Source organism: Suricata suricatta, chromosome 7, assembly GCF_006229205.1.
Source record: "Suricata suricatta isolate VVHF042 chromosome 7, meerkat_22Aug2017_6uvM2_HiC, whole genome shotgun sequence".
Taxonomy (NCBI): domain Eukaryota; kingdom Metazoa; phylum Chordata; class Mammalia; order Carnivora; family Herpestidae; genus Suricata; species Suricata suricatta.
The window spans coordinates 43,953,772-44,025,860 of NC_043706.1; the positions used below are offsets into that span (position 1 = coordinate 43,953,772).

Consider the following 72,089-nt stretch of genomic DNA (forward strand, 5'->3'; position numbering starts at 1 on the left):
AACAAAGTTACTGGTTCTGTCTTGATCAAGTCTTTGATAGGGAATGAAAACTGAATCTTAATATTAAAAAGAAGTTTTAGGGTGTTAGGGTGGCTCAGATGGTGAAGTGTCTGACTATTGACTGAATCAGGTCATGGTCCTGTGTTTCAAGAGTTTGAGCCCCGCATCAGACTCTGTGCTCATGGTGCAGAGCCTGCTTGGGTTTCTGTCACTCTCTCTCTGTTCCTCTCCAACTTGCTCTCTATCTGTCTCTCAAAATAAAAATAAAATAAGATAAAAAGAGTGAAGTTTTGCTAACAGCTATGTTGCCTTCAGTATTTGCCTTTAGAATTCTCTATTGTCACCTTGGCTAGACAAATAATTAAGTATTAAGTTTTGCAATGATCTGTGATCCTAGTTAGGCATGTGCTTTAAAATCTTCTGATATTTTTTGGGGCACCTTGGTGACTCAGTCTGTTGAGCATCTGACTTCGGTTCAGATCATGATCTTGTGCTTGTGGGTTTGAGTCTTGCACTGGGCTCTCTGCTGAGGAACCTACTTCTGATTCTGTGTCTCCCTTTCTTTCTGCCCTTCCCCTGTCCATGCTCTGTCTCTCTCTGTCTCTCAAAAAGTACAATTAAATGTTTAAACTTTTTAAAAAAATCTTCTGATATTTTTAGCAAAAGTCCCCAAATTCAAGTTCTAAATGAAGTCTTTTTAACTAATTCGGCTTGTATATTTGGTATGCTAAATTATATGGCAAACACTGTCAGATAAATGAAGAGAAACCTTTTTAGATTATACTCTATCGGTGAATGCTATTAATAGGACTGTTCTAGAAATTATATGAAATTCCTAAATGTTTGATATGTCTTGTTAATGTTACCAGTTGTTAATTCTAATATTGAAGTGTTGGCGTCACAGAAATTCCCAGATTTCCTTTTCATTTGCCTTACAGTGAACTCTCAGTGGATCTTTGACCATGACATTTTTGAGTTTTTTGTCATTTGCAGTTATTATTTTACCCTGGTGCTCTTGCGAATGTGTTCTATCATCAAGGAGACTCTTGGAAAAGAATCTTTGGACAAATACAGGCTCCTAATACTCCTAAGATCAGAAAACTAAACTGAGAATTTCTAGAACTAGTGGGAAAACTAGATTCCAACAGAACAAGAATTAATGACAGGGGCCGAATGGACTGAGAAAGGTAATTATAATTTCTATGGCTTTTGTTTGAAACATTGCTGGTTCCCTAATGTTTGCTCTTCTAGATTTTAGGAAACATTTTCTCTTAAGCTATGTACGACTTACAGAAACTTGGTAAAACATTCCTTTGTAAAGAACTATGAAACATTTCTCTTTTTCTCCCTACTCAATCCCTCTAGGATTTGAAAATTCAGTGAGTATTCTTACTTTCAGAGCAGTTATAATTATCTTCATAAGTTCAATAAGAATCTGTTCTCTTCACTGTTGGTGGGAATGCAAACTGGTGCAGCCACTCTGGAAAACAGTGTTAAAAAAAGTGGAAAAAAGTTAAAGGGGGAGCTCCCTATAAAATAATGAGATAGTAATCAGAAGTGGATCAACTGGTCGGCACCAAATTAGTTTTTTTCCCTTCTACTCTTCTTTATCTAACTGTGTTAACCCAGCAATTGCACTACTAGGTATTTATCCAAAGGATAAAAAATACTGATTCAAAGGGGGAACATTATCGGTGACAGCCAAACTATGGAAAGATCCCAAATGTCCATTGACTGATGAATGGATAAAGAAGATGTGGTATTAGCTGTCAAAAAGAATGAAATCTTGCCATTTGCAATGACATGGATGGAACAAAAGTGTATTGTGCTAAGTGAAATAAGTCAGAGAAAGACAAACATGATTTCACTCATATATGGATTTTAAGAAACAAAACAAATGAACACAGGCGAAGGAAAGGAAAAAATGAAATAAGATAAAAACAGAGAGGGAAGCAAGCCATGAAAGACTCTTAAATACAGAGAACAAACTGAGGGTTGTTGGAGGAGAAGTGGGGGGCAAGGGGATGGGCTAAATGGGTGATGGACATTAAGGAAGGTACTTTTTGGGATGAACACTGGGTGTTAGATGTTAAGTGATGAATCACTAAATTCTACTCCTAAAACAAATGCTACACTAAATGTTAACTAACTTGTATTTAAATAAAATCTTGGAAGAAAAGTAAAGAATAAGTTCTCCTTGAACATAGCGCCATTAAAACATTGGTCATATTACCAATGTTTATTTATTTTTGAGAGAGAGAGAGAGAGAGAGAGAGAGAAAGACAAAGCATGAGTGGGGAAAGGGCAGAAAGGGAGGAAGACAGAATCCAAAGCAGGCTCCAGGCTCTCAGCAGTCAGCACAGAACCCAACATGGGGCTTGAACTCACCAACTGCAAGATCATAGTCTGAGCCAAAGTCTGACATTCAATTGACTGAGCCACCCAGGCACCCCTGGAATGTTGTATTTGAGACAGGCATGCATAGACTCAGATATGACCATACAGGTTTAAGGAACTAAGGTTGACTTTATAAAGCATGAAGCTAATAGAACCCCTTCAAAAAACCTGCTTGATACTTGCTTATAGGGTTTCTGGGCGTCTCACCAGGTAAATAAAGAAGGTCACTTCCTGGCAGGCTCAAGAAGCTCAGGATATTTGGGGGACTTCAAGAAGAGTCACCCAAATCTATAGGTATTGCAGGTGAGTCTGATGGCAAACATTTGGTGTGGCTTATTAGCCTTGAAAGGCTGTTAAAAGTTCAATCTGAGATTCTTTAGGAAAAATTCTAGCAAAGTCAACTTAGAAGAACCGATATGGTCATTCACTATTCTTGCTATGCTTAAGTAAATAATCAGGCCAAGTTTGTGGAAACTGGACTTACAAATGGATTAGTCTTATTTTGGCTATCTTTGCTAGAAAATGGGTGATTTTAGAGAGGAAAATCATGTTTCAGTAACACACCTTTAGAAATGTTAGATTCTAGTTTTGATTGTCTTTGAGGGTTTTGTTGTTTGCCTATAAAACTTGGCTGGATCCTGAGTTCTGGTTTCCTCAAATATCTGGCCATGACTCTCCAAGGCAAGGTTTCCAATTTTCTCCCATTCTTTTGAGTTGGAATCATTGAGACTGGAGACTTCCCCTTTTCCAGAAGCTCTGCAGACAGAAGCTAGATGACTTGAGGCAAACCTCGGAGAAATTGTAATAACGGCCCACGTTTATACAGATCACCAGAGACATTCAAACGGAAGACCTGGAAAGCCTGTCAGACTACAGTGGCAGCCCTCACTGCATCCGAAGATGCTTCAAGTCCGACACTAGAAATCTTCTACTGGCAGCGCTCAGGACTCAGACACTGCGTCTTATCATTTGCCCCAACCATTAAACTTTGTTTTTCTTTTGGAACAATCTTCTTACCTAAGGTCCAGAACAGAACAAACTCTGGCTAGGAGGAAGCAATGTGGATCTGTGATAGCTTTCGAAGAAAAAATCTTCATTGAAAGGGGGGATTATGGGATTGTATAGAGTTTCGGGATATGAGAGACTCCATTTTGCAACCCCATTTTTCTTTCCGACAATGGATTCTTGAGCTAGACCAGCAACCACACTGTTTCACAGCAGTTACTAGTAAAGTTTCAACAAAGCAACTGGCACTGTGATCATATGAGGGCAGTACATTTAATTAATACATGCCAGGGACAGTTTTGTTTGATGGCACCAATAAAATAAGAAGATAGTAATCAGAAGTGGGTCAAGTGGCTGGCACCTGATTAGTCTTTTCCCCCTCTTTATATCTAACTGGTGTAATTACCCTATCTTTCTCTCTCATAAAACCCCCTTCCTTTCCCCATATGAGTGGGGTACTTTTCTGGTTACTGGAATCTTTGCTCCCCAAGTGTAATTCTGAGGCCACAAATAAAAATCTTTGTTCTTTTTCAGTTTTGCCTTCTTTTCTCAGCAGACAGTTCCATAGCCTTATAGCATTGCTTAGAGTTTCATCATGAGCATTGCTTTTTCTTAGTGGGCCATAAAACAATGGGAATCTTAGAATCTGTGGCATCTTAGAGTCAATGACCTATGACAGTTTTATCCCTGCAAGATTCACCAGCTTGTGGGCAGACATGGAAAAGGCATTTCTTTTGGGGCTGAGTTTCGTAGACAACATGAATAGACAACAGCTTGACAGTTGTCAATAGCTTCCAGTTGCAAAGAAGCCTATCTGAACTCACTCAGGGAATACTATAATTGCACTGGTTCCTGAGGTGGTCTGCTCTTCATTATTGGAAGTATTTCTTCTGGAAGTTTGGTCTACAAGGCCAGTCTCTAAGATCTTTTGCCAGGTTAAGACTTTATCATGACTTTATCACATAATTTTCTTGTAATATTAACTATCATGAAACAATAGTCTAGAAATCCTTTACCAAGGTGTCCAATATTGGAAACTCACCAGTTGTATCCTATCTGGAGGATGGTTATTAAGAAGAGTCTAGAGAACATATTCATTAAATATTTATTAATTACTTGCTGTATTTCAAGCAATCCGTTTTGGTACAAATAAAAATAAATAAAATCTGGGGTGCCTGGCTGGCTCAGTCGATTCAGCATCTGACTCCTGGTTTTGGCTCAGATTATGATCCTAGAGTTGTGAGATTGGGTTCCATGCTGAGCATGGAGCTTGCTTAATTTCTCTCTTTCTCTCTCTGTCTCCCTCTGCCTCTCTCCCCCACTCATGATTTCTTTCTCTCAAAACATAAAAATAAAAAATATATCATAAATAAATAAATGAATGAATAAATAGATAAAAATCTGGATTTCTGGTCTAAATGAGCCCACAGTCTGCTCTAAGAGACAGAGAAGAAACAGAGTTGTCCCCAGAGGAATTCATTCATCCAATCATTGGGTAACATTTGTTGAGCTCCTACAAAATGCCAGGCACCATTCTAGGTGCTGGAAATGTAGCAGTGATAAAATTGACCAGTTTCCTGCCCCCAGGGTCCTTACCTTCTAGTGGGGGAAGAAAACTAACCAATAGCATTCCAATAAGCACAATTTTGACTAGTGATATATACTACAAAAATAAATGGAATATAATAGAGAATGACTGGAGTGCTACTTAAGATGGGGGTTAGGAGCATCAAAGCACTTTGGCTATGAGTAACAGAAAACCTAATAGTGGCATAAGACTTAGGAGCCTCAATTATTTATGATTTCAGTAATTTAGTGGAGTCACTAAGGTTCAAGGCTTTTTCCATCCATTTCCCTTCCTCAGCATGTTGGCATTTTCCTCAGCCTCGTGGTTTCAAGATGGCTGCCATGGCTGCAGACATTAATTACATCTTCTTTTGGATCCCAAAACGAGAGGGAGAAAGAGGTGAGGGAAAGGAGAAAAGATAACTTGATTTCCCCCTACAATGGCTCCCTTATTCTGTCAGGAGAAAATTCTTCCTAGAACTCTGTCATCTTCCTGTGGACTTTCCCTTAAAACTCACTGAACATAGTCACATCCCCACATTTGATTCAGTGACTAGCAAAGAGGGCCCGTTCTGGCATAGGTGGTTCAAAATAATTATGAATCATCAAATGTGGACTTTTGGTCAGGAAGAAGACAAAATGACCTGGGTCTGATAAATAATGACTGCCAAATCATGGAGTGCTTCTCTGAGGAGATGATATTTGAACTAAAACCTAAATGATGAGGTGGTGCCAGTCTTGTGTACCACGGATCATGGTGGTGGGAAGCAGAGAACCAGGCCAGGCTAGTTGGTCATGGAAGGTCCGGCAGTGGAGGAGCCTGAAGATGAGAGTGAGGAGCGAGTCATCCAGGTGAAGCTGTGGGTGGAATAGGTGGATGCCTTTCAGGCTGCTGAAGAGGCTAATGGAGTAGAAGAGATGTGAACCAATTTGTCAGCTAAAGCAAGATGAACAAGACAGGGGAGGTTGCAACTCTGATGAAGATGACTTCAGAGGGGAAGATTCCGATTCCAACATTACAAAATTAGCCATAAAAATGTATGCACAAGGAAGCGTACTCATTTCACCCCAGGCTTTGGAGGAGACTTGCTCAAGAGAGAGAGAGGGATTGGATCCTGACTCAGGACAAGGAGTTAGCCAGCAAGAGGGGTATAAGTTGTCCTAGGCATAGAGCACAATATGCACACAGGCCTGGACACTTGGAACATGATGAAAACACTCAGTGAGGCATGACAGGTGTGCAACATGTGAGTCAGGGCATGTCTGGCGATGAGGCTGGAGGCATGCTTGAGAGTTCTGCTTTGTTTGGTTTAGGCCAGCACTTACCTTTTAAAAAGGTGACAGCTTCAGGTGGGAATAGCCGAGTTGGTTTCTCAGTGTGCACTATGAAGTTGGGCTTGGATGATCTCTGAGAACACTTACAGCTTTTGCATTCCTGGTCTCCAATAGGTGCTCTATAAAAGTTTATTGAGCAAATGAACTATGAACAAGCTGTATTCATTCCTGCTGCCCAAATTTTGCTCATCTGTATAAATGGATGTGTCCTGGCCCAGGCCTGCCTGCTCCAGAAGTGGCCCTGATCACCAGCCTCCATCAATTTCCCCTGCATTGGACTAACTGCTTCAGCTCTTAGCAGAGAAGGCCTTGTCCAATTTCACAAGTATATTTCTTCTCTCCCAAACTATACTGTGAGCCCTGAGACACCAGGGGTCATATTCATGTAAATCAGTATACCCACCACTGTATGGCACATTGGGCACATTGTATATACACAACAAACATACTAAATTTTCCCACTCTATGGATGGACTTGAATGGATTTCAGCCTCAAAGGGGCTTCTCAAATCCCTTGCCACTCTCTAGAAGATCAAGAACTAGCCAGGAAGTAAAAGCGGATGAGAGAGTGCTGGGATTAAAAATAAAGGATGTCTCCATAACACTATAAGAACTTCTTAGTGAGGGTTTTGAAAAGTGCCACGCCATAAATAAACATAAGTGTGGTTTTTGAAACACAAGCTAGAAAGCATGCTAAAAAAGAGAAAAAGTTAGAAAGGAAATTTGAGTGTTTCGACCTTAGATACATCGCTGCCCATGCTGCCTTCCAAATACCTTGGTCCTTGCGTCAGTGTGCAGAGGCTGGGTTATGCCGAGGTAACAAATAGCTCCCAAATTTCAGTGACTAAGAACAATAAGGAGTAATGTTTGTTTTGCACAGGCCCATCACAGGTCAGTAAGGCCCTCTGCTTTTCACCATCACTCAGTGACCCAGGCCACCATTTTGAATTGCTGGTCACCATGATCAAACAAGGTGCATGACCCCATCGACCCACAGAGAGGTTAGGAATTACAGGGCTACCTTGTGCTTGGATCTAGGGACAACCGGAAACAAGCAGAGACTCATAGTACCATAATCCTAGTGACCAGAAAGCCAGCCAAAGACAGAGCTCCAGGCATAGATACTTGTGTTTTCCATACTTCATTTTTTCAGGCAGATTCATAAGGATGGCAATAGCTACGGTTGAGTACCAAGGATCCTGCGCCACCATTGTACTCTTGGATCCATTGCCAAAAAGGGAAGCCTTTGCTTATTGTGAGAGTCCGTGAGTGTATCATCTAGTGTGTGACTCATCCATTCTCCAGCACTGTGCCCCTCCCATTGCAGGAGCTACTCCCAAGCAGGACTTGTCTGTCGGGCTGTGGGGCCCCTGTGTATAGGGCTGCCTGCTGGCACTAGCTTGAGTATCTGCCATTCAGGGCTAAATTGACTGCTCAGAAGTACAGGAGCCTGCTGACTTATTGCAAGATTCAACGAAGGAAAGACATTGACACCTGTGTCTCCAGCTGCCAGGAGTGGGGCAAGTGTGCTGGTGACCTTGCTCTTGGCTAGCCACAGTGAGTACTCCCACATCTCCTTCTCCTTCCAGTGACTGCCTTCAGAGAGGATTTCAGAGACGAACACTGCATTATGATTCTACACTTTCAAGGCTTTATAATTTGGGGGGTTAATTAATAACATACTCTGTGGATAAGTACTAAAAAGGAATTTGATAATTTGAAGGCACTTTACATAATTCAATAAAAGCTCTAGTCTAGTAAGAAAATATTTTGTTTTTATTACCCTCTTCTGCTCTGATTCCATCCAAATATCGGAGTCTAGGAAGCTGGATTCTTTGAAGACATCATTTTCTCTTCTGATGGACTCAGAATGATTAAGTGCAGATAGAAAAGTGAATTCCCATTTATTAAATCAATATTTACCTCATCAAACTTTGTAATGTTTTACCTATAATTTTACTTATTATTAGATATCACCAGCTTTAAAAGTCTCTCTGAAAACAGGAATATCTTTATACTTTCATGAAAAAAATTCTGCACTTCTAACAACTAACCTGTGGCATTAAGACTTTATTCTGGACCTTCTTCGGATCAGACTTTCTCAGGAGGACTGTAAACTTTGGGGATGTTTCTCTCAGCTCATAAGCCCGTCTACATTGCATCAGTCTCTGCAGTGGAGAGGAGACACCCAGACCCCTCTGTTTGTATTGACTTTCCCATCCTTCTGTAAATTATTTTGGTGGCCGATGCTTAGCTCTTCCTGCCTTTTTCAGAAGAATTCTTTATCACGATTTCTTGAATGTGAACTTTGAGAGTTTAATTTTGCTTAAAAACTTTTATCCGTTGAATTTTGATGAAGTGTGTCTTTCCCTTTCTACAGTAAACTAACAGAGGAGAGAGTGAAGCTTGAATTTATCTCACACTATCTCTGGTTTACTGTGTTCAATATCCTCTTTCAGAGTTCATTTTTATTCTTAATAGTTTGGAAACATCAACTTACTTGTAGCTCAGAGAAATGATTTCAAGTACATTGGAGGGCATAATATTAGCCATAAATGACTGTAAAATTTGTATGCTATGTCTGTAGGGCCAGTATCCTAAAACAGTACTAGCCGAAATCCTGTATTTGCATGATATAGAGTTACAGCATCTTTGTCTTTTTGCAAAATGAATGAACATTTGTAAATAGAAACCACAACTCTTATTCAAAGATATTGAGATCGAGGGACAGCTCCAAGCCTGGTGACAGCTTTGTCTTTCTAAAAAGGGATCACGAATGGGGCACCTGGGTAGCTCAGTCAGTTGAACATTTGCCTTCAGCTCAGCTCATGAATCTTGCAATTTGTGGGTTCCAGTCCCACATCAGACTCACTGCTGTCAGCGCAGAGCCAGTTTTGGAGACTCTGTCTCCCTCTTTCTTTCTCTGCCCCTCCCTCACTTGCACATGTTCTCTCTCTCTCTCTCTCAAAAATAAATAAACATTTAAAATTGGACCAGGGAGCAGGGGCACACAGCCGGTGGTGGAAGTGGTATGCCCTGGGTCCAGGAGATAATGGATTAGAGTGTCTATGGAGAATAATTTTTCTAACTATGTCTTAAAAAATAATAGCACCAACTCAAATTCCGTCTCCCTTGTGTTACTGGCATTTTCTGGTAATTCTGAGCCACCTCACTGACAGAATACTTAGTTCCCATCACTGGGGCGAGGTCCTCACACAGCCCCCACCCCCTCCCTCCTTGGTACTGTGCCTGCAATTGGGCAAGACAGCACTTAATTCACCAGTGGACAAACAGCCTGCTTTAGAACACAGTGGCTACTTCCACAGAACCATAGGTTAGCACGTGGCATTATCTTTAATCCTATCATCTCTGGAATTCATGGCTTAAGTGTGTGTGTGCACACGCACACGTGTGTGCATGTGTGCCTTTGCATGTGTGCGTGCATGTGTGTTCCTAAGTGTGTATGTGTTTTAATGTATTTGATCTCTGAAGCCAATCATCTTGCAGGAAATTCTATCTTAGTCTTGTCTTTGAAGGGGGTGCCTCTTGAAGAGTCTGGCAAGGATTCTGAAAGTCACAAGTAGTCTCGGGTGGTCTTCTAGCTGGAAAGAGAGTGGCTCTATCACTTCCATGCAAGCTTTGTCGTCCAGACATTTTGTGACGGTCCCTAATTCTGTAGATCTCAGAATTTAGTGCTCCTTGACCCTGAGTAGCCATGGAAGGTCCTGTTACTTCCAGGGACACTGGGCTGCCGATGTCCAGGGAGTCTATATGCTCTGGGGGGGAGTCAGGGTCGGGGAAGGGGAATAATTGGTGAAGGAGAGCTGGAGATTACACACAGACAATGCAAAATGGCTGAATGGCGCCATGCTTTCAGCTCGTTCCGAAAAGAAGACCGAGCTTTCTCTAGCAAGAACTGGACTTTAGGGGAGAGAAAGCCTGTGATTCTGAATCAGAGCGGGAAGAGAGAGGAGAAAGGATGCATGAAGATAGAGGAGCAGTTCCCCATGGCCTTGGGAGGTTGCAGAGTCTGGGCCTGATCTGGGTAGCTTTTGAGCACTGAGAAAATAATCAGTGTGATCTCTGTGGACCTGGTTGCCAGAGAAGCGAGTGGGGCACAGATGTTTCAGTGAGGGCAAAGCGGGGCTGAGCACTGAGGCCCAAAGACCAGCAGTGAGTGTCCAGCTCAGCGGAGGGGAGCATGGCTGGAGGCTTAGCCTTGAACGCCTCTCTTCCAATGCTAGGATGTCATCCCTGGGGAGAAAGGAAGAGGAAAAGAAGGAGCAAATGTTGAATTGATCAAAAGAGACCTAGTTTAAACTGAAAATGAGTGAGTTTATCTTGTATGGGCAAATTTTCCATCATTGACTCAAATAGGGCTCCAGTGCTAATTAAATTCAATGGTAGTGCAAAACACGCTTATACCCATGCCAGCCCAGTTTCATGACTACTCACTGTGTGCTGCTGCTCATAGTCTTCACGGTCTTGGTGAACTTGTCCTAGATATAGACTTTAAGTACCGACTCCTCCTCAATGGATTTATCCAGAAGGTCTTGCTTCCTTCCAAAATGCTGGCCGTGCCTGAGACGTTCTGTCCCATTCACCTGAGTCTGCCGTGTCTTGGCTCTTTTTACCTGCTCTGCTTCTTCTGGGATCTCATCGGTGAAAGCCATTTCAAAACTTATTTGGTGCAAAAGTCTCTTTCTGCCCAAGAACCAAATTATAAACAAATCACCCTTTGAATAGAAACACTGATGCCTCAGGGTGCCTGATGGCTCAAATGGTTAAGCATATGAATTCAGTCAAGGTCATGATCTCACAGTTTGTGAGGCGGAACCCCACCTCAGGCTCTCTGTCAGCACAAAGCCCAGTTTGGATCCTCTATCTTCCTCTCTCTCTGTCCCACCCTCTCCCCCCTCTCAAAAATAAATAAACATTAAAAAAAAGGAAACACTAATGCCTTGACCATTGCTCATTCATTTAATCATCCAAAATGAGAATAAAGTAAGAATATTTTTAGACATTTAAAGTTTAAGAGAGCTTGCAATGCAGAGATCTTCATCAAAGGAAGTTTAAAAAGGGGCGCCTGGGTGGCTCAGTCAGTTGAACGTCAGACTCTTGACTTTGGCTCAGGTCATGATCTCAGGCTTTCTGGGTTTGAACCCTGCATCAGGCTCTGTGCTGTCAGCATAGAGCCTGCTTGGGTTCTCTCTCTCCCTTCTTCTTTCTGCCCCTTCCTTGCTGGATCTCTCTCAACATAAATAAATAAACTTAAAAAATAAAAAGAAAGTTTAAAAAGATACATTCCAGCAAGCAGTGAAGTGAATATAGAAAAAAGACCTGTAACACAAAAAAGAATGTAAAATGTAAGGAACCAAAAAAAGGATTTTTAAAATTTTGTTACTGTTTATTTATTTTTTAGAGAGAGAGAGAGAGAAGCAGAGAGAGAGGGAGACACAGATCTGAAGCAGGCTCTAGGCTGTCAGCACAGATCCCCATGCAGGTCTTGAACTCACAAACTTTGAGTTCATGACCTGAGCAGAGGTTGGATGCTTAACAGACTGAGCCACTCAGGCACCTCAGAAGGATGTTTTGTCTAATATGAAGAACCAAACAGATGGAAATACCCTTTCAGATTTCTTACAGTTTTCTTAATATTTTTTTTGTTCTTTTCTTGCTGTGTTTTAATTTTTGAAGATCTACTTAAGGACATTTTTCTCTTTCTATTTATGTTAGAAAATAAGAATTCATGACTCTTCCATATATATGAGTTATGAACAATTACTTTCAAATATATGTGATATAAATGAGAGAGTACCAGATGTCAAATGTGAGGCAGGTAAAAAGCACCAAAATAAATCATGGACCGTTTTCATCTGAAACAACTATTTCAGTTTGGAATAGCAATCAGAGGGGTGCCTGGGGGGCTCAGTGGGTTATGTGCCAACTTGGGTTCAGGTTCTTGCGGTTCACTAGTTCGAGCTCTGTGTTGGCAGCTCAGAGCCTGGAGCCTGCTTCGGATGCTGTGTCTCCCACTCCCTCTGCCCCTCCCCTGCTCAAGCTCTGTCTTTGTCTCTCTTAAAAATAAATAAAAACATTAAAGAATAAATAAAAGAAAGAAAGTAATCTGAAACTCTAACTTGTGATCTAATTAAAAATATCTCTGGTTGAATGAGTATGCATATTTTAATGTAATTATTAAGGTACTAAATCAAGAAATCCACATTTTTAATCCCTCCGCTACCGTGCTGATCAGAGTAAGGATGCTTTTTAAAATTTCTCACTTTAATGTTCTCATTTTGTGAAAAGAAAATGGAATTATTACTCATCAAGGAGCATAATTATGAGGGTTTATATTATACAAAATTAAAATTTAATGCTTTTATGGACATCCATAGTTCAGAAGTCATTCTTAGGTGATGAGAGTTATGCTTCTTAATCTTCTAAGAGTTGTTTATAATGATTAGCTATTATGCACTTAAAAATTTTTTTTAAGGTTCATTTTTGGAGAGAGAGACAGAGTGCAAGCAGGAGAGGGGCAGAGAGAGAGGGAGACACAGAATCGGAAGCAGGCTCCAGGCTCTGTGCTGTCAGCACAGAGCCCGATGCGGGGTTCAAACCCACGAACCGTGAGATCATGACCTGAGCTGAAGTTGGACGCTTCACCGACTGAGCCACCCAGGAGCCTCTACGATTCACTTTTATGCTGGGCTTGTTCACTTCTGTGTCCTCCCTCGTGTGAGGACACAGCTCTGGGAGGCTTTTGCAGAAGGATAAAGCATTATGCCCCCAGGTCCACAGCTGTGACAGCATGGCTTTTATAGAGAAAAACGCTGGTGACTATTGAAAGCTGAAAGATGATATAAGTGCTTTGGGAGAAAATTCATATTAATGGGAATTGGAAATACATAAATCTGGAGACATATTTTTCCAGGTATGTAACTACCTAAATATTAGCTCAGTTATCTCATTGATTTCTCCTCTCTTCCAGACTTGCTTCTCCTTCTGTACGTCCTCTCTTGATTAAGGTCCCCCAAACCCAGCCAGATGCTTAGTCTAGAAACATCTATGTCGTGTTTTTCTCTACTACTTTTTTCACATACGCTTTCTTTCCTAAATGATTGCTCACTCTTCTAAACCTAAGTTTTAATAGTATTTACCTCTTCACTCCTTCTTGCTCTTTTGGTCATTGGGTTCTTTTGAATCCATCCGAATGCCATTGCCATGATTCTGGCATTATGATTGTTCACCTAGATTAAGGAATGGCCTCTCCTCTGGCTTCCCGGCCCTCATCGCTGCCTGCTTTCCTACCCTCTACACTGTTGGCAGAATAATTTTCTTAAATAACATCTGATGTTGTCATTAAAGGATTTGATAGCACCTCATTGTCCGTGGAAGAATCCCGTTGCTTTACTGTGGCACATAACCCACTTCGTTTTGGCATCAGAGCAGTAGAGCTGACAAGCCACATACATGCTTTCCCATCACACGCCTGATGTTTCAACTTTGTGACCTTCCCAGTCATCCCCTAACACACCTGGCTGTTTCATACTTCCTGCTTTGGACCTTCTATTTCTCTGTCTGAAATGCTTTTCTTCCTCTCCCTCCGCCCTCCTCCCTTTTCCCTCTTCCCCCCTACTCTTCTCCCCAAGAGCCACACCAAATGCCACCTTGTTTGTGATGCTCCCCAAAGGGAGAGTGTATGGCTTTTTGCAATAGGTTTGTAAAGTATATTTTGTAGACCTCATAGGGAATGCTTATAGCATTAATTTATACTGTTTATATTTTCTGTCTTCCTTAGTTAGACTTTAGATTCCCAAAGACCTTGTCTTGTTTGTCTTCATAATTGTCTCTGGACCCCAAAGTTTACTTGCATGAGATGGATCCAAGATAAATGTTTTCTGAATGAATGAAGAAATGAGGCTCCGTGAAGGTAAAGATCTTGCTGAACTTCAGAAAATGAACCATGACAGAATTGGAGGAAGAACACAGATCTTTTGACTTTCAACTTATTTCATGCTCTTTTGGCCGCAATGTTAAAAAGTTTATTTTCCTCCAATTATAAATCTAATTCTTTGTAGAAAATAAAGAATAGGGACAGAGGAGTATGTGGAAAATTATTATTTTTTTTTTGGAGTTACTGACACTTCGGTGTCTTTCCAGTGTTTTTACAAAATGTTGTACCTGCCTTTATGCGGATTTATCATAATTTCCTATCCCCTCCATCATTGTTTGACATTGATATTGTTCCCATATTCTTTTTCTGTTATCGTATATACAAGTGTCATCAGCAAATCTGCATACCATGTTTTTTTCTGTACCAGCTATTTCTTTTTTTTTTTTTTAATGTTTTATTTATTTTTGATACAGAGAGAGACAGAGCATGAGAAGGGGAGGGTCAGAGAGAGAGGGAGACACAAAACCCGAAGCAGGCTCCAGGCTCTGAGCTGGCTGTCAGCACAGAGCCTGACGCGGGGCTCGACCATGAACGTGAGATCTGACCTGAGCCTAAGCAGGAGGCTTAACCGAGTGAGCCACCCAGGCGCCCCTGTACCAGCTATTTCTATACGATAGAGTCCCAGAAGTGCTGCAATGCTGTGATGACTTGGGTTTACCGGGTTTTTCAGCATTCCTTTCCAAATTTTGTATACTTTTATAATCTCTTTAACTCGTGCTGGCAGCCTCTGACCGTCAGATAAATCCTCTCCTTGGTCTTGCGGTGACTCACGAGAAAGCCGATTCTCAGGGCACACCTATCCCAAGTGCCTGCCGCAGATGCCCTCCGCACATCTTCATCCCTGTTTACTGTTTACCTTTCAGGTGTGAGTAACCCTCCATTACTTAGCACTGCTTGAAACCTGCATGCCTAAGGATGAACGCAGCCAGCTTACAAAAGGTTTAGAGAAGCTGGCCAAGGTTTGGGGAAACCAAGGAAAATGATTTAAAGTTTTTTTTTTTTTAATTGGGTTTCACGAGAAAACTGAGGGCTCTTCTAAACATGTGAGTGTGTAACTCTGTGGGGGTGGTTGGGGGCGTGGAGAGCCATCCCTGCTCCTACGAATCTGGCCTGCTGACCTGGGTCCATGCCTTTATTTCTTACTGTGGGAGGGGGTACCTCTACAAAATCCCTGTTAAGATGTATACTTCTCTGGGATGAGTAAATCCCATCACCGTTGGTGTTCATTTTTGCATCCCTGGGAGCTGGCTTATCTGATTGGCTAACGTTTCCTTCTTGTCAGTATGTATACCATGGAATGCTACATGGCAATGAGAAGGAATGGAATCTGGCCATTTGTAGCAAAATGGATGGACCTGGAGGGAGTCATGCTAAGTGAAATAAGTCAGGCAGAGAAGGATAGATACTCATAGGTCTAACAGGAGAAATCTAACAGGGGACCATGGGGAGGGGAAAAGAGGTGGGAAGAGTTGGGGAGAGGGAGTGAGGCAAATCATGAGAGACCTTTGAATCCTGAGAACAAACTGAGGGTTGAAGAGAAAGGGGGGAAGGGAAAGGGGGATGATGGTCATGGAGAGGGGGCACTTGTGGGGAAGACCACTGGGTGTGATATGGAAACCAACTTGGTTATAAACTATTTTTAAAAAAATCAAATGAATTCTGAAGGCCTAAGACCTAGGAAAAGGGGCCCTTGAGGTGAGAAAGGTTGCTTCAGAGTGAGGAGTTTTGTCCAAAGGAGTTTTGTCCAAGGTGGGAGATTCTAGACTGCAGCCAAAAGCAAGAGCCTGAGCATCTGGGCACAGCAGGGGACTTGACTTAGGAACAGGACAGAAGGAATTCTGAAAGCAATTCTATTTAATTTTTAAATTTCTTTAAGATCATTTAAACCTAGATCTCCCTCATTTATCTGTTATCTATCTATCTATCATCTATCTATATATCTGATAGATATCTATGGTCTACCTATCATCTATCAATCAATTTATTATATATACATATATATTATTTTTAGTAGAGATGGTGATCAACCATTTTACATACTCAGGACAAGAAGGAGGAAAGGACAGAATGATGTAGTTAAAAGAGCCTCCATCGGGGTGAAAAGAGTCAGGGTCTTCCAATAACTTGGGGTGTGACTGTGGGGAAGCTACTTGGTCTCTGCACAGTTTCTTCTTTGATAAAAAGGAAAATGATAACTTCTCTGCCTAACTCATAAAATTTTATATGGCAAGATGAAAGTTACATGTGAAAATGTCCTGAAAGAATTAACTCCATAAAAAGATCAGCTCTTTCTTCTATTAGAAAAACCATATGACATACCACTCCCCGCCTCACAAAAAAAAAAAAAAAAAAAAAATTCACAGACCTGAGTTCAAATCCCAAATATGACCAAATATGACACTTAGCACCTGTGATGTTGGGCAGGGTAAACTTTTAGCCCCTTACTTTTGTAAAAATGTGAAGTCACTTCAATCTCATAGAACTACTTGGTGACATTAAAGGAGTTAATGCAGGGACACGTTGGTGGCTCAGTTGGTTGGACATTAGGCTCTTGATTTCAGCTCAGATCATCATCTCCCAGTTCCTGGGTTTGAGCCCTGTGTAGGGCTCTGTGCTGACAGCTTGGAGCCTGCTTGGGATTCTCAGTCTCCCTTTCTCTCTGCGGTGAGTGCACACTCTCAAAAATAAATAAAATAATAATAGTAATCATAAAAAAGTTAACGCAGGCATAGCGCCAGACACAGAGTAAACAGACAGGGACTATTTGTTTTAGTCTCCTCTTCCCTTCCATGATGTCTGCATTCAGGCGAGATGGATGCGATTGGTGAGTGAGGAGAGGTAAAGCAACGGGGCGGCTAAATGACAGACAAGATGCAATGGGATCATCCACCCATGAGATCATCCGAAGTGTGTTCCCACAGTCTGGGAACTTCGTGGCTCCCGCAGGAAGCCTCAGCAATGCACTAAAAAACCTAATTATGCAAGTAATAGCCACAGACCATCGGCTGACAGCTGGCGATTGAAATACTCCTGAGGGGCTGATAAAAGTTCTGTCTGGACTGTTGGTTACTTTTGTTCGTGATTGCCACGATTCGTTCGTCAGTAGACCTTTATGCTTTTCCTAATCGAGATTTCTTATCTCCTAAGCAAGCTATTATAAAATAGCTCTGGCCTCCCTCGCTGATGTGTGTGAATGTGTGTTTAAATCAAGCGAATGTTTGTTTCGGATCAGCCACACACAGAACGGGTCCCAGCGTGCAGCTCACGTGCTCCTCCTGCCTGCTCTGTCGTTCATTAGCGAGCTGTGCGTGGTGCCAGTCACCGTATGGCTTTGGGCTGGAGGAATGTGGCACAGAGATAGGAAGAGATATTAAATTGTTAAGAAAGATGAGAATCGTTTTGTGAAATTTGGTCCTTTGGAATCCTTGCTGTCATGCCTATTTCACTAGCTTTGGGTCCTCGAATCTGCAGGTCTTCTAGGGAGCAAAGCCCATCCAAGTTCCCAAACCCTTCCAGATACTTCGGAAGCCTCATTAGCCTGTGGCTTCCCCCCAAGGTGGTGAGGAGACAGGGAAAGAAGTTTTCTTTGTGGTTGTTTAATTCCAAGCTCTTAGGACATTGCTTGGCAACGGAGAGAGCATTTTCTGATTGTTGAATAAACACAAACATTAAACATCTTAAGCACCTTTTTCAGATCTGGAAAGCAGACAGCATAGAATGGGAAAACCCATTCTAGTTGGGATATTTTGGAAATATTATCTCTTTGAGATCTAGCTAAGTTACCAGTACCCTTTACTGTTCTCTTCCTCCTCCTCCCTCTTTATAAAGGAGAAAGGAAGTGGTTTCTTAACTAAACATTAAAAAGAAATGTAACATTTTGTATTTGGCACATTTTACCTTGTGAAATGTCAGTGCTGATGTAATTGCTTCTTCTCTTACTATTATTATTTTTTTATTTTTTTGGTGTGAATCGCATGAGACCACTTTTTTCAGGTTGTATGTTCTTGAGAGATAAGTTTTTTCTGAAATGAATGGCTGTAGCAAATGTTTTGGCTTGGGGCTGCAGGAAACCAACACTTACAAACATTTATTTGAGAGGGAAGAGTTACATTCCGCTACCCTTGAGTTTCAGAAAGGTGTGGGGCTGGGCTGGGGGAAGGAGACCAGAAGCTTTTCAGAAGGAAATTGGAAGAAGGTGGGAGGCAGTGGGGGGGTCCAAAGGTTAGATTCTTGTTGCTGTTTTACCCCAATATTTTTGTCTTCTTCCAAATATTTTGCTTTCACAGGGTTGGAAAAAGAGCTAATGACTATGGTTTAACATCCACACGTCTCAAAGAAAATTGGTTTTACTTAAGTGCACTTTACTTGAAGAGCAGTTTTATGAGCAAAATACCAAAAAAAAAAAAAAAAGCCAATGTTAGAAACTGTTTCTTCTAAGTAAAAAAATTAAGAAAAAATCCAGAATGCACTTAAGAGTTCCACTGTTGTTGAAACTTGGGCACAGATAGCATTCCAGAGTTGTGGTCCTCAGTTCCCCCAGGACAAGCTGGTCCTGGATAACAAAGAAAATTAGAAAATTCTGGGCTCCAACATTTTAATAGCAGCGTAACTATCAAAAAAAGTCCAGGGGCGCCTGGGTTCCTCAGTTGCGTAGGCATCCAACTTTGGCTCAGGTCATGAGTTTGTGAGTTTGAGCCCTGCATCGGGCTGTGTGCTGACAGCTCAGAGCCCGGAGTCTGCTTTGGATTCTGTGTCTTCCTCTTTCTCTGCCCCTCCCCCACTAGTGCTCTGTCTCTCTCTCTCTCTCTCTCAAAAATAAATAAACATTAAAAAAATTTTTTAAGTCTATACTGTAAAGTCTATGAAGGTCATTACCACATATAACACAAAGTGCTCATTTTGCCATACATAAAAATAATGTTAATAATAATCAAAATGCATATTGATAACATTAAAACAGTTATGTATAAAATTTAAAACAAAAGGACAATAAAATAAGAATCTTTTTTCAATATAACACCTTAGCAATTTTAAGCAAACAGTAGTTTTCATATTGATTTGTTGGTTTTATCTAGTTATTCAACTTCTTCCCAGCCCTTTACAAAAATTTATTTGAGTGTCTGGGCAGAACAGTGAAAGTTTGTTTTCTTGTATCATTCTTCAAATACTTTTTAAAAGCAGTTTTAGTTAAAGAGAAAGCATTCTGTATGATGAGAATTTTAATGTAAAACAACGGAGGGGCGCCTGACTGGCTCAGTCAGTAAAGCATGCGATTCTAGGTCTCAGGGTTGTAAATTCAAGCCACACATTAGGCATGGAGCCTACTTAAAATAAAACAAAATAGGGGTGCCTGGAAGGCTCAGTCAGTAAAGCGTCCAACGTGATCTCATGGTTTGTGAGTTTGAGCCCCAGCTCTGTGCTGATGGCTTGGAACCTGGAACCTGCTTTGGTTTCTGCTTCTCCCTCTCGGCCCTCTGCTGTCCGTGCGCTCTCTCTCTCTCTCTCAAAAATAAAATAAACATTAAAAAAAATTAAATTAAATTAAATTAGTGTAAAAACATGGATTCATGTTCAGATTTTATGAAAATTATGTTAATAAATTCATCAGTGGCTTTAATTTTTTTTTTTTTAATTTTGATGCTTTTACCCAAAACAGTAACTGCACTGGTGATAATTGTGGTAAGACACTTTGATGATTTTCCTACTGAATTTTTATCCATTTGGAAGACTTGGAAAAAAGGATGCCAACATGACTGAAATTTACTTGAAATTGGACATCCATCTGGGTTGCAACCAAATATACTTAAAAGTGATGAGTAACAGCGTAATCCTTGTGCTTAAAGAACTAAGGATCTTCAGCTGAAAGCTTTTTTTTGTACCTCACAGCATTGTTTATTATGTGAATTTTTTAACTGTTTATTTATTTTTGAGAGAGAGGGAGAGAAATAGGGAGCGAACAGAGGAGGGGCAGAGAGAGAGGGAAACAGACAATCCCAAGCAGGGTCCACACTGTCAGCTCAGAGCCTGACATGGGGCTCAACCTCACAAACCATGAGGTCATGACCTGAGCAGAAATTAAGAGTTGGACACTTAGCCACCCAGTTGCTCCATTGTGTGAATCTTTTTACAATACAAACAAAAGAAATATGGAAATGCAATATATGAATACAGCTGAATGCAGAATGGTGACTTTTTTTCTTTTAAAGAGGCCATGATTCCATTTCTAGTAAACTAAAGAGACTGCACATAGGTCGAAATAGGTTGGCCGTTAGCTTCACAATTAGAAAACTGCTGAAAGAAGCTGAAACAGGCAATGTAAAATATTTTAAATACCCTTTGGATTTTGGAATTTCAGTTAGGTAAGTATTTCAACACAGGAAATATGGTTAAAAAGGCATTTTGCCTAGTCTTTAAAATAATGGCATTGTTTGCTCTTGAATTATGCATGAATAGGATAAAAGCTATTCCTTTTTAATAGAAACGGTCAAGTAACAAATATCAACCTTTGCCAAAGCTCCTGGCCTTTCTTGATGACAGCCGAGTGTTCTGAACCCTGCCATCTAAAACCAAAGAAAGGTCAAATACACTGCAAAGAGGATTTCACCCAAAATTAAAAAAATATTAAAATTATGAAAATTTACTATTAAAAAATTTGACTTACGTGAGCCGCCTGTAGAGCACAGATCTGTTATAAATCATCAGCACTTCCTGCCCTCCTCGCCTCCCTCTCTTCTCTCTTCTTTCCTTAATGGATCTATTGTGGGCACCACCATGTTTCTAGGACTATGCTAGGTGCCAAGAAGTCATTTTAGTATTGAGATCAATTTTGGCAGATATAGCAATAGCAGGATTTGTCCAAGATCAGTTTTGAAGTTTGCTCCCTACCTATGAAAATCCAGCTCTAGAGTCGGGTGAGGATGAGATAATAGTCCAAGCCTGGTGCTTACTCTCCTTCAAAAGGTATCTCTGGGCTGAGTCTGCACATAGACTCCCCAACCCGCTTTCACCACAGCTGCCCACACGTTTCTCAGGCCTGCCTAACCCAGGGAGTGAACCGTCCTTCTGGATCCCTGAACGTGGGCTATTATTCATTACACCCCAGCAGGCAGCCTCCTTTGGAAGGATTCCTACATTGGGTGTCACGTTACCTGTGCTTCCTGGCACCAGCTGCTCACACCTGCAGCCTCCTGGTGAGGCCCATGGGAGGCCACTGAGATGCCACCTCTGGAGCAGAGAAGTCCGAGTTGACAGCACCAAGGACAGAACCCAGACTTCCAGGCTGACTGCAGCGAGAGACTTCGAAAGCTTCAGATTGGAGACACTGTGCTTTTTCATTTATTTTTATAGAAGCAAGAAAGGCAGCGGTGTGGAAGATGGTGACTCACATGATTTTGCTACACTGCTTAGTGTTTCTTTGGCCCACCGAGTCCTGCAGGACATTATCTCAGGTAAGCAAAGGGCGGTAGGAAAAGGAACTGGTGGGGAGAGAGCAAATGGAAATGAAAACCCATCCGTCAGGCGGCTCGTAGTTATCTGTGTCCAAGTGTAGGGAGAAGGTAGTGGTCCAGCCATAAGAAATTACAGCTATACGCAACCAAACGTTTTAGCTAATAGCCTCAAGCGATTTCCCCTTTGATATTTTCTATACGTTCCTGAGATGCAGTGAGGCTCAAATGATTTAAGGTTGATAAACTATTTTTTTCCGTATCATTTGACGGTGAAGACTTTCATTGCTCATCACCAAGCAATGCTACTTCTGCAGAGGCACTTGAAAATGTGGGGGCGGTGAGGCATGTCACAATCACTGGGAGATAGTTGATGGCATTTTGTGGGCAGGACCTAGGAATGGTCTGGCTCAGTGAAGCATCATTCCACCCAGAATTAGAATCCTGGTGGTGAACACAGTGGATGGGCCAGAAGGAGACATGAGAAACTCTGACAGCCAATGGTTAATCAAGGTTTAACTGGGGTGAAGTTTGTAGTAATGTACTATTTGTAAGTGTTGTGGGGGGAGTGAGCCCTGTGACCCTCTCTAGAATATTTTCCCTCATACTGTAAGTCATGTTAATGTCCTTAACAGTTACTTACTTCAACTAATGTGTGGAGAATCATTGAGAGATTGAGAGAAAGAGAGGGAGAGAAGGACATAAGACTACTCTGACCTTCTTAGGAACAGTGTATTATTATTGGACTACAAGTTCTGGACAGGAACTCCATCTCTTACAATCAGATAGGGAAACTGAGATTCGTGGTCTGGAATGTGATTTTCTTGAGGTTACATACCTACCCAGCCCCGTGACCAACGCCACAGCCCCTGTGTTTTCAGATTCTGTTTCTTGTTCTTCCCATTTTAATATGTGCCTTCTTAGCAAAATTCTCCTTAGGATAGAATACTTTGGAAATTCTATAATTTCAAAATTATATTTCTTTACCTTATAAGTGGCACTCCACTGGCTGGGAATTCTCTTTGTGACTTCCTTTTCCCCCAGCACTGAACTGGTACCTGGGTTCTGGGAGAGGCTAAAGACTCTTTGTGAAAGAACTCTTCCAGAAGGCATCCCAACCCCACAGCTTGGTTCTTTTTCCCTTCATTGCCTCATCCATATTTTCCCACAAGACAGAACTTAGACAGTATGCAGAACCTGGGAGGTTGACTTTGTTTTCCTGGTTATTGGGGATCACCTTACGAACATTCCATCCTTTTCTTCTCGATTTACAAGCTGCTGGCTGCTGAGTTTCTGAGTGCTACTGCTCCCCTGCCCTGCATTCAGGCAGCTTTTCAGGTTGAGCAGATCACAGGTGTTCAAAGGGTCTTATGTTGAAGATTGTAGACTTTTTTCTTTGTAGAGAGAGAGAGAAAGCACTAGTTGGGGAGAGGGAAAGAGGGATTGAAAGAGAGAGAAGAGTCTGACATGGGGCTCGATCCCATGACTCTGGGATCACGACCTGAGCCAAAATCAAGAGCTGGACGCTCAACTGACTGAGCCACCCAGGCACTCCTGGAGATTGTAGACATCTGAAGCTCAAGTGGCTCATGTTGGATGCCACCCTAGAAATGAAATGACCAGGAGGAGTTGTATATGGCTTTGTGCTTTGGCAAATTAACTGGGAAGAAGTAAATCAGATCTTTCACTTAAGAAGGCAGAATTTCTAGAGTTCCTTTTAAATAACATGCCATGGTCTTCTGCCCACATATCTGATCAATGTAAGGGACTTGACTGTAGTCTGTTTACTGGGCCTAGTGTTATCCAGAGTTGTTCACTTAAAAAAAAAAAAGACCTTATTGAGTAATTTCTACACCCAACACAGGGCTTAGACTTACAACCTCAGGATCAACACTTCCAGTCAGCCAAGCACCCCTGGAGTTTCACTTTAAAGTGCATTAGAGACCATGGCTCTCTCAGGATGAGTTTAGGGTGTCACTTCCCTACACCCTCCATCCTCCTTTGCCTTTTCCACATGCGTATGGGCCGGCATGGTGGAAAGAACAGTGTTGTAGGATTGAGAAGAGCTGGGTTCTATTTCCAGCTTTAAGAGGAGCCCTCTGCACATTTTTGCATAAATCACCTTGTCTATCAAGGATGCGCTTTCCTTATTTATAAAATAAGAAGGTCTTTCAAAACTCAGAAAATGCCATTGTGTTATTCTTGTTGGGTCAAGAGCCTTTAAGTCTTCCAGGTATAAAATAATGCTTGAATCTGTAGATTGTGAAGTGAGAAGTCATCTTAGCTCAGTGCTTTGAAGGATGTTGTATTTCATGAGTCATTGGTGATACATACCTTCTTACCTTAGACAGACCCTAGATGCTCAATTCAGATTCTCCATAAATTCTTGTTTGGTAGAGAAAATGGAAGTTTTGGGCTTGTTTCTTGATAACACAGAGAGAAGCAATATTGTGAAGGAGAAAGGGACATGAATTCTACATGTTAGTCATACAGCTGAGTCATTGAATTTCTAGTACCTTCCCTAGTGGTTTAGATTTTAGAATGCAAGTTGGAGAAATGGACCATGGTTTTACCCATCCACTAGAGAGCAAACTTCTAGTACAAAAACAGGAAGTTTCAGTGTTTCTCTCTCTCCCTACGCACACACACACACACACATGCGCGTGCACATGCATGTCAGTATATACATACAAACTAATATGTATATGCACACATATGTACAAGACACAGACGTAGCATTTTAGGAGGGTATAAAAAACACAATACAAAATCCATGTTCTTGAGGAACATAAAATGTAACTGAGGAGATAATATGCATATATAAAAATGGTTTGATAGTGAAAAGCAGGAAGGTGAGTATATGTGAAGCATTGAATGAGTGGTATGATGGTGCAGACAACAAATCCTACAGGAGACAGAGAGGGAAGGATGTATCATTTCAAACTGGAAAGGCTTCTTGGAAGAGACAAACTTGAACTTTGTATTAATAGGTATTCAGAGAATAATAACAGGGGCTAAATCTTAAATACCACTTACAATATTCGAGGCCCCATTCTAAGTGTTTCCCATAGATGATCTCATTTATTCTTCATTAACGTGCTCTGAGGTATCATACAATTATAATAGTATCATTCTTACCCTACTTTATGGAAGAGGAAACTAGGGCCCAGAGAGACGGACTTTTTCAACGTCTCAAGTAATGGTGTTGGGATTTGAACCCAGGTGGTCTGCTCCAAGAATACACCCCTTGACCAAATGAGATACTGCTGCTCAGTGAGGGGTCCAGTCTGATCTGAATGGCTGGGATGTAGGGGGGTTTTAATCAGGAGGAGTGGGAAATGCTCATGATAGAGGGAAGAAAGATTTGAAGAGAGTTCTGTTAAAGAAAAAGAATACAGGGATGTCTGGATGGCTGAGTCGGTTAAGCATCCAATTCTTGATTTCGGCTCAAGTCATGATCTCATGGTTCGGGAGATTGAGCCAAAGTCTGGCTTTGTGCTGATAGGGTGGAGTCTGCTTGGAGTTTTCTCTCTCTCTCTCTCTCTCTCTCTCTCTCTCTCTCTCTCAATCTGTCTCTCTCTCTCTCTCCCCCTGCCCCTCTTCCACTCTCTCTCTCAAAATAAAATAAAAATAAAGTTTTTTTTTAAAAAAGAAAAATAATACAAAATTACAAGTACAAAATTGAGGGCAAGATGAGAATCTACTTAGGAAAGTAATTACAACAAATTCAAATTTAAGAATGCTGAAGGGAATTAGATTCAGTAATTATTCAGCATTATTCAGTAATAAATTCAGTAAAATAACAATATACATATATATATTACATTGACAGTTTTATTTAATTTTTTAAATATAACATTATCAAATTGGCTTACACACAACACTCAGTGCTCATCCCAGCAAGTGCTCTTCTCAGTGGCCATCACCCACTTTCCCCTCTCCTCTACCCCCCATCAACCCTCAGTTTGTTCTCTGTATTTAAGAGTCTATTATGGTTTGCCTCCCTCCCTCTCTGTTCGTAACTATTTTATCCCCTTCCCTTCCCTCATAGTCTTCTCTTAAGCTTCTCAAGATCCATATATGAGTGAAAACATGGTATCTGTATTTCTCTGACTCACTTCACTCCAGTTCCATCCACATTGCTGCAAATGGCATCAACTGATGGATGGATAAAGAAGATGTGGTTTATATACACAGTGGAGTACTACTTGCCAGTGAGAAAGAATAAAATAACAATATTTTAATTCATGAACTGCCCACATTTTTGTCTCTGCATTTTTGGCTGCATGCTTGCATGCCAATAATTTTATATTTTTATACTGAAAAAAGAAAAATTACTCAGTTTTCACTCTAGCATTGCTGATTCAATTTGTTTTTATTACTGCTAGTTTAGAAGAATATCTTTCAGCTTCTCACTTCATTATTAGTAACACTATGTAAATGTGTAAGACTTTTGTCAACTCTGGGAAAATGTCTACTGAGTTTCTTTCATATATGACCTGCAAAGAGTCCAGAACACTTAGAATTTTCTTGTTCTGTGACCAATTGTAAATACCCTTAGAGTAAACACCACTTTTGTGTTGATGTTCTCCTTGTAATGTGCTAATGACTGCAAGCTACATAAATATATACTATTAAATTCAAACTAGATTATCCCCAACTCAACTTCTACTTCTCCAGATTCCATAAATAGCCATAGCCTAAGGCTATCCAAAATGAGGGAGAATGTGAAGGAAGGAAAGGTGGGGTGGCAAAAAATTGTGGTCTGAACAGATGGTGGTGAAGCTATTTTGCTTTTGAAATTTTAAGAAAATATATGACCATGTGACCACATTGCTAGACCCTCTCTCAGTGCATAGAGGGGGCCCCTACACACTAGGGATTCCACAGCCTAACCTTCAGTAGTCTCCATGTAAGTTTGCCTTTGATCCTGGTGTACCTTTGCTCAGCTCCTGCTGAGTAGCAGTGGGAAAAAGCCATCCAGGCTGATGAGAAAATGGGGCCATGAGTTGTGATCTCAGTGTTTGGAGGCATCTTGGCATCAGAGCTGAGTCTGATGTGGCTGTTAGTCTGTGACTAATGTGAATCATTGGGCTAGCATATCAACAATTAATTTTCATGTGAATTTTGATTTTCCCTTTCTAGGTTGGTGACAAAAGCAAGGAGATGTCTACCAGGCCACACGGTATGTCGGCAGTGGTTAGTCATCAAACAAGCTTTTATGTTCATTATTGTGCTAGAGAGCCATGCTCATGGCATGGCAGATGTGACACCTTGATAGCTTGCATTTGGACTGTTGATTTTTCTCCTATTAAGTTGTACCTATGACCCCGGCTCCCCTCTCCTCCCAGCACCCTCTGCTCCTGGCCTGAGAGTTCTTTGCCATAAACTCTTCCAAGTGAGCTGACTCAGACTGGAGCAGTGGCTAGAACAGGTCTATGAGAGCTTGTTCGTAACATAACTCATTATGAAGTTCTGGAGCTGAGAGCTTTCTCCCAGCGTTTATACGGTGCTGGGAAGCTGGAGGAGTTATAGGAGGTGTCCAGGAGGTTCCTGTGGGGTGTAACAGACCTAGCAGACTAAACACGGGCTCCTGCTTCTCACTTCAACTGGGATAGTTCCACTTTTATCTGTTTTACACGTTTGAGTTCTGGATAACATTTTATTGGAAGCAATAGGTGTTTGTCACTGAAATGATAGGAGGATCACTGATCTATTTCAATCTTTCTCCACTTTGCAAAGAAAACACGCCTGATGTCCACAGGATTTATGTGCCATCACTGTGCTGACATCTTGGTGATTGGCTCGAGCAGCCTGAGCCCCAACCTCTCCATCTAACGCTGATACCTTTTGTTTCCCCAGGTGTATGTGATGGCGCATGTGTGGACAACTCCCACTGCAGTCAACCTTGCCCTCCAGACACTCAGGGAAACATGGGGTTTTCATGCAGGCAAAAGAAATGGCACAAGCTCACTGAAACCTGTCAGACTCTTAATGCCTTCAACATCTTTGAGGTAATATCCTTTCTCTCACACACAGAGTGGAGCCCCCAATTAGCAATGCATTGCACAGTCAATAAGAGAGAGGGAGAGCATAAGGCAGGGTTGGTAGGCAAGTGCGTTTGTACATGAATCCATGAACATGCTCATCTTCTCTCTCTGCACAAAACCAGAGATCCTAGCTATGGGCATCGAAATGTTTGAGCTCTGATCTCCCACACACTTCATGACACAAAGAAACCTGATTTTCAGGTCAGAGCTAGAAGAGCTTTCTAGAAGGATCATGGCCTACTTCTCCATCTTTGCTCTTAGATTTTTAAAATGTTTTTTAAAATTTATTTTGAGGTAGAGAAAGCACATGTGGGGAAGGAGCAGACAGAGAGGGAGAGAGAATACCAAGCAGGCTCTGCACTGACAGTGCAGAGCCCAATGGAGGGCTTGGATTCACGAACTGTGAGGTCATGACCTGAGCTGAAGTTGGATGCTTAACTGACTGGGCCACCCAGACTCCCCAGCTCTTAGCTTTTAAATACGGAGTTGTGACACTCAGAGTAGCCTTTGGTGACCAGCTGCATGGGCAACCTTGAGAATATTTAGATATGCAGAATTCAGACCCCATCCCAGACCTGTTGAATCTGAATTTTCATGTTATCAAGATCCTCAGGTGATTTCTATACTCAGTAAAGCATGAGAAGCAAGCCAACCTAAAGGGAAGGACTTCATTATCAAACAAGAAAACACATTTCCATATGTACTTAAGTTATTATACATTTTTAAAAATCAAATTTTGATAAAGTTAAGACATACTTTTTCTTCTCTTTTTGTTTCATTTACTCCTCTTCTTTTTTGTTTTTTTGTAATTTGCTTTTAATGTTTATTTATTTTTGAGAGAGAGAGAGAGAGAGAGAGAGACAGAGTATGAACGGGGAAGGGCAGAGAGAGAGGGAGACCCAGAATCTGAAGCAGGCTCCATGCTCTGAGCTCTCAGATATGGGGCTTGAACTCACAAGCAGTGAGATCAGACCTGAACCTAAGTCAGATGCTTAACCGACTGAGCCACCCAGACACCTCCTTTTTTTTACTTCTCTTCTAACAGAGGCTTTACCCTTTCTGAAGTTCAACTCCTGATTCCTTCTGAGGAGCCAGTGTTTTAACATCACTTCAGTCCCTGGAACATCCCCATTTAGTGGTTTTGAGTGTGGCCGGGGGGTGGGGGGGTGAGGGGGGAGTGCCAGTGGGTACTTCACCTGAAGTCCCTGACCAGACTTCAGAAGGCCACCCTCTCCAGGGTGTCTATCACCAGGCCCAACCCTAATCTGAGGGACCTACGCAAAGATACACACAGAGAGCCACATACCATATCTAAATGCTGTAATCAGTTTACAGACAGATAAGTAAAAGATATTCTGCTGGCCTCCCCTCCCAGATTCCATCTTGCATCTGTAGTGTGGTGGAAAGCCAAGGCCACATGTTCATAACCCTGAAAACAGGGCCCAGTGGTGGCACCCTGGTGTCATGGTCCATCCTTGGTAGCATAGACTTAGGGGAGAGGCCTACGAAGGCCCTGGAAGTGGACTTGGGGTTGCTAAGCAAGGGTTTTGAGTGTCCAGATGCAGGGACATGAGTTCTGAGTAGGCATATCCTCTAGGTCCAGGCAGACTTTTTGTCCTGTGAAGGGCAGACTAAAGGAGGCTAGAAAGGGGTCCTTTAGAGAGAGGGCTGGCAATTATTTTTCCGTCAAAGTCCAGATAGTTAATATTTTAGTGCTTGTGGGTCATGGGGTCTCTTTTGCGAGTGTTCGACCATGCTGTTGTAGCATGAAAGCAGCCATAGACAATACTTAAATGAATGAGCATATTGGGTTCCAATAAAGCTTTACAAAAAACAGGCAGCCAGTCGGGGACCATGTTTGCTGCTCCTGCACTGAAGTGTGGGCCCCAGAGCCTGAATCTGTAGGAGATACTGTTCATCGTTGTTTTCAGTCATTCTTTTGTCTTGGTGTCAGTTGATTCATCCAAATCTAGTTCAGAATTTCTGTTTTTAAAATATGCATGTGCCTCATGCTTTGCCCCTCAGGAATAGTAAAAATAAGCTTAAATGACACTAGAAATGTATCTATGTGCACAGGACATATATACAATAAACAGTCACAGAATCGGTCTGAAGTGGCATGCTAAAGTTAGCATGTACTCTCTGGAGGGAAGGGATTAAGGAGCAGACAGCTGGCAGGCTGGGACTTTCCTTTTCTGTTCATGTGCCTTGGTATTGGGCAAAATATTCCATAGCAAATGTGACTTTGAAGATGTAAAATTGAAAAACACCATGTAACATACAATTGTGTGATAAGGCTGTCCTCAATGTTTGTGAAGATGCTTTTATATTCAAAACAAATGTAACATAGTCAAAACTTTCTTTTTGCCATTTCTCAGCCAAATTTATATTCGATCCAAGCAGCAGGAGAAAGAACAAAAGTAAATGAGTCTACCAGAAAGTCTGAGACCATCACAGACATGCTGATGCAAAGGTGTCCGGAGGATTTGTCCTGTGTAATCAGGAACATCCGGAACTCTCCACGGATCCCTGGAAACATTGCTGTCATTGTGCAGCTCTTACACAACATATCCACGGTGCTATTGACAGGTGTCGACAAGGCAAAGATGCAGGTGAGTGGCCTTGATTTGGTAGGATGATACCTCAGTGGAAAGGAATGCGGGTTAATTGGAGTATTCAGTAGGCATTTTGGGATCCGAGGACCCCCTCTTTCACATCAGTGTCTGTAATGCCTAGCATAACAATAAGTGTTCAATAAATGCTCAATAAATGTTCACTGAACAATGAACAAAGGAAGTGGAAAAGTGAACAGTCTCCATCAGTAAGCATTTAGAGACAGCACTTACTGGGTGCTGGAGCAAACACTGCAGTCAGCTTTTCCAGTGTGTAGTTTGGCTACTGGAAACCTCTAAGAACGATTCTGGTGCCTGAAGAGAGACTTTTACTTTTATTTGTGAGTCAGAACAATAAATTACTAAATTGGAAAATGACTGAATGCAAAGAAGACAGCCATACATATGTGCTGCGGAAGTGTGAAATGGGACTGGACTCTTTTCTTATAAATAATGGGTTTTTAAAAAAAGTTTTATCTATCTATCTATCTATCTATCTATCTATCTATCTATCTATCTATCTATCTTTTATTTAGAGTGTATGCAAGTGGGCAAAGGACAGAGAAAGGGAGAGAGAGAATCTCAAGCAGGCTCTGTGCTGTCGGCATAGAGCCTGACATGGGGCTCAATCTCATGAACTGTGAGATCATGACCTGAGCCAAAATCCAGAACCAGATGCTTAACTGACTGAGTCACCCAGGTGCCCCTTAGTTTTGATCTTTGAGGCAGAGGACAAAAAGTAGGTTTAGCCTCTGGGGTTACTTGCCAGTTCATTATGTTCCTGCACAGAGTCCTGCACACAGTTGGGATTTAATAGAGGTCAATTGCATGATGGGTAATTGCTGGCTTTGCCAGGGTGTGAAGTGGGATCGATGATGTCCATGAGCCTGGAGAAGGCTGCCCACCTGGCTGCCTCACAGGGAGACATTGCATGTACGACACAAGGGCAGTTCCCTCCTTGCTCTATGCCTCAACTCAAATTCTGGGGATCTCATTACGATGCTGATTCTGACTCATTAGGTCTAGGGTGCGCTCTGAGATTCCATATTTCTAAGAAGTCGCCAGGGGAGGTCTATGCTGCTGGGCGGAGGACCACACTGTATAGAAGTGAATCGTGACTGTCTGGGAAGATTCACAGAGCAGCTCAGTATTAATGCTGGTTCTTCCTTGGCAGAGTTACAGCATCATGGCCAACCACATTCTTAACAGCAAAAGCATCTCAAACTGGACCTTCATCCCGGACAGAAATAGCAGCTGGGTCCTGCTACACTCAGTCAATTCCTTTGCAAGAAAGCTATTTATAAATAAATATCCGATAAACATATCAGATGTCTTCATTCATACTATGGGCACCGCCATATCCCCAGACAACCCTGGGAAGAATTTCACTTTTTCCATGAAAGTTAATGACACCAGCAGTGATATCACTGGGCAGGTGCTGATCAGTAGGGATGAACTTCAGAAGGTGCCTACTCTTTCTCAGGCCATCAGCATTGCATTTCCAACTCTTGGGGCCATCTTAGAAGCCAGTCTTTTGGAAAATGTCACTGTGAATGGACTAGTCTTGTCTGTCATTTTGCCCAAGGAACTTAAAAGAATCTCACTGATTTTTGAAAAGATCAACAAGTCAGAGCAGAAGAGGACACAGTGTGTTGGCTGGCACTCCTTGGAGAGCAGATGGGACCAGCAGGCCTGTCAAATAATTCAAGAAAACTCCCAGCAAGCTGTTTGCAAATGTAGGCCAAGCAAGTTGTTTACCTCTTTCTCCATCCTTATGTCACCCCACATCTTGGAAAGCCCGATCCTGACTTATATCACGTACATAGGCCTGGGCATTTCTGTTTGCAGCTTGATCCTTTGCTTGTCCATTGAGGCCTTGGTCTGGAGCCAAGTGACAAAGACAGAGATCTCGTACTTACGCCATATATGCATTGCTAACGTTGCGGCCACCTTGCTGATGGCCGACGTGTGGTTCATTGTGGCTTCATTTCTTAGCAGTCCAGTGACACACCACAATGGGTGTGTGGCAGCAACATTTTTTGTTCATTTCTTCTACCTTTCTGTATTTTTCTGGATGCTTGCCAAGGCACTCCTTATCCTCTATGGAATCCTGATTGTCTTCCATACACTGCCCAAGTCAGTCCTGGTGGCAGCTCTCTTTTCAATCAGCTATGGGTGCCCTTTGGTCATTGCTGCTATCACAGTTGCTGTCACTGAGCCCGGCAAAGGCTACCTGCGGCCTGAGGCCTGCTGGCTCAACTGGGACATGACCAAGGCCCTCCTGGCCTTTGTGGTCCCAGCTCTGGCCATTGTGGTAGTAAACCTGGTCACAGTCACTTTGGTGATTGTCAAGACCCAGCGACCCGCCATTGGCAGTTCCATGTTCCAGGAGGTGAGAGCCATTGTGAGAATCAGTAAGAATATTGCCATCCTCACACCACTGCTGGGACTGACCTGGGGGTTCGGAATAGCCACGGTCATTGAAGATAGCAACCTGGCCTTCCACATTATCTTCTCCATGCTCAATGCATTCCAGGTAAGTCTAGATGCTACTGACCAAGTACTAAGGAAGAGAATTCAGGAAGAAGTTTTGTGATCAGGAGCTTTTGAAATCATATTTCTTTCTTTTTTAAAAATTTATTTATTTATTTTGAGAGAGAGAGAGACAGCACATGCAGGAGAGAGGCAGAGAGAGGGAGAGAGAGAAAGAGAAAATCCCAAGCAGGCTCCACACTGTTAGTGCAGCGCTTGATGTGGGATTCAAACTTATGAACCCTGGGATCATGACCTGAGCAAACCCAAGACTCAGATACTCAACCAATTGATCCCAGGCATCCCTTGGAATCATATGTCTTTATAAAAGACAATAGATGTGGAGTAGAACATTAAGTGAGGAAATAAACTCCTTTTTTCCCCAGAAAGGTCTGGATTCAAATCTTGACTCTCTCGTTTACTAATGTATACCATTCTTTTGAGATATTTGATTAACTTTTTTGAGCCATATTTTTCTCAATTATAAAATGAGTAGAATACTGAAATAAAATGACCAAAAGGCCATGAATAGCACAACAGTTGGCTGAACTGCTACTGTTTACAAACTAAATACCATGACTTTCCCCAAATCTAGGTACCTAACTGGTGGTATTAAAATGTGTATATTCAGTGTATTTATTTCCATTTAGAATTTGTGATTCCCATTGGAAGCCATCTTATTTTAATGAGACAAGTCCTACAGAATGATATTAAAGACAGTTTCTCTTCTTTTCTCTCATCTCTATGAATTAAGCAGTGTTCACGGTTTCATGCGTATCATTGCAAACTTTTTATGCTCATATGCAAATATATTTTCATCTAATAGGTTAAAATATACATTATTATGCACCTTACTTTTTCACTTAAAAATACGTCTTATACTTTTACAAAATAGCATCTTATCAGGTTACCATGTAGAACTATGACAACATAGTATCCCATATTTGATAATTCCCTACTTGACTGAATTTTATTTTATTTTTCTTCTTTTTTTCTGTCACAGTGTATCAATTAACCAAAGTTTATTATACTGAATGTTAAATATGTGGATAGAAAATAATTGGTAAGAAAGCTTTATCCTTCTAAAGACGTTTAAAATAATCCTTTTTTCTGAGTGCATGCTTATTTGGAAATAAATTTATCTAATGGATAATAGAGATTTTTATCAAATATTTTCTCCTTTTTCTTTTTTAAGACTTACGTATAAATGAATTCATTTACTTTTTTATTTTTATTTATTTTTTTATTTACTTTTTAAAAATGTTTATTTATTTTTAAGACAGAGAGAGACAGAGTGTGAGCGGGGGAGGGGCAGAGAGAGAGAGGGAGACACAGAATCTGAAGCAGGCGTCAGGCTCTGAGCTGTCAGTGCAGAGCCTGATGCAGGACTCAAACCCACAAACTGTAAGATCATGACCTGAGCCGATGTTGGATGCTTAACCAACTGAACCGCATAGACATCCCAATGATTTCATTTAAAAATAAACATTTTGATGGCTTGGAGAACACGATTAATTATAATAATGGTGCATTGTCTTTGGGATCTCTGTTTTTATGCATTTCTATAGAAAATATGAATAGTATCGTATATTTTTTGTGTAGCTCTTACCCAGGTGTATGTGGCTAATCATGGATAGGGCTGGGAGAACAACCTAGTATTCTTAAATATCTATTCAGCATATCCCATGGCTATTTGTCAGGAACCCTTAAGGAGCTGATGTATCTACTTCTCAACATTTCCCTTTCCTTGTCACCTGGTCAGGTTGGGGGAGGGGGATCTTTACTGCGATTTTTGTTTGGACTAGGCTCTGAGTGCTTGCATTTTGGTGCCATGAGTTCCTTTATCTATCATGAGAGGATCAGCTTGTAATTTTAACTCAGTTTTTGCCTTGACTCCCGGCAAGGGGGATGGAACTCATGTAAATGCCAGTACTGACGGATGTGAGAAGCTGACAGCAGGGTGTGGGTGAAGGGTAGACACTTGGCTCTGGGCACTGATAGGCATTAGGCACTGGTGTGCTGGAGTTGGTTTGTACTGGCTCAGAGAGATGACTTCTATTTTTAGGAAATTTGCAAAGGGACATGATTAAAAATTAAATATATAAACTTGTAATTAAATAAAACAATGGCTTTGGTTTAAGGTCATACATCCTCCAAATGTGTTACTTCCTAATTATTTGTCTACACTTTAGTATGCTGGTGAGGTTATTTGCATGTGTTCTATCTATATGGTGGAAAGACTGTATAATGATGTGCCCATCTCTTTTTAACTCCACGCTCAGTGATGTCACGTTGCTAGATTTAAATCAGCCAGGGTGGGAGTATTTAAATGGAGACTGTTAAGTGCTTCAAATTAGGAGAGCTGATTATTGCTACCTACCAGACCTGTGGACCAGTGCATCCTCAACATGTCCAGTGTTGGAGGAGAGAAAGGAGAGCCACAGATCTGTTGAGGTGGAAGACACAATCAAGTGAATGGAGGGAAGCAGGACAAGCAGAGTCTTAGGATGAATCCAGCTGAGGGGCAGCTGGGGCTGATAGAGAAGCTAGGGGAGAGACCCCTAATCACCCTGGGAGGTCCAGAAGATTAGAAGAAAGACCTTTCTGGAGCTTTCTTGGTCCTAGCCCCATGTAAACACCTCTATTGGTTTTAAAGCTCAATCACCCCCTTTACCAGGGGATAATTATTATGTAGTCAATTGCTGACTTGACTTCTCATTCGTAATCCACAATTTCTGGTTGGCATCCTCTTTCTTGTATTTACTGAATACAACTGTACATACAGTTCCATATTCCTTCCATAGCAGTAACTGTAGGCTGAGTAAGGTGTGGGAGACCCCTTCAAAGCCGTTTTGGTGGGAGAAAGTAAATGTCTCAGTCCACCTGGGCTGCTGTAACAAAAATACCATAGATTCGGTGACTTATAAAAAATAGAAATTTATTTCTCACAGTTCTGGATCCTGGGAAGTCCAAGATAAAGGCACATACATACTCATGGAGAGAGCTTGCTTCTTGCCTCGCAGATGGATAGCCATCTTCTTGCTAGAACATCACATAGCAGAAGGGGCAAGAGAACCTTTTGGGGTCTCTTTTGTAAGCACACTAACCCCTTTCATGAGGCCCCCACCCTTGTGACCTAATTACCTTCCAAATGCCTCCAAATACCTTCACATTGGGTATTAGGATTTAACATATAAATGGAGAGGATACGAACATGTCTTCCATAGCAGTAAAGCATGTATTTTAAAACCTGGGAGAACACCTTAACATTTATCTGCTCAAATTAAGCTTTATCTACTAAGAGGGATGCAATGAATCTACTGCCAGTGAATTTTTATCAATCAGATACTAAGCCTTTGACTAATAATCTATCCAAATTTTCTGAATGATAACTCTTCCTAAGGTGGGACCAATGAAAATTGACTGAAACATGTCCCTGTTACATATTTATGAGTGTACAAATGCAGGTTGCATAATAAAGCAGTTAAACACACACAGAGATGTAGATACAGGCACACACACAAATAGAGACACACATTTATTGAGTCCTTATTGTGTGTCAAGCATAATGCTAAATGTTGGAGATATGGATATAAGTAGTGTAGTCTCAAGAAGTTGAAAATCTTACAATCAGAGAAATTCCTCTTCGTCCTTTAGCCAAAGGAATCCATTTTTTAGAAGAAACGGGCTAAACTTACAGTTCCTAGATATTTTATAAATTTAATTCCTGGGCAAAATTCATAGAGATTCTGATTTAAAATGTATTCCTAGCACCAAGACCAGACCTGGCTGTATTTGTTCCAAGCATCTTGATATAAATGATGCTTTGTAACCTATATGACTGTGCCAGCGATGACATTTTCTGGTAGACACAATGACAGATTTCAAGAGTTATCTTATAGGCTAAGAGTGTCACACAGAAGAGCAATCTGATGGAAAGTCTCCAACCTTTGGAGTGCTTGCTGGACTGGCTGAAGGGAGAGGTGGGTTTAGTATGTTTGGGGGAATGGGTGAGATTCATGGCCAGCACTGGTCCCTGTGAAGTCCTCTACCTCTCAGCTGAGCTTTTACAAATGGAGGTAGCAGTGGGTTTGATACTGCTCTTGCTGAAGACCACCTGCTTGCCACATCTTTATGGCATCATTTATATTAAACCCATGTGTCCTAACAGGCACCTGCCCAGCTAAGGGTTCACGTTCGATTATGAGATCGAAGCAGCTTAACAGAGGGATGGTGTGCTAATAAAATGTCATTATCTCACTTCTCTCAGGCCAGAACCTGAGTAACCACACCTTCAGGAAGAGTTGTCTAATGAATGTTGCCATCTATGACATGTTGAAAGTCGAATCTCTGAGTTTCTTTCTACTTGTCTGAAAAAATGGGATCAATTCTTTCCCTTATTTCTTCCAGAGTGTTTTGAGCTAGTTCGAATGGACTGTAACTAGAAGATGAACAGCCTCTTTTTGACTTTAATGGGGTCTCTTTTTGAATGGATGGCATGGGGTATGAGAGCTATAAGTCCCTCTATGTCATCATATTTGGAGCATTTGTTTCTGAGCACATGTTATGTGCTTGGAAGCTCAATCTGTTTTGTGTCTTAGTTTTCTGAGGGCTCATGTAGTTGACTTTTCCTTAAAAATCTTTTTTAGTTCATTTATTTGAGAGAGAGAGAGAGTGAGCAGGGGAGGGACAGAGAGAGAGGGAGAGAAAGGATCCTATGCAAGCTCTGCACTGTCAGCACAGAGCCTGATGCAGGGTTTGAACTCATGAACCGTGAGATCATGACCTGAGCCAAAGTCAATAATAAGATGCTTAATTGACAAAGTCAAGGATGGGAGCTACCCAGGCACCCCTGTACTTGATTTTTCTTTGCACATTTTATAATTTTCTTTGGTTGTGGATGGGGGAAGGAAGTTAAGAATGTTAACAAAAACAGCCTAGCTGTTCTTGCTTTTCTTCTGTGGAAGTTTTTTTCATTATAGTTTGTCCAAAGACTACAAGACTGCTCCATGGCCTAACATCACCTCTGAGTCTTGCTCGGACTAGTGTGTTCTGGTGAGATATATGTTCTGGTGAGCTCCTGATAAATGCAAAATGCTTTTAGTCTACTCTACTTAGAAAGAACTTCCCATAATCTTCTTGTACGAATCACAGGCCTTGGTCTATTGGATTTAGTGCCCTGTCCTAGGTGTCTAGAGTGGTGGCTGGCTCAATGAATATTCACTGAATGTATGAACGTAGGTGCGGTGACTTTAACAGAGTCAAATATTTAATAAATTGTTTTTATTTTAGTTTTTTTAACTAGAAAAGGACTGATGAATACTAGTATTTATTATTATTATTATTATTATTATTATTATTATTTTGTAAATGGTTTTCTTTCCTCTTCTTTCCCAGGGCTTATTCATCTTGGTGTTTGGAACAATCCTGGATCCAAAGGTATTCTAAATTCTTCTTCTCCTTCTCCTCCTTCCTCTTCTTCTTCCCCCTTTTCCTCCTTGTCTTCCTCCTTGTCTTCATTCTCCTCCTCCTCTTCCTTCTTCTTCTTCTTCTTCTTCTTCTTCTTCTTCTTCTTCTTCTTCTTCTTCTTTTTATTCTTCTTCCTCTTCTTCCCCCTTCTCCTCCTTCTCTTACTCTTCTTCTTCTTCCTTTATCCTCCTCCTGCTCCTCTTCTCACATTAACAGTACTTGCCCTGAAATCCTCACTTGGAAAGACCCCTTACTGAGAATCTTTGACTTCAATCATTTGTGCAGACACTTGAACAGGGCCTCACTCTTGTTTATGATGGAAGTAATATCTATCTTGCAAACTCTTACAGAGTCAAGCGTTTTATGTACATTACTTCTCATCCTAAAAACAATCTTGGATATTCTTATATTCCATTTTATGTATAAAGAAACAGACTCAGAATGATTAAACTTGCCCATGATCTCTACAGAGACCCACTCTAACAAGCTAAAGCAGACAGAGGACCCTCCCCCACTCATGTTCTGTTTCTCTCTGTCTCAATAATTAAAAAAACATTAAAAAAATAAAAAAATAAAATTATAATACATAAAGACTCAATGATGTCACAGAATCATACCTGATTAATTGACACAAAGTTGTATATGCCAGTAGTCAAATTTTTACATCAGTAAAAAACAGTGAGCATGTGTCCCCAGGTGTGGTTATTATTAATTTACAAAGTATGTGTTTTGCATATTATGAAACATTAAAAAAAAAAGAAATGTAGGGATGCCTGGGTGGCTCAGTCAGTTAAGCGTCTGACTTTGGCTCAGGTCATGATCTCACCGTTTCTGAGTTCAATCCCTGCGTTGGGCTCTATGCTGACAGTACAGAGGCTGGAGTCTGTTTCAGATCCTGTGTCTACTTCTCTGTCTCTGCCCCTCCCACAGAGAGTGTTCTGTCTGTCTTGTGAAAATGAATAAACATTAAAAAAATTTTTTAAGTTATATTAAAAAAAAGAAAGAAAGAAATGTAAAGAGAAGCTCCAGTATGCCTTCTTATATCCCCATGGATCCTTGAATGCACAGCCCCCAGGCCCCTGGGAGTGTTCCTTCCTCTTAGGAGCCTGTGTGTGACAAAGAATACCACATTTTCTGTGAAGGGTGAAGTCACTCTGAGCTGGAGGACTTAGGCATCCATTAATTGTCAAACCAGGACTATAAGGTCTTGGAAGATGAGTAACACTTGGTAAAGTAGAAGGGGAGATAGAGAAGAAATACAAAGACAGTGCCTGCATTCAGCAAGAGAGATTTAGGGAAAATGACAAGTTGGTCTGGAATCAGGAGACACGAACTCAGGTCTCAACTCTTCTCAGCAGGTCAACTGACTTTGGGTGTCCCTTCATCTTCCGAACTTAATGTCCTTGGTTGTAAAAATGGAAATAATAGTATCTATTTTACAGGATTATTTTTTGGATAAAACATGATGGCAGTGTGAAAAGGACTTTAAAGTGCTTTCTAAAAACAAAATATAAATATACAAAAACATATAACCTAAGAAACAAAATATATTTAACATATTAATATATTATTTTATATAAATATGCCATATTAATATATTAATTTATATTGTGTATTACATTAGTATTAATAAACAATATATCATCATAGACTATATATTATTTAATATATATTAAATAGATTTACATTTCATATTTCTATGTATGTTAGATCTATTTAATATGTATTTAAAAGCAAGATATAATTGTTATTTATTATTCATATTTATTACTCTTATTCTCCATTCCATGCCTTTTGCTATGTTGCGTAAGATTCTTTTTTTTTTTTTTTTTTAGCTATGGCTTGGCCTCTAGAAAGGAGGGTTTAAATAACTGACAGCTATGGGAAATGTTCAACTATTCAAGAGTTCCAAAAAACCACTCCCAATGTTAAGTCAAAGGTTGCTCCAACCCATGACAAAATGTATTTCTTAGTCACTGGGTTCATGTTGACGGTTCCTGAGAACCAGTTTCCTGTGCCAGCCACATCTTCCTTGTGCCTCTCCACCACTTCCCAAACCACTCCCCCAAGTTCCTGATCCCACCGACAGGCCCCAGCTGGTCACACTCCCTGGCCAGTGTTCGCCAGGCCCAAGCATGTGTGATGACTTCTCGTGATTGTTTAAATTCTTAACCCCTTTTGTCCTCTCTCCAGATAAGAGAAGCTTTAAATGGTCGAGTAATTTCTGTAAAATGGATCTCCAGAATGTCAGAGGTAAAGCCTTTATACTCATCATTGCGTTTAGACGTCTGACAAGGTAACGTCAGTATTGGTATTTCTGGCAAATGGACTCGTACTAAACCCGGATCCCCTTAACGCTCTGTGGTATGGGTTTCTCAGAACTGCCAAGGGAGCACCTCTTTGAGCTGTTCAGATTCTTTCTGGAGTGGTGCGACCACATCCAAAGAAATGAAAGTAGACGTAAATGCATTTAGAGGAGATTGGCCAGGTTGGGGAGGGGAAGAAAGCCTGGAGGGACAAACCTCAACCTATGCAGCAGGAGAGCAAGCCTGTGATGAGGCAGGGAAATGAGAGAAGTGAAAATCTCAGCTTCCCGTGATAGACTGTTCATTCTCCACAACTCCAATCGGTCGAACCACATCCACAGTGTGAAAGAGAGTCCAGGGAAACAAATGCTGACCCTACACAAAGAATTTCCTCATAGCTTGATTTTCAAGAGGGGTGACTGCCATCATTACTGGAATTGTCAGGGAAGGTTCAGGGCCTTCTCAGTGGTGTGGTAGAGAAGGCTCTACCATTCAGTAGCCCACGTGTCCTCTCAGTGTTCACTTCCTATGGTATAGAAATCATATATTGTTATGCAAACGTTCACCCCCTCAGCTATTCTGAGTGAGGGAAAAACTAGAAAATGTTTAAATGGCAGCAAAGGGGGAATCAGGGTTGGCCCAGGGAACATACCCAGTCCCTAGAGAAGAGGCAATCTAGAGTTTCACATGTCACCATCTGATGGGATCAATACTATGTCCCGGTGGTCTGTGTTGCAGGAGATGTGCAGGGAGAGGGGTGACCCACCACTGAGGAGCTGGTACCCTGTGGCCCTGAGTAGCAGCATTGCCCCCTAACTCCCATACATCCCTTGCCTTTCTATTCTCTCTCCTTTAGGCCTCCATTTATCTTCCCTCCTTTCTCTTCCCTCTATTTTCCTATCTCCTTTTGTGTTACTCCTACCTAAACTTGGTTCTTCATCTCCAAACCTGGGAGATTGTCGACCCTCTCTATATCCTTTCCACCTGAAATTTGAAAAAGCAAGTTGTACTGAGAATGAATGTCAATAATTACCTAAAGTAGTGGTTCTCAACAGTACCCGAAGATCAGAATCAATTAGGAAGCTTCAAAAAATTTGCCTGGTTCTCACACCTGGAGACTCTAATTGGATTGGTCTGTGCTGTGTCTGCGAGTTTTCCAAGCTCCCCAGGCAGTTCTAATGTAGCCGATGCGAGACCCTCTCATCCACGTCTTCCTCAACTACCTAGCACTGTACATGTTTGCCTCCGACCAGCCTGCCTGGCATAAGTCCCCCCCTACCACCTCAGTGGGTCTGCCCCTGTTCTCAGGAGAGGCTTGGCTCTTCCAGTCCCTTCCAATCGGTCACTGCTCCTTTCTTTATGCATTTGCAGTATTGATCCATTCAGCCACCACTGCTCTATGGTCATCTGCTCTGTGGTCATCTGGCCCACTTTTCTCTGTGTTTGTACATAAAATATAAGGCAGGACTATACCCAGAACTTATAACCAGTTTGTTGGTTGTTTGAGTCAGTGGTGTTCAATGCTGCCTGCACCTTAGAAACATCTAGAGGACTTTTAAAGCATACCACGTTCATGATTCTGATGGGCTGCCAGGGCTATGAAGCCCCAGCCTAGGAACCTGGTAAATTTATCCTGACGTCTTGCAATCCTCCCTCTGTCCACTAGCTTTAGGCTGTTGCAAGTCGGTTTTATCAGCCCTCCTCAGAGGAGGTAGGGCTTATTGTCTGTCTTCTCTCCTGCTTTGCAGACCTCTGCACCCTGTGTAGCAATCCCCTACAGGCCAGACTGAACACTCTCCCCTTGTCACACCTGCCTGCGGGGCGCCAGTCCCAGCTCCCCAAACCCAGGAGAAGAAATGCACTTCTCTGTGCTCATGTGATATTGGGTGTGTTGCGTTCGTCTATGCTCAGGTGGTAATCATTCCACCCCGGAGCCAATGCGTGTTAAGCAATATTTACCTAAAACACGAAGATATTTTAGACTCAGGTACATTATAAAAGGATGACTGTAACATGGAAGATTCCAGCAGGCCAGCTGAGAAAAGCTTTCTGAAGGCTAGGAGGTGTTCTAGACTTGCTCTATCTCTCCAGCCACTCAGCTGCCCCCTCCCCATTTCCCTCCCAAACTAGAGACCCCTCAGGAAAGGGAGCCAGGCCAGGGGGGTGACGACGGATCTCTCACACCAGGCTGTCCCTGTGTTGTTGGAGGTGCTAAAATAAAGAAGGAGGGGGTTGGAGTGAAGGGAAAAAATAAATTGCTGTAGGTCACAATTTTCTATGTGCTTTGACTAGTTGTAATAATTGAAAACAGACAGATAATGATAAATGCAACTATGCTCTGTCATCAACAGAACCTTTCTACCGACTTCTCTTTTCACCCCACCAAAGCGACAAGCTAACACACCTGGCTGTACTCCTTACTTGGGAGGTGAGTGGAAAGGGAGGGGGCTCCCAAATTCATGACATTGTAACTAAGAATGTTTTTTTCTTTTTCTTTTTAAAATTTTTTCTTAAAGTTCATTTATTTTCGAAAGAGAGAGAGAGACAGAGAGACAGAGTGTGAGCAGGGGTAAGGGCAGAGAGAGAGGGAGACACAGAATCTGAAACAGGTTCCAGGCTCTGAGTTGTCAGCACAGAGCCCAATGCGGGGATTGAGCTCATGAACCTTGAGAGCATGACCTGAGCTGAAATCTAACACTTAACCGACTGAGCCACCCAGGTGCCAATGAATGTATTTTTCATGATTGAAAGGATTCTTCTTATACAATCTATTCTCTAAGTATGGTTAGAGTTAACATTCAAACTTCTAATTCTTGCATTCTTGAAATTTTTGTTTGCTGTAAAACAGTGAGGCATGTCTGAGAATGGTTGTAAGTTAGCCTGAGTGTTTTTAAGGGGGGTATTTAAGCAGCTCTACATGGCTGCTGTATCTCTCCTCTCTCTAATTCTTTGTCCCCAGGACATGATATCAGTAATATTCCTACACATCCTACTGTGGCCCCTCTCTTTCCCTAGCGTCAAAGATCAAGGAATTATCCATAAATACTACCTGTCAGAGGCTTCAGGATGATGTAGAAGTTAATTCACTGTTGAGGTAATGTCTAAGAGACAGAGATGTAGATAGAAACAGAGAGAAGGGAGTCACGGGGAAATGGAAGTCAGAGACACCAAGGGGCGCGGTGTCTCTGGGTTGTAAAAGAGCCACCCAGACATGCGGACACGTGCAGACAGGTCTTCCAGTCCTTTGTGTCCGTGTCTCTATATATAGAGAGAGGATCAGACAGGGAAATGGAGACACCGACAACAGGATACCCACATTTGCAGTGTGTCAGAGAGGTGCTGAGAAAAGTCAAGGGGTATAGAGAGAGACCCAGAAAATACAGAAACAGAAACATGCACAGAGACTGAGGCTCACTCAGAGACACACATAGAGTGACAGAGACATAGATGAAGACAGACGCAGAGAGAGGCATTCAAATATGTAGATAAAGACCCCCCTCCCATACCAGTACCTCCCGGATCCCATTAGCCTCTGTCGCTGAGACCTTCAGAGGCAACCCAAGACCTTGTACAAAAACAGGGGTCTTTTCCAAGAGAAAAGGAAGTGGTCCTGCTTACAGAAAGATGAAGCTTGTAACTCAGCATTTGTAGGCAGTAGAAAATCAGCCTGTTTCCTGGATTCCAGAGTGACTTAAAAGAAAGAGACTCTCCATTAGCCAAGGAGGGTCTACCCAAAGGGGCTTATTGTTCCAGAAAGAGTGAGCCCTTAATGCAGTTGTTGTGAGGCTTTTGGTCTTGCCACTTTTTCACTAAAGTTGTGATTTTCTGTTCTCGACAAGGTCATACCATCCAAGAATGGCAGAGCCCCAGGAAAAACGTGCTTCTTCCTGTCTTCTTGCCTCTGGGGAGTATGAAGGAAGCCTCCCATACTGTGGTGCTGATGGAGGAAGATGTGAAGTGTGGGGAGGATGGAAGGCCCCTCTGTCTAAGCTGTTCTGTGATGCTAACCATTTCTCCCCATCAACTGTCAACATATACATATGCCATGCCAGGCATCCACAATGGGACAGAAAGACAAAATGGGCCACAGCAGAACCTGAATTGTGGAGCCTCCAGCTCCATGCTGTTGGGTCATGTTTATCCTCATGGAAGAGAGTCTGGCTCATCTTGGCAAAGGTGGCCTGGGATGTCACCTGGCTGGATTCTGTGGGTTGCCAAGGGAGGGGCCCTCATGAATAGTTACCAACAGTTGGATTGACTCTAAGTAGGTCATCGTTGATTCTTTGTACAAAAGGAACCCAACTGGCAACATAGTCCACCTGTCCAAATTTAACTTGATTACACGTTTAGCAGGGGTTGGGCTTAGCCGCAACTCGGCCGTGAGCCAAGTGAAAACCATAGAGCTTTTGAGCCAGAAAGATACTCATTCTAAGTTAAGGGGCCTGGAGCCTGGAGTGATGGGCCACAGCTAATCAAGGTTCAAACCAGAGCTAGAAACCCAAGTCTGTAGGCTCCTAGCTCTGGACTCATGTCTCCTGAAGACATGGAACCACTGATGGACGCTGTCAACACTGATGATTCAAGATTAACCCTCACCAACGATGTTTTTTTTTTGAAACCAGTGATGAGGAAGAGGAACTATCATATTTCAAGTAGAGAGCTGCTCATTTTCTTAATGTTGTGTGTAAACAAATTTGACATTCAAACAAGGAGCCACCTGAGAGGAGAGCAGTACAATAGAAGAGGCCCCTTCAGAGGGAAGAAGAAAGATCCTTTATAAAGCAAGCAGCCAGGCCGATGCATCAGACCAACATGGGTGGATAAAGGAAAAGGGGGCAGTGAGTAGCCCTAATTATCCCACTACGAAGCCAGTATTAATGATGTTACATTACAAATGGGAAAATGAGACTCACTTATGAATGAGTAGAGGTCTCTCTCTCTCTCTCTCCTTTTTTTTTTTTTTACTGTAAGAAGTTTTCGCTAAGTAAGTTTAGAAAAAGCAAAAAAAATGTAAATAAGAATTCAATCAAAAGGTATAAAAATACACCAGCCTAGAGAATAAGTCATCTTTCCAGCGGCATTGCTTATCTTGTGACAACAATCACATTTTTCTCAAATGAAGACAGAAGGGAATTTTAATTTGACATTTCCTGGTATTTCCTCAAGGGAAGGGAGGAGGGCAGGCATAGCCTTTGTTTTCATAATGCAGAGATCTCAGTACCAAAAAACGTGACTTACCCAGAGCCAATATATTGAAATGAGGGTGGAAGCTTATGAAGCTAAATAGTTATAGAATTAGAAATCTGGAAAAACTTTAGAGAAGATGGAGTCCAATGGGCTCATTTTACAGATGGGAACTCTGAGCACTAGCAAGAGAGAGAGTTTGGTCTTTCATCAGGATTACATGTTAAGCATTTGACAGTCATATCTATATGAAAGCACCCTCTGCTCCAATGTACTCACTTCCTAGGATGGGATGGTAGTAATGAAGACATCCTATCTTGGGATTCTTATTCACCAGGAAAGAGCCCATGGATGCTAACAGAGAAACTCCAGAAGTTTTTGGAACTTCCTTGAAAAAACTGTGCCTTCCCTCCTAAGGCCAAAACCCAGTCTGCCCCATCCTGAAAGGTGTCAGTGAACCACATGTTGAGGTTAACTTGGAAAGAGCCTAAGTGGAGTCATTTTCAATGTCCTGCTCACATCTCATGGAGGAAGGGACTTGGTCAGGTGGCTTAAGGAGAAATTGGTGCTAAGAGTGTCTAAGGCAGATTCATTATTAGACAATATATAATGATCCTTGGGAAAGTTATTTATATTCCTTAGATTTTGATTTTCTCATCCATAAATTGAGAAAAGTAGAGTCGGGGCACCTGGGTGGCTCAGTTGGTTAAGCATCTGACTTCGGCTCAGGTCATAATCTCATGGTTTGTGGGCTCAAGCTCTGCATTGGACTCTGTGCTGACAGTTAGCTCAGAGCCTGGAGCCTGTCTTCGGATTCTGTGTCTCCCTCTCTCTCTAACTCTCCCCTGTTCACGTTGTCTCTCCTTCTCTCTCAAAAATGAATAAAACATTTTAAAACATTTAAAAAAAAAGTAGAGTCTACCTCATAGGGCTGTTGTGAAGATTAAATGAATAAGGGTAGGTAAAATATTTAGAATAGCACTTGGCCATTCAAATATTAGCTGTTTAATTTTATTAGAGTACCTGTGAATTCATGTATACACACAGACACACACAAACACAAGCAAACACACAACTGTGGCCTTTTGTATGTGTTTGGAGATAGACACTCTCATGGAAGTTAGTTCACTGGCTTCTAAATAAAAGAATTAAGCATTTGATTCAGTTTGTTCAAAATCAAGGGTATCAGCCAGCAAAATCTGCTGAGCTTACCATTAGACAGTTCTTTCATTCACTGTTACCATGGTTGTAATATAGAGTCCCCTGACTGAGAAGAAGTATACATCATGGGGTCTATTCAGGCTGCAGAGTGTCTGAGCTCTGCTTTCCTTTTTGCCTCCTCTGTGAAGTCTTCCCTGACAAGTCCCACCAGAAGTGCCGATTCTCACCTGACTTCCTATAATATTTGTAGTCTGTGCCATTTACTTTAAATTTAGTATTTATTGTGTTTATTGTTTGTTTACTTTTAGTCTTTAGATATACATATATTTTCTTTCTCAGATCATACTGTGAGCCTTGGGAAACAGCCTTACTTTATTTACTCACTGTATTACTCCCTTTTGTACGCCCAAAGTGTCTTACACATAGAACGTGTTCAATAAAGGCCTTTCATTCCACAACCAAAAGTTTGATGATACTGGCTTTTCCGATTCCCAAATGACTTGGTACTTCACTGGTCACCTCAGTAGAAATGACCTATTTTCACAAACATGGTCTCCTTAATCTTCACTATGGTAAAAGATGTAACAAAACTGTCTTTTCCCTTATTTCTCCTTATTGTCAACATTTCCCCCATAGTATTTAAATGGAGGTTTGCATTAGATTTTGTGTCTGAGAGGATATGTAAATAGAAGGCACTAGAATTGTGATGCATGGATGTTTGTGGTGAGGAGGAAAAGCCAAACTGGCTACCCTGTCAGAAGTCCGACCCTGTGAAGTTTCCTGCAAGTGAACACTGTGCCTTCTGTGTCTAAACTCCCCATGGCCATGGCCCAGGGTCAATGACAACTGTTATTAAAAAAATAAAACAAAAATCTCTTTGGTGGAAGGTAGAGATTAGATCATGGTTTACCCATTCATTTCCTAGCCAGTTTTTTCCCAAGTTCAACATCAACAGGCAAAAACGTGACAGCCTTCTAGAATCATCTATAAGAGCGGCTGTCCCCCGTGTTCTAGTTACTACACCAGTGCAGGAGATGCAGCACAGCCTCAGGTGATCATCCGAGATAAAGATGAGGCATTAAAGCACAAACAAGTGACTCATTTTAATGGATTTGCTTCAGACGAGAGAAACCTGTAATTTCTCTTAGGCGTGCTTGATGCATCCATTGTGGAGTGAATCACACACTTACACAAGCCTGGAAACCCCGGGCGGTTTTACTTCTCAGATAGGCTTCTCACCACGGGTAGTTGGTTTGCACTGGGGCCTCTTGGATTTCCCTTTCAAAAATGGAGAAGAGGGATCACAGCCGCTGAAAGGGGACCATGGCAGGTTCAAAGGCTGGCACGCATGATGGTGGGGCACAGCGGTGGGGAGCTCAGTGCCAACGTTCCTGCTGGGCCGCTGGATTTCCTGGATGCGGTGAGTACACACGGCACAACAAAATCTTTCTCCTACGGAAGACCGGATTGTTTTTGCATGTATTCCGGAATGGGGAGAACATGTGATTTGTGATGGTATTTTCTGGAATGCTTGATTCTGCAGGAAACTTTCCTAACATTATTTACAAATTGGCTAGCTCAAAGTTAAAGTATTTCCTAGATCTCTTTTACATTGTTTTTCCTTAAAAAGTCATTTGTCAGGGTCCAATTGCTCACCCCCGGGAGTGAAAATGCAAAGCACCTTGTCAGGCAATTAGACTCTGCTCTCTGATTGTCCCCTTCCTTGATAAAATGGATGAGCAAATCAGCTTTCAATTCCTTCCTTTTAGGCTGAATGTAAAGTTGTGTGTGTGTGTGTGTGTGTGTGTGTGTGTGTGTGTGTATAAGTAAGCATTCTTTAGTAGTTTCTTCTTTCAATGGGGCTGATAAAGTTGTCTTTATACCAACTTAAAAGAAAGCATTTCCTTCAGTTACTGCTGAAACCTCTTTGCAAAGGCATCTACACCCTTGTTTTGAGTGGTCTATAGCACCTTTGATGGCTTATCTTCCTTATATTCTGAGGACAATTTTGGTCTTTCAAGTGTACGTCATAAGGTGCTATTTTTTGTGTGTGTTGGTACTCCAGCGAGCTTTCTTCCTGCAACAGAACAATTGCCCCGTTTACTAATTACTTTAAAATCATATAAATCTCAAGATAGCTGGCCAGATGCTAGATACCTTCCAGACTCTGAAATCATGTGATTCTTGAAACTTAACAGTGTTCGAATCCAGAGTGCAAATCTCAGAAAAGATTTGGAGCTACAAAGAGATTGGCTGGAAGGCATCTAAAATAGCCGGGGATAAGATGCTTCTGATTCTAATAGATCTTTTATGTCTGTCTTTCCCCCAAGGCTCCTTATGAAACATCTCCTCCATGGCAAGGGACCGCTGGTAAGAGTGACTGAATCCATCCGATTACTGAGACCAAGAACGCACAAACAACTTGTTTAGCCATCTGACTATATAATCAGGGTTCTAATTACACCAGCGGAGTAGATGGAACGTACGGTTATGAAATTCATCTGAGGGGAGCAAAACACACACACCCCAACATGTGGGTCAGCAGACTCTAACTCCTCACCCTCAGTTAACCTTTCTGGACTGGGACTGGTTCTTCCCATCAAAGGGATTGGCCAAGGAGTATGAGGTGAGTTGCTGCCTAGAAGGTTAGCCAACAAGTGAAAAGGCCCATCCCTCTCACCCTGGGGTGAGTTCATGGAGGAGAACCCTTTGGGAAAGTGTCCACTTCATTTGTAAACATTCCAGCTCACCTTAGGGTGTTCTGTGTGGAGGGGTTTGAGAGATCACGGCTTTCAGCCATTCCTTCCTGGCTGACTGTGGTCACCATTCCCAGGCTGACCTTCATTTGCTCTGAGAGTCCCGATGCTAGCCCTCGTACAGCGTGTCCAGGCAGGTGTGGGGTGCCTCAATTTCATGATTCATTCCCTACAATCCACCCCATTCTAGCTCAGAGCAGACAGGAGCTCTAGGACCCAGGCAGACTAATTGTATTGTTTAATTCCAAGTCACCCAGAAGCTCAGCTCTTAGTACAAGGGAGGTGGGACAAGAGGAGACGGTGTCCTCTAGCTGGGGTCTTCTAGGTCTGTCCAGGAAAGTGTTTTGTGAATTCTAACTGTGGACACTGAGCAGCAAAAAAGTTTTTTAATGTTTCTTTGTTTTTGAGAAAAAGAGACAGAGCACGAGCAAGGGAGGGGGCAGAATCCGAAGCAGGCTCCAGGCTTTGAGCTGTCAACACAGAACCCGAAGTGAGGCTGAACCCACAAACCGCAAGATCATGACTTGAGCCGAAGTCAGAGGCTTAACCAACTCAGCCACACAGGCGCCCCTGGGGCATTTCTCCTTAAATCACCAGGTTTCCCAAAGCTGCTAGAGCTGCAAATATGCTCACCTTGCCCTGTTGGATCAAGTTGCCTCGTGATCTTTAAACAAAAGCTTCAGAAGTTGACTTCATTCTCTGCAGGGGTCACTCACTCATCCATCCAGGTATCCAACACATGTTTACTGGGTATCAGTCATGCACTTTCAGTCTGCGGGGTGCTGGGGATGGAGAAGCTATCCTTCTGCGTGCACCTCCTGACTAATGACAACCTGAGTTTTTGGTCCTAATCCGCCAGATGCAGGCTGCTTTCTCTCAGGCTCCGGGTTGGGAGGACCAAGTGTGGTGCTCTGCTAACCCCTTATCATCAGGGCTTTGAGCTTGCGCCGTGGTGCCGGAGGCATCGCTTGCTGTGACCGAGTCCCTGGGAATGATGGGTCTAGCTAGCTACATTGTCGTCAGCATCTGGGGCCAGCAAAAGCTATTTTCTCTCTGTCTCTCTCTGTCCTTGAAATAATCTGTCAGAGCAGAGAGTCCGCCTTCCTTTCAGTGGCCTAGAATTGCTGTTTATTCTCAAGTGAAGGACAAAAGTGGACGGTAGTGTGTAATTCACACTTTTATAAGGATACACAGAAAGGCAGGTGGTAGAGGCAAAGAGGAGGAATTTGGGATGTTACTTTTCTAGAACCTGAGAAGCTGCCAATGCAGGCTGCTTGTGGCTTCCACCTCTGAAGGTAGAAGGAAACTTTGGGCACAAGAGGTAGGCCTTGTTTCTTCCTGAACATCAGATGGCCCTTTGTGTACCTAATTACCACAAAGGCCTCAGGCACAGGTTCTTCTGCATCTTGTTTTCTCCTCCTCTTTTTAATTGTCCACTTCTGAGCCTGCCTTCCCCTTCTTGTGACGATTCCAAACATCTGGTTGCCACCCCGTCTGTGCCTGCCTTTCCTCAGCTCTCTGCTCAGAGCATTATGTTTCTGGATACTTCTGACTCTTTTCCCTGTTAAAGATGACCTCTCCGCTGCCTCCTTCTCTCAGGATTCACTGAAGGCTAGGTCTGTTTTTCTCGGCTGCACTGCTTTGGGTTACGATGGGTGACCTTCTATGAAGGGACTGGCATGTCGTAGGTCCCAACAAACGCTTGTGCAGCCTAAGTCTGGGTGAATTAACGTGTTCCAAGATGACGTATGGTCCTTGAACAGCTGTCTTAAATTCCCCCAGAGCACTTTTTAGAAATTTTTAAATGTTTATTTATTTTTGAGAGAAAGAGACAGGGAGACAGAGCATGAGTAGAGGAGGGGCAGAGAAGGGAAGAGGACACAGAATCTGAAGCAGGCTCCAGGCTCTGAGCTGTCACCACAAAGCCCAATGCAGGGCTCAAACTCACTAACCTTGAGATCATGACCTGAGCCGAAGTCAGAGGCTTAATTAACTGAGCCACCCAGGTGCCCTCCCCACCCCCACCCAGAGCACGTTTGATGATAAAGGAAATTTGGTAAAATCAGGATAAAATAGGTCTTTTTAATACATGGATTCACGGAAACTGTGTTATGCATACATGTGTATGTGAGGGGCTCGAGGTGCAGGTGCTGGTACATTCTCCCACCCATCTGACCTTGGAACACCTTAGTCTTTTATGAGAAACCCGCTTCAGGACACAATATCCTGTCCAAACACAATTGCCACCAAACTCTGTGTTTGTTAGCGGGAATAAAATGGGCAGATTTCCTGAAGTCACAGAACACTTAAGTCATTGTATACAAATGCCTTCACTGTTAGGTTTTTCTTCCGTTCTTTTAAAATTCAACTTTGGTGCCTGCTATGAAGTTGGCAAGCAAGTGGTGGCTAATATGTGTCAACCCTAGGCATAAATATGTGTTGTTACAGTGATATTCTGTCAGAATTACTGCTCACTGTTTTTATGTTCCCCCACCAGGGACTAGGATCTGGATGTAAATAACCAGAGACAGATCTTCCCAACAAAGTGTTTTTCTGCCACCATACCCAAGGGATTTAAAGAGATAGGGATTTGATAAAAACACATGATTTTGTTGTAAAATTGAACAGACTGTAAAACCAGAAATCAATAAGTAGTATGAAGGTAACTTAAGCATACTGGATATAGAATAACTCTGGATTCTCCAAGTAGGATGGGACCTGGCCGTGACTCCGACCTCTCTTCACTAGGAACTAGCAGACCCTTGGGCCAGGCAAGTCGTCCTTGATTAGATTCACAGCGGAAAGCTGCTTCTTCCGGTACAGTTCATGTCTTTGCTGATGTTCTTTTGAACAGTCCACTCTTGTCACATTTAATATTTAGATTTTGTGTCCTTGTTCTTTTCCTCATTCTTTCAAGAGGTCACTTACTACGCGCAGACACTGCTGGGTTTTGGAGAAGTACTTTCTATTTGCAGAAAATTTTTAGTTCAGCATTATGTAAATCTCAAAGTTCACTTTAATGAAGTCTTTAGCAATGATGGATCTCAGAAAGTATGTTTTTTACATTTTGTTCTATAAAATGTCAGCCTTGGGTTATGAATTATCCTGGAAATTCTTCTTTTTATTGTTTAATTCTCCATTTTCAAAGCCCTTAAGCTCTGGCTCACAGTGTTCCCCACAGAATGCTCTGGACTTTAGCTTCAGCCATCCAAATTGTGATGGGATAGATCTCATTCTACTCTTTCCGGAAAAGAGAAGCAATCCAGTTGGGACTGACTTGAAACATTTATCCATCTGACTCATCCCTGCCAATCAAACTGGGCAAAAATAAGAATGCTGTGACTCGTCTTGGGTAACATCATTAAACATTGCCCCTCCCCCTGCTTCCCATTTGTCATAATTGAAGGAAATTTACCGTACAATTATCAGACAAAATAGTAGCTGAGTTACATACATCAGACTATAAGGACATGGTTGGTGGAATACCAAGTTAATCAACCAAAGCTCTCCAGACAGCTAGCTGTGCTCAGTTCACAGTGTGTTTCTTATGGTCATGCGTATGATTTCACACTGCAGATAGATTGTCTGCTAGTAATTTTTTTCTTAGAAAAAATGAATGTATGATTATTTCATAATGTTCCACATAGAACCTAACGATCTACAGAAAATGCCGTAACTCTTGGATTCTTTCCTCCCTGAACACTTTCAGGAGCTGTGGGCTTAGAGGTTCTAGCACTGGTTGGGAAAACAGTTTTGGACTTCCTAAATCACATCACATCACATCATTGTGCCAAATGCCTGATTTTCTTCCAGCAAGATTTACTTTAAAGCAAAATTCTCATATTGAAAATTGTAGACAGTAAAAGCTTTCTTCCTAAAGCCTTAGATAGCAGGCATTCTTATTTATAAGTGCCCTCCTGTTGGCACTTCACCCATTTCACTGTGTGTTTCAAACCAGGCTCTCCAGGTGGAAGAGAATTGCATTTACTCTCAGCATCTGTCCTATTATTTCACCTTGAATGTAGGCATCTTTTTTCCCTGATGAATGTACCTTGGGAAGAAGATTTCAATAGAATTGTGAAAAAATAGGAAAAAGAAAAGACCAAAGGGACCACTCAGTGGGAGAAGTGAATGATTTTCAATTTGATAATGAAAATGAGTTTTTCAATCCATATTTCTGCTTCTCAGATTGTAGGTTACAATCCATTAGAGGGTTGTGGACTCAATTTAATGGGCGGCAGCCAATTGCTAAAAGAATGTCAGGTAGAGTGGAATGCAAGATAAACATCATGGACACAGGTGGGAAGGATATGTAATTTTACATAAAAGTTTTTGAAATATAAAAATTACGTATTTTTAAATTTTATGTATGTATATATACATATATATATGTCTTCACAATGAGTCATAATGTAAGATCTTTTTTTGTGTGTGTGTGTGTGTGTGTCAGGGTAAAAAAAATTTGAAATCCACAGGTGTATATGTGAAACATATGGAGACTTCTAAGATAACTTATTCTGGTTCTTTTGGTATTTCCTTTAGTGATGGCAGTTAAAAATCTATCCTAAACAATAAGAATATTGCAAATTGGTTAGTGTACTCATCCACCAACTTGCTGCATGGATAAGAACTTCTTTCAACCACTCCTGTAAGACCATGAATGCCACACACATATCCCCACAACTATGCAAATCCATTACCACACTTTGCCTGTCATTTTGCCATGTTTCCCTTTCCTTGCTCAGACTTGCTCTACAAGATGATAGTATAAGTCAAAATACTTTGCCTATATGTTCATCATTTAGGAACTCAAAGAATTTTAAACTCAAAGAAAATTTGGAAGTCTTCCTGTAAGTGCCTGTGGCTCATCATCTCATGTGGAGGTTCACCGGAGTCATGAAAGTCCATCTCAGTCTTGACTCACCCACGAAGGGTTTGATTCCTGATGACTGAGTTTTGTTGGCTCCCTGGCCACAGATTTTCTGGTGAGCCTAGATGGATCAGAGTCAGTTCATCTCCATTAGAGCATGAAGGGATTTATGTTTGCTGAGGTTCAGTTTCTGCCTGGCCTTGTTCCCTAGGTTGAGTATGTAGATGATCTCTTCTCACTATTGGTTTGACTTGTCTGTGCTCCCCACTGGACATCCTTAATGGAAATGACAGCACCCTTTTTTTCCCATACCCCAGCAGCTGGTACAGTTCCTGGCAAATAGGAGGCACTTGATAAAGGGTCATTGATAGAATAAATAATCATCCTATATTTTATGAAATAGATGAGAAAGAAAATAGGCTCTGGAAAGGTCAAATAGTTCATCAATAGCATAAATATGACAACAACTTAATTCATGTTGACTCTAAAACCCATAGTATTTTCACTTTGCTGCATTTGTATTACCAGGAACTTTGTTTCCAATAAATGATTTCAGTTTTCACTATCCTATAAGGATGGTTGTGATGATCATGATGATGTTGATGAATTCCAACTGTTGTAAAGATGCTTTCTTGGAGATTTGTTTTGAAAGGTGGAACTATCAAGAAAAAGGCTTCACCACAAGAAAAACATTTGTAACTATGTGTGGTGACAGATGTTAACTAGATCCACTGATTATTTGGCAAAAATACAAATATCAAATTATGATGTTATATGCTTGTATTAATGTGATGTTACATGTCAATGATATATTTAAAAAAAAAGACAAGAAGCAGATATAGCCAGAGAATAGAGAGTTATCTTCTAGTGTTTCTCTGAGTAATAGTTGATCTATCTATGAGAGTGTTTTAGTGCTTGTTCCAGTAGCAGACAATAGTGTATATTCATTTTGTTTTAAGTTACTTGACTCCATATGCCTAAAGAGATGGTATGCTGTGCTGTAGAACAGTAGTTCTCTGTGGAGGGTGATTTTCTCTCCCAGGGCACATTTGGAAATATCTGGCGACATTTTTGGCTGTCATGACTGGGCAGGAGGCTGCTCTTGGCATACGGTGGGTAGAGGCCAGAGATGCTATTATTCACCCTACAATTCACAACACCGCCCCCTCTGAAAGAAATATTCCACCCAAATGTCAATGGTACCATTGCTGAGAGACCCTGCTCTGGAGCTTGGCTCTCCAGCTGTGCCCTCTGGGTTGAACTCTTGGCTCCAGCACTTTATCTGAGTGAACTTGGCTAATAGTTGCTCAACACTTTGTACCTTAGCTTCTCCCTGGATACAATGAAAATAGTAAAGACAGGGCTCAGAACAGTGATTAACAAATAAAAGTTCTTGAGAAATGTTACTATTGCAGAAAGTTGTAAATTAAATAATCAGAAACGGTGTCTTGGTGAACATGCATCTTTCCTGATACTGCCATCATTCCCATGTATTATTTGTAGAAAAGTTAACATTTGAGAAAAAGTCATTCTTTTTTCTTTCTTTTTCTCTCTTCTTTTTTACATATTAGCTGACTTGAAAGTAGATATTGGTGTTCTTTCTTAGAGCAGGATGTTTCGGTGTGCATATCTCAGAGCACCCAGTAGGGTCACCAACTGTTTTGTTAGTCGACTAAGTTTTGCATCATTTGGCCCTGTCCCCTTCAGCTGGATCCACTTTCATTCTACTGCAGGTGAAGATTCTAATGTGTGAAAAATGAAGTCCCAGGAAATGCTGATTTGCTGTTTAATGTTATTTCTGGCCACAGAATGTTCTCATAATAGATCCAAGATCCACGTCAACGTAAGTTTGATCCATTCTTATATGGTCCCGTGAGAAATCTGTCAGTTCTCCCAGATGGCTAAATTCATGATAAATGACATGATTTTAAATAAATTTTCAAATGACTACAATTTTAGTCTTATAGATAGTTTTTTTTTTTAGAGGGAACAAAGAAACGTTGAGAGGCAAGGTGACTCGACCTCACAACAGTATATTTGCAGGGTGTGACACAGAGCAACAGTAGAGTAGAAAAATCTCTGGCACAAGCCAGAGAGGATGTAGACAGGCAGCCATTGGGAGGAGGAAGTACTAGCCTGGCAGCTACTGATTCAGCTCCAGACCTTAACTGTCCTTCTCATTAGCTGCACAAGTTGCTTTGCTTCTCTGAGTCTTAATTTCCTTATCTATAACATAAAGGGTGTCTTTTAAAGATAATTTTTACAGCCCTTTATAGCTACAGAAGAGTTCATGATTCGTGATTCTATTATTGTCATCTAATGATTATTCCCAGCATCTGCATATGTTTTCCTCTCTGGGGATATATGGTGTCTGGTGGATCATATTAGTTCCATTTCATAGTTATAGTTAATACAGATGGAGACCAGCTTAGTGTTATAATGGTTACATCTGTGTTTTCCCTGGGTACTTAAATTTTTCAGGGGTCCCTGGGTGGCTCAGTCGTTTGAGCATTGGACTCTTGATTTCAACACATGTCATGATCTCATGGTTTGTGAGATCAGCCCTAAATTGGGCTTGTGCTGACAGTCCTGAGCCTGCTTGGGATTCTCTCTCTCTCTCTCTCTCTCTCTCTCTCTCTGCCCCACCCCCATTGCTGACTCCCTCTCTCCCAAAATAAATAAATAAACTTAAAAAGAGTAATGTTCATTGTTTTTTTTAAGAAGCTTTCCAAAATATGTATTCAGTCCACTAACCTGACCTTGACAGCCCGAGTGTCCACTGGCAAGGTTCTAGCCCTCATCAGAAAATAGTATAGTCTTTGTCTGTGCTCACCTCTATGCTTCCCTCTGCAAGTTCCCACAATATCACATATGGGCCTGGTCCAGTTTTCTGGCCTAGTGTCCTCATGGAGCCTCTATGTTGAGATGAGAGAGGAGAGTCCAGTAAAGAGGACTTTTGGGAATTTATGTTTTACAGGGTGGAGATAAACATCAGCATCCTGAAGGGAAACTCAAGACTGGAAAGATACAAGGTATGTGTCTACAGAACAGTCTTCTTCCAAATGGAGACTGGGCAGAGCAAGGGAGGAGCATGGATATTCCCAAGCTTGTACCCAGACCACAAGCTTTCAACCAGAATAACAGTCTCTAACAAGTTCTCATTGTTTGCCAGTATTGATAGACTTTCTTACAATTGTACCATTATCCATGACATAGTCACTGATGCAATTCAGCAAATATTCACACGTGTTCTAGAGTAGAATGCAAGTGTTCACTTTAAAACCCCAAAGGGAAATCTGTTTGAACTAATGAGCTAACAAGGCAGAAGAGGGAAAAAGACAGAATTCATTCCTTCATACAAAGATACTTTCAGAATGCTTATATACGTAATACTCTGATGCTGAGAAATCTATTGAAGTGATGTAAGATAGGTATCGTGTTGGTGAGACTGGGTGCTCTCAAGAAGTCAGAGATAAACTATGGAGATAATCATGATGTGAGAGTGAAATCATGTGGTTCTCAGCCAAATAGCAGAGATAACTGGATTCTCCACAGACATGGCCAACTATACTTTTATCCCAAATACATCTCTACGTAGATGTAGAATTGAGAAAAGAGAGAGAAAAATAGCTAACCTTCATTGAGTATTTATGACAACAGCGATCTAAGTGCTGGGTAGGATGCTATCTCTTTCAAGGTTTGTAACACGATTATGGCATTGCCTCTAAATTGTATAGATAAAGAAATTGAGAAGCACTCGGCTTAAATAACTTGCAAAACCAGATACAGTTTGGTAGGTGGTAAAGTAAAATGCAAACTTACTTGTTTTCTTTCTCCATGAATGGAGTCAACCACAGAGCTGTCCAACCTATGAATATAGATGCATCCCTTGACTCACAGCCAGTTAGTCACCACATCTTACTGATTTCAACACCTTACCAGCTCTCATTATGATCTACCTCTTTTCATTCCACTACCACTATCCTAAGGCAATTCTTCCTGGGACTACTCCAACAACTTCATTCTTGGGTTCCCTGCCTCAAGTCAATCCACTTTACCAATGGGCCAAATGAGGCCTGACACCAGGTTTTAGAAATAAAGTTTTATTGGAATACAGCCATGCTTATTTATTTACATATTGTCTTTGATTGCCTTCATGCCACAAGGGTAGAGTTAAGTAGTTTTGACAGAGACCACATAGCCTACGAAGCTGAAAATATTTACTCTTTGGCTACAGTTGTCATTTAGTAATTAAAAATATATGGAATGGCTTGTTAAACTTAAATATCGGACAAACAGTGAATGATATTACATGGGTCATATGTACATTAAAAACTTATTCAGTGTTTAACAAACATTTTCAGTGGATCCCTGTTAGTTGTGGATTCTGTATTTGCAAATTCTCTTGCTCCTTCAAATTTATTTGTAATGCCCCAACCTCTACTCACAATGCTTTCTGGATCATTCACAGACAGAAGAAAAACGAATTTGAATTAGCTAAGGTGCAAGTTCCAAGCCAAACAAGGTGGCTCTCTGACCTCTTGTTCCAGCTCTCCTACTATAGACAAGTGTTCTTTTCGTGATGCATGTAGTGCCCTATGCCTTGCCTTTTGTGCTTTTTGTTGGTGATTTTGTTGGTGATTGGTGCTGTTTAAAATGACTCCTGCAGGTTGTTCTGGTGTTCCTAAGAGTCTGTCGTGTGCCTTAAGGAGTAAATGCACGTGTTAGATAAACTTTGCTCATTTGCTGTTATGAGTTATGGTGCTACTGGCCATGAGTTCAATGCTAATGAATCAACAACATAAATAAGGTGCCTTTAAATGAAAACACACAAAATGAGCTCATATACTGATTGGTTGATGAAGCTCATAAGAACCTGCCTTGATTTCCTCTCATTTAGTGTTTGTGGCTGTAGAACATAACTACTGCAAATAATGAGAAGCGAGTGTATCTGAAAAATAAAATTAATATTTAACTGGGCTTTCTGTATTTTCTCTGGAAACTCCATCGGTCCTTTCCAGAGAATTTGACTGCCTACACTATCGTTAATTATCTTTCAAAAACAAATCCAATCATGTTTTCTGGTAGCCCCCATATTCGCACAGAATTGAAGGTCCTTCATGTCTTGCTCCCTGCTTATTTGTCCCATCCTCATGTCTTGCTACTCTTCCCTCAGATACTCTGAACCAGCCTTTCTGTATGATCCCTTCTCTCTATGTGCTGTTCTCTCTGTCTAAACATCAGCTTTGCAATCCACCTGGCAAGCCTCACTTGGTGCTGAGGACAATTCAATGTCACCTCCTCTGGAAAGCAATCCCCAAATCTCTGAAATGTTAGCTGCCTCTGTCAGAGTGCAGAAATGCTAAGTAGCCCCCACCCTTTTCCTTTTCAGAGAAATGCCTTGGACCTTGCCTCTCTACTTCCAACTGCAGCCAGCCCTGTGCTCAGCACTTTCGCGGAGAAATTGGATTCACGTGTCATCAAAACAAGTGGCAAAAATCAACTGAAACATGTACAAGTCTATCTGTGGAAACATTATTTAAGGTGATGCGTTTGCATATTATTGGCTTCTGGAGCTAATTCCCAGGAGGTGGTAGAAGCATTTTTCATGTGTTCTGTTCAGGATGACAATAAATCTCAGATTTAGACTCAAAAAAATGGTGGAGTGGGTGAAATTTGTCTCCTGTCCTTCTTTACCCAAACTCTCCCCTCCACCACCCTCTTCTTCTCCCTCTCAGTATCTTGGCTCAAAAATACATCTGAAACTCATTCACACAACAATGAATGCTTAGAGGTTAAAGTGTGAGCTCTAAAGATGGATTTGTGTACACTTTCTCCTAATTAGTGAACTCGAAACTTCTTGCAATTACAATTTAGCATTGTTTGACCTGTCAACCTCTAAAAACCATTCCCCACCCTACCCCTAAATTCCATGTGACTCCCCTTTAAAAATATCAAAGGGCGAATTTTGTTTTTAGAATCTCTCCACATCCCTGGAGAAAAGTGTCTTGTTAGTCTACTCGAGTTAAAAATCACTGTACTGGAAGCAACAGGTCAGTATCCTGATCTCTGGAACAATTTTGGTGGAATCTCTTGTCTGAGCTCAACTCCATTTTCCTCTCTCCGTCTTTCTTGGCATCCAAACTACTTTTCAGGACCACTTGTTTCTCTGTTTTCTCCATGTGGCTTATTGTGCCTTTAGCTCCTTTACTCTGATATATGCTAGGTTCTTAATCATTTTTTTAAAAAGCAACTTTTTTTTTAAACAGGACTTCAACAGTGCATTACGCCTTTCTGTAGCAGCAGCATCCATCCCTCTGCACGTTCTGGACTTCCGAGCCCCAGAGCCCATGAACAGTGTAGCCCAAGGAATCCGAAGGAATTGTCCAATTGATTTTGCCTGCATAATTGATGTTGTGAAATCATCAGAAACCACATCTGGAAACATTGCATTTATAGTGGAATTATTAAGAAATATTTCTACAGATTTATCTGATAACATTAACCGAGAGAAAATGAAGGTATTCTTTGTTCGTTTCATTGAAAATACTGACAGTCTTCTTTTTTTTTTTAAACCAAATCTTGCATATTAGTAGTTCCAAATGTAGTTTTCAGGGTACAAAGTATGACAACCATGGCAACCATAACAACAATGGACATTTTATTTCAGTCTTGTGTATTGATTCTCTCTAGTTTATGGAAGTTTTTGAGAAGTTAGCACATTCTTAATACAAGTTTTTGTACAGACTATTTTCTTTTTAAAAAATTTTTTTGTTTGTTTTTGTTTATTTTTGGTATAGAGAGAGACAGAGCATGAGCAGGGCAGAGAGAGAGGGAGACACAGAATCCGAAGCAGACTCCAGGCTGTGAGCTGTCAGCAAAGAGCTCGATGCGGGGCTCAAATCCACAAACTGTGAGATCATGACCTGAGCCAAAATTGGACACTTAACCAACTGAGCCACTCAGGCACTCCACGTACAGACTATTTTCAAAAGAATGTCACAAAAGGATGACTGTGAATAAGACTGTGTCCCGTCTAGTGTTGCCCAGATTTCATTCTGTAGAACATATATGTTTCAGGAAATGATAATAGAGATTTCATTCTAAAGGGGAGATCTTTACATAGCAGATGTAGAAATTCTGGGTTAAACAAATTTAAGCAGGTTCCCTTACAGCAGGACTTTTTAGAACTTTTCATGTGTTAATGAAGTTTGACCCTTCTTATAAGAGTAGGGAATATTGGGATAGGACATGCAGCATTTCTCAAATCTAAGTTTTTATAGACTCTACCCCCAATTCCTTCCATCATACAATCATTAATATCTCACGGGATGTTGGGTTATAGAGACTGCAGTTTGGAAATGCTGCCCCGGACACATAATAAAGCAAGTAAACTCTACCTGTGATTTCTATTTAAATATTTTTATTTATTTTTTTTGAGAGAGAGAGAGACAGAGAAGGCATGGGAGGGTCAGAGAGAGAGGGAGACACAGAATCCAAAGATAGGCTCCAGGCTCTGACCTAGCTGTCAGCACAGAGTCCGACGTGGGGCTCACCATGAACGGTGAGATCGTGACCTGAGCCGAAGTTGGCTCCTTAACCGACTGAGCCACCCAGGCACCCTAATTTCTATTTTATTTTAATTATTGTTTTATTTTTCTTCCCTCTCTGAAGGCTCATTAGTATGAAATTCTAATAAACAGGGAATTTAAAAAAATGTGTTAATAAGATCAAATCATTTGATTTTTTACAAATTTTAGATTTCAGAAACCAACTTTCTACAATCATGTGTAAATCCTTAGTGTAAGTTTACTTTTTCTCCATTGCAGAGTTACAGTGAAGTGGCCAACCACATCCTCGACAGAGCAGCCATTTCAAATTGGGCTTTCATTCCAGACAAAAATACCAGCTCGGACTTTTTGCAGTCAATGAATCTATTTGCAAGGCAACTCCACGTCCATGACAATTCAGAAGACATTGTGGATGAGCTTTTCATTCAGGCAAAAGCATTTCGCATCAACAACAATACCTCAGAGAAAAAATTCAATTTCTCCACGAGCATTAACAATACGACAGAGGGTATCATAGGAATGATAGAAATTCCCAGACAAGAGCTGTGGAAGTTGCCACCAAATGCATCCCAAGCCATCACCATAGCGTTTCCCACTTTGGGGGCCATCCTGAAAGAAGTCCACCTGCAGAATGCGAGTCTTCCTAGACCTGTGAATGGTCTTGTCTTTTCGGTGATTTTACCAGAAAGATTGCAACAAGTCTTACTTACCTTCGAGAAGATCAATAAATCCCAGAATGCCAAGGCCCAGTGTGTTGGCTGGCACTCCAGGAAAAGGAGTTGGGACAAAAATGTGTGTGAAACCACGTCGGAGATCATGAACAAAGTAAAATGCCAGTGTAACTATACCAACATGGTGATGTCCTTTTCTATTCTAATGTCCCCCACATCTATTAACAACAAAGTCCTGGACTACATCACCTGCATTGGGCTCAGCATCTCCATCTTTAGCTTGATTCTTTGCCTGATCATTGAAGCCACTGTATGGACCCGTGTGGTTGTGACAGAGATATCCTATATGCGTCATGTGTGCATTGTGAACATAGCTGTGTCACTCTTGATTGCTAATGTGTGGTTCATCATAAACTCTAAATTTCACAAAAAAGCCCGGGACTCCAACTGGTGTGTTGTGCTGACATTTTTCAGCCACCTTTTCTACCTTTCTCTGTTTTTCTGGATGTTCTTCAAAGCACTGCTCATCATTTATGGGATATTGTTTGTTTTCCATAGGATGCTGAAGTCCCGCATGATGGCCATTGGCTTTGCCATTGGCTATGGATGCCCGTTGGTCATTGCTGGCACCACAGTTGCTATCACAGTGCCAGAGAAAGGTTACATGAGACCCAATGCTTGTTGGCTTAACTGGGACAATACCAAAGCCCTTTTAGCATTTGCCATTCCAGCCTTGGTCATTGTGGCTGTGAACCTTGTGGTGGTTTTGGTTGTTGCTATCAACACTCAGAGGCCCTCTATTGGCAGTTCCAAGTCTCAGGATCTGGCCATAATTATGAGGATCAGCAAAAATGTTGCCATCCTTACCCCATTGCTGGGACTGACCTGGGGTTTTGGAATAGCCACACTTATAGAAGGCACTTCCCCTGTATTCCATATAATCTTTGCCCTGCTCAATGCTTTCCAGGTATGTTCCAAGAGGAAGACTTGTTTTTATGAATTATAATTATTAATTGTTTTATTTATAAGATATTTTTACTTCATAATTTGTTATTATGGCTATACAACAGGATATGACTATGATTTAAAAATATAGAATGTAAAATGTTCTTTTTTAACTCTTTCTATGTCTTCATAACCTTTAGCTGTGGCCTCTCTTACCCTATTGATTGTCAATTTGGATTTAGTTGAACAGGCTGGTTGGCTTGGCATTTCCTTCCTTATGTTCTTCCTGATCCACTTGCATCTCTCCTCAAGTTTCAATGTCAGAAGAAGTTTGCATTCATTTACCAAAGACTAGTTTTTGGTCAAAGTTGTGTGAGTCTACACATATAATGCCTCAGGACAAGCACAGCTTTTTATTCTTTCTCAAGGAGTTTAGGAATTCAGTGAAACAGTCATTTCCCATTCTATGAAGAGAAAACCCTTGTCATTCTCTTTGAATATTAGCGAGGAGTTCTTATACCTCTTCCCTGTTCTCCCTGTGAAATAAATGTAGGTTGTTATTCATGGAAATGGATCTCGAACATGTTGCCTGATCTTAGAGATGTCACTTTTATCTGGACCTCGACCTTCTCTTTAGTGAGATAAGGATATGAATCTAAAATCTTTATTTTGTTTTAACCACAGTTGGTTTGGCAAAGTTATTCCTCTAAAAGTTGTTGTACTCTATGTTGGCTACCATGTGTGTAGTTTTGGGAAGCTGTCACTAGCCAGACTGCTTTTCATGCCTATGAATAATAGCAAATTTGGCAAATTTATATCATTAATTATGCTTTTAATCAGGGCTTGGCAAACTACGGCCTGCTGCCCATTTTTGTAAATAGTATTACTGGAATATAGCCATACTCATTCGTTTGCATTTTGCCTATGGCTGCTTTTGAAATATGAAGGCAGAGTTGAGTAGCTGTAACAGAAGCTGTATAGCCTGTAGAGCTTAAATATGCATTATCTGGTTTTTCATAGAAAAAAAATTCCAACCACTGCTTTAAATATATAAATATAACTGTTAGTAAAGCATCAATGTATTCCTACAACATGTCCCTATAACCCTATTTAAAAATGTGATACAAAACAGAAAGTAGGCTTTTAGGACATGCCAGCTCAGATCAATTATTTTTTCTAACTCATAGGTTCCTCAGTTACTATGTAGAACATTTTACTCTTTCCCTTGCATGGCTTTTAAAGAGAAACCTTTGACTTATGTTTTCTTTTTGTTGTTGTTGTTCTTTGTTTTTGTTTTGTTTTCTTAAATCAAAAACTCTTGGACTCATGTAAATCTCCCCAACTCTTGAAGTTACTTTGGTGACTAATGATCTCATTCTATTTTTTTTCCTTTACTTTGCAACTTAATTAAACTCTGAACATTTTATTCTGTTTCTTTTTCAAAAGAAAAATACTGAAAAAATTTTAGGTAAATACACTCCAACTTTTCTTAGCAAGGTTTTCCTGTGACTCATATTTAAAAATTTTGATTTTCTGATTAGTGTTTCTATGCCATGAAACTATCCTTAGAAACCCAGGCTTCCTTCCACTCTCATGGAAGGATCCAGAATTTTCTTAAACTACAACTTCCACCATTTAAAAAGATTGACTATCGATTACTGTGACTTTATAGGAAACCAAATATTTTAAACTTGAACAGACCTTGGTCTTTTATATCTATGTAATTTTCTCTTTTTTGTGTAAACTTATTTCACCAGCTCAGAGGCCCTATTTCTTGACTTTTTAATTCCAGCTGAAAGTAAACTATAATATAGGTTGCATTTCTCAAGACATCTTCCATGATTGTCCCTGTGAACTATAAGATTCTATGTCATGTTATGTCATGTTGCTGTTATTATGAGTAAGATCAGCTACTTAATATTTGGAAAGAAAGTAAACAGATATAGTAAGGTAGAAAATATTCTCCATCTATAGCCATTCAATACATATCAATAATTCTTATGCACATACCTCTGTCTTTGAGGTAGAGTCACAAAAAAAATACTTGCCGATGCATTTTTATCTGCATCAGTAGAAGCTGAAGTTTCTAATATCCAATAACTGTCCTTGAAGATATCTAGATGAGTGATATTAAAATAGGGGCGCCTGGGTGGCTCAGTCAGTTAAGCTTCCGACTTTGGCTCAGGTCATGATCTCACAGTTCAAGCTGTGGGTTCGAGCCCCACATCAGGCTCTGTGCTGACAGCTCAGAGCCTGGAGCCTGCTTCAGATTCTGTGTCTCCCTCTCTTTCTGCACCTCTCCAACTCATGCTGTATTTCTCTCTGTCTTAATAATAAATAAAAACATAAAAAATTAAAATAACTGTTGGGATATTGTCTGCCAAACCGTCCCTCATACTTTGGTTGAATTTTGCCACAGGGGTTTTTCATCTTGCTGTTTGGAACCATTATGGACCACAAGGTAATCTGAATTTTTTTCACTCATTGTAAAAGTTTTCACAGGGCTCAGAGTAGCAGGGGGATGAAGCAGTTTTGAAAAGAAAGCCTGGTCCCTGGGGTGCTTCAGGCATCAGCTGAAAGGAGAAAAGCAGAGAACTATACTTCCTCATTTCCTGTATTTAAGCAAGTCAATAGGAGATTGTGTATGAGTGTATCTAGAAGAATAAAAACCATAACCAGCATTCAAACTTGAACCCTCAATCCAACTATAACTATACCTCAGCTTTTATCCAGGTCTTATTATTGGCTAAGCACTATGCTTAGGCATCTGATGTTGCTTTTGCCAATGTTATTGGTCTCAAAACTCCAGGGCATGCATCTGAGTTTTAAGGATATTGTTTCTTCACTGTCTTTGCTTCCTCAGATAAGAGACGCTTTGCGAATGAGGATTTCTTCACTGAAGGGGAGATCAAGGGCGGCAGAGGTAAGCTCTCCCTTTCAGTCTCAATACTTAAGGGTCAGTGTCCTCAGCAGAGTCATGAAGAGACAAATATTATAGAGAATTATTAGGGCGTTCATTCATTCATTCATTCATTCATTCATTTCTTCACTTGAAAAATTTGGAGTATCCTGCTAAAGCTTCAGGTCAGTAGAACATCCCTCTCAAGAGAATTTCCCACCTTGGATGTATTTCAACTTGACATCTGGACCATTGAGATGGGATAACGTGAACCCAGGATCATAGACTCATAAAACACTAGAACTGGGAGATGAGTTAGAAATGAGACCTTGAGGGTGTCATGCTAAGCGAAATAAGTCAGGCAGAGAAGGACAGATACCATATGTTTGCACTCATAGGTCTAACAGGAGAAACCTAACAGAGGACCATAGGGAGGGGAAGGGGGAAGAGAGTTGCAGAGAGAGAGAGACAGAAATCATGAGAGACTGCTGAATACTGAAAATGAACCAAGGGATGAAGGGGGAGGGGGAGGGAAGGGAAGGGGGTGGTGGTCATGGTGGGGGGTACTTGTGGGAAGAAGCACTGGGTATTATATGGAAACCAATTTGACAATAAACTATTATTAAAAAAAAAGAAATGAGACTCTAGTCCAACCTAGTCACTTCATATGTAAGGAAACCGAGACTCAGAGTACTTACGAGATTTGCCAGAAGCCACCCAGATAATTACGAGAGTTGACATGCTCCTTGCTCAAGACTCTTCCGTAAGCCACATTCTTGGGTTGAAGTATATGTATATTGATCTTAAAGATGACTTTTGACCAAGCTATATATTTGTTTTGTCAGGTACCAACTAAAATTACCATCATTGTTATATTGATTAGAAAGAAGCCAACTCAACCAACAGTTTCTTAATAAGAGCTACTTTTTTAATAAACAAACAAAATTTTCTGCACACATCGAGAGTCAGCATTTACAGTTAGCTACTATTGAGTGTGACTTTGGGTACCATACTTTATCAATTCTAAGATAGGCATTTTCTTTTAACATTTCTAAAATTAGAATGTATCTTATAATCAGTGACATGTCATGATTTAATTGGTAAGATTTTTTTCCTTTCTTTTTTTTTTGTTTTTTTAAGTTATAAACTTTTTTTTGGTTTTTTTTTTTTTTTGCACAAAGTAAAACTTTATTTGCAACAAATAATGAGATCATAGGGAATAACTTCCAAAGCCATGACTTCCCACACAGTGATGAATAAGTTCCTTTTATTTTGGGTTAGGATGACTATTTAGATAGGGAAGTCTTGTCATTGTATATAAAGGTGGGCATAAGGCTGTGCATGCACCTTAAGGAATCATGCTTACACATACATTATATGGTATGTGAATGAGTTTATTTTAGTATTATAATAAAGTAAAGGTAGTTGTATGTCTTTCTAGAGGACATTCCATGGCCCATCTGTGCAGGTACAAGAAAAGGGTTACAGTCAGATTGGTCTGGGTTGTCTGGGATGGCTGAAGTTCCTGTCAGGACATCTGCTATTGTTTGAGGGTGGTTTTGGTTTCCATTTTCCTGAGTTAAGAGATAAGCTGAAAAGAAAAGGGAGTGCCTAGGTGACTCAGTCAGATAAGCATCTGACTGCCTCAGGTTGTGATCTCAAGGTTTGTGAGTTTGAGCCCCACATCGGGCTCTCTGCTGTCAGGACAGAGCCCACTTTAGATCCTCTGTACCCTTCTCTCTCTGTCCCTCCATCATTTGCTCTCTCTTTCGACCTCTCTCTCTCTCAGACTGGAAATAGAACAGAAGAAGTCAGTGAGGCATCAATGGTGTTGTACCCAGATTTTAATATCGCCCCCAAAAACCAGAGACCACCAGGGAGGCCGAAGCACGCATGCAAAAGCAAAGGGCTTTATTACGAATTTAGGCCTGACCAGCCTACACTCGGGCTCACAGACTTCAACAACACAGTGGATCCACATGGAGTGACTATTTTAGTTTTTTAGAGAGAGAGAGAGAGAGAGAGAGAGAGAGACTGAGAGAATGTGAGCTGTCAGCACAGAGCCTGACACAGGGCTCAAACTCACAAACTGTGAGATCATGACCTGAGCCAAAGTCAGATGCTTACCTGACTGAGCCACCCAGGCACCTCTTTTCTTTCTTTTTCTTAGTAGAACATAAAAATAATGATTTGGCTTACAGTGTTAGGTTAAGTGAAATATTTAATTCTGTGTAGCTGTGTCAGTCTGGGTACTTCTTTTCATGTTTTCATTTCTACATATTTATCTCTAGACAAGCATATACATAAATATGAATATATTTTGTCAATGCCATTATTCACTGACATCAGTGTTGCTTTTTTCCCCCATTTAGAATGCATCATTAAGCCCAACCAATGGATCTAAATTAATGAATCGGTGAAAATGAGAGGTGAGTATTAAAAATTCAAGGAGAAACTTCACTTGCAAGTTGTGACAGACTCCTTAATGCCCCTTGTGAGCACACTATTGCCTAGGATGTGATGCAGGGGTGAGGTGAAAGGGAACAAGTGGATATGTCTTTCAGAGATTAAAAGCTTCTTCATTGCACAGCGCATAAATGAAAATATGCATATATTTAAAACTTATGTCATCTCAGTTTATAGGACCATACATTGTTTTCTTAAAGTTTACATTTTAGTTAGTTAACATGGGGTGCCTGGGTAGCTGAGTCAGTTAAACATTCAACTTCAGTTCACATCATGATCTTGCCATTCACGAGTTCAAGCGCCACATTAGGCCACTGGGCTCTGTGCTGACAGCTCAGGGCCTGGAGCCTGCTTCAGAGTCTGCGTCTCCCTCTCTCCCTGCCCCTCTCCCACTCAGGCTTTGTCTCTCTCTCTCTGTCTCAAAAACAAATAAGCATTAAAAAAATTAAAATAAATTCTTGTTAGTTAGCATACAGTATAGTATTAGTTTCAGGAGTACAATGCAGTGATTCAGCACTTCCCGTCCAACACCCAGCCTCACACAGCAAGTGCACTCCTTAATCCCCACTGCCTATTTAGTCAATCCCTCAACCCACCTTCCCTCTGGTAACCCTTGTTTTGTTGTTTGTAGTAAAGAGTCTGTTTCTTGGTTTGTCTTCCCCTCTCTCTTTTTCTCCCACTTGCTCTTTTGTTTCTTAAATTATGAGTGAAATCATATGGTAATTGTCTTCCTCTGACTGACTTATTTTACTTAGCATAATACTCTCTAGCTCCTTCTACATCATTGCAGATGGCAAGATTTCATTCTTTTTTTATGGCTGAGTAATATTCCATCATCTATCTATCTATCTATCTATCTATCTATCTATCTATCATCTATCTTTCTATCTCACTTCTTTTTTATCCATTCATTAATCAATGGACACCTGAGCTGTTTCCATAATCTGGCTATTGTAGATAATGCTGCTGTAAACATTGGAGTGCATGTATCACTTTGAGTTAATATTTTTATATTCTTACGTGACCAACTCTTAAGCATACTTTTCTTTCCTCAGTGAGAGGATGATATTTGCACTGATATAGGATACACCCTTGCTTATAAGCACTCACACACCTTAATTTCGTCTTGTTGGTGAGCGGCAATTCTTATAATAACCTCATTGTTAAGAAGAAAGACTTAATTGATTGAAATCACAAAGCAACAAGCCTGCTTCTCCTTAATAAAGTTGGAGTCCAGAATCATCCCTAAGGGGGTGTGGGTAGAACTGCAGCAAGTCAGCTGTCTAACAGCCAGCCTATGAGACATATTTCTACACAGATGACATGAAAGGAAAACAAATATTAGGCATCCATGAAGGGCAATTAGTCACAAGGTGGCAGCCAAAAGCCTGCGAGGTAGTAGTGGGACGTAGGTAGGGATGACCAATCTTCGTATGTGTTCATGGCCTTTGTACACTGATATAGATGAGTCTCAGATTTGTTTTAAAAACAAATCTGGCAACAGGCACAGCCCTTCTACGTTCATTCTCTTCCTGAGTCACAGCTGAAAATTGAACAATGGGGCAAAGCAAAGAGTTGAAACAATCTCATGGAATCAAAGACATTCTAAGTTGGTAGGACCATTAAGGGACCTGCTGCGTAACAGATCCTATAGCACCATATGGTCTGCTGTACGACATTGATGTGTGGTCCCAGGGATAGGGGAGAGGGAGGAAGAGAAAGAGGGCTTTGTCATCTACACTGACTGGCAGGCGTGGGGTGCTGGGAAAACACCACCATATTATCCTTAATGAATCATCCCCACATTTGGGTTTTTATATTAGAACTTTAATGGGGGGAAGAAAGTTATTGTAGAATTTAAAAAAGTTTAACTCTCCCACCTCTGCCCATTTCCGAGTCCAAAGAGCTCCTTCTAAGTGGAGCATCACTATAACATTCTTGATTAGTCACTAATCAAGAGGTGATTCAGATGACCTGTAAAAGCTGACCTTTCCATTAAGGTACTAATTTGACCTGTTTTCTGAAGCTTATTAGATGTCTCAAGGGGGTACTAAATCTAGCCATCCTAGAGAAGAGACGCATGGTTGAAGTCTAATCCCTAGCCAGTTGGGCATGCCTGGTTGGTGTAGTAAAAACTGGAGAAAACCAGTAAAATCCAGGGTCTGGACTGCTCTAGTTCTTGGAATTGGGGAGGAAACTTCCACAGGTAATTGGGGGAAGTGTAGGAAGGAGATGGGAATGCACTAACAGCCCCCCAAAGAAATCCTCAGCACATGATTCTTCAACTTCTGTGTTTTTTTTGTTCCTGTTTTTTTAAAGTAGTTTATTATCAAATTGGTTTCAATATAACACCCAATGCTTCTCCCCACACGTGCCCCCCAACCATGACCATAACTCCTCTCCCTCTTCAGTCCATGGTTCCTTTTCAGTATTCAATAGCATGCAGAACCAGAAGGATCTGGAAGAGCAGTCACTGGGGCCATCTTAGGTCCCTCACAAGTTAGAGGTCAGGGACAGGAAATTTACAATAAGTGAATGGAAACCTAGCAGAACCAGGGCATTCTTTCAGCAGACAAAGAGACGCCAGCCACAGGTTAAAGACAAAATTACAGCTCAGCAACCCAGGGTGCTTGGTAAGTGTAAGTCAGGTAGCAGCCCAACGCAGGGCTAAATCACAAGGAAAAAGGTAGTATTTCAGGCCTTAAATCAGAATACAAAATTAAAGACAGATGCAGTCTAAAGAGACATGTAGAATTCCATTGTCGAAAAAGGCGACAGAAGTCATAATGGACTTGCAAATATTTGAGCCCCTGAGCCTGGGTGGAAGCTCCTCATAGCCCACTGACCTCAGGTTTGATTGCTCTTGGAAATGAGGTTAGAAAAGTTTTGGCA

General features: G+C 41.2%; 2 protein-coding genes across 2 annotated transcripts in view; both read left to right on the plus strand.

Moving 5' to 3' along the window:
- Nucleotides 1–7,790: 7,790 nt before the first annotated feature.
- ADGRF2 (adhesion G protein-coupled receptor F2) lies at nt 7,791–45,615 on the plus strand. Its single transcript, XM_029945038.1, has 10 exons — nt 7,791–7,860; nt 21,608–21,708; nt 26,851–26,890; nt 27,568–27,719; nt 30,134–30,367; nt 31,542–32,903; nt 38,297–38,338; nt 40,562–40,621; nt 43,026–43,102; nt 44,514–45,615. The coding sequence occupies exons 2-9, from the start codon at nt 21,634–21,636 to the stop codon at nt 43,071–43,073; spliced, it is 2,013 nt and encodes a 670-aa protein (XP_029800898.1). The 5' UTR covers nt 7,791–7,860; nt 21,608–21,633; the 3' UTR covers nt 43,074–43,102; nt 44,514–45,615.
- A 10,786-nt stretch (nt 45,616–56,401) lies between these two features.
- Nucleotides 56,402–72,089, plus strand: part of ADGRF4 (adhesion G protein-coupled receptor F4) — a 17,135-nt gene continuing 1,447 nt past the window's right edge. The window contains exons 1-8 of the mRNA XM_029945035.1: nt 56,402–56,488; nt 57,623–57,677; nt 60,038–60,189; nt 60,915–61,166; nt 62,475–63,854; nt 66,252–66,293; nt 66,696–66,755; nt 69,104–69,160. Of these exons, the coding sequence (XP_029800895.1) occupies nt 56,402–56,488; nt 57,623–57,677; nt 60,038–60,189; nt 60,915–61,166; nt 62,475–63,854; nt 66,252–66,293; nt 66,696–66,755; nt 69,104–69,151 (2,076 nt within the window). The 3' untranslated portion in view covers nt 69,152–69,160. The remainder of the gene's footprint in view (nt 56,489–57,622; nt 57,678–60,037; nt 60,190–60,914; nt 61,167–62,474; nt 63,855–66,251; nt 66,294–66,695; nt 66,756–69,103; nt 69,161–72,089) is intronic.

What these genes read in the sequence shown, in the direction of transcription:
- ADGRF2 (XM_029945038.1), top strand. Translation starts at nt 21,634, where the DNA reads ATGGTGACTCACATGATTTTGCTACACTGCTTAGTGTTTCTTTGGCCC. An exon ending in ATGCCTTCAACATCTTTGAG is followed by an intron (nt 27,720 to 30,133) that starts GTAATATCCTTT and finishes GCCATTTCTCAG; the next exon opens with CCAAATTTATATTCGATCCA. An exon ending in CCATGCTCAATGCATTCCAG is followed by an intron (nt 32,904 to 38,296) that starts GTAAGTCTAGAT and finishes CTTCTTTCCCAG; the next exon opens with GGCTTATTCATCTTGGTGTT.